Raw genomic sequence first — 72,089 nt, forward strand, 5'->3', positions numbered from 1 at the left:
CGTCAGTCTCTCAGCAGCACTTTTATTAAATAATCCTATCAAAACAGAACAGTAAAAAGGGTTATACACAAATTATTTCTTGTCTACTATGTATTTAGAGGGTAGTGTTTTCCATGCTTGGTTTCAGTTAATTTGATGGCTGTTTGGGTTGAAACAATCTCTGCATAGTCCCTAGGAAGTTTTCCTTCTTATCACCTATAGGTCTGACTGTATGCCTTCTAAATCCTTTCAACTATATCCCCACTTGAGCAAAAGCCTCCCTGTTCTTTGCTGTTTTTTTCATTTCTTTCTTGCTCTGCCTACGGTCTTGAGTCTTCTCTCCCAAAGTCAGTTAGCTGCTCTTAAAGAAAAGGAGCAATCTCCCCCTTCCTCTTGATGGTTCCACCTAATTCTTTTTCATGCAGTGTAATATGCAAACCAAGAGTAAAATGCAAACCCAACACTGCCCATTACTGCTTCCATCATCAACCTGTGCATTACAGTTTCAACTTTCAACCTTAACATCACCAACAAAACTGCAAAATTCTCCACTCTCTCCTCAGAAGAACACTTAATGTCTAGAGAAAGCTCCTTATAAACTCATGGCTGAAGAATGCCATTAAAGCTTCCTCCTAGGCTTGGTTCTTTCTTCTTCTTGCTCTTCCCCCACCTTCTGCTCTTTGCTCCGCCCAAATTTTCCTTGCTGGCTGACAATGTTGACATTTCAATTGTAAACTTTAGGTAGGAGAGGAGCAGATTCTGTTGCAAATCTGAACCTACATTATATAAAGGGACCAGAGCCTACCCGATAGCTGACTCGGGCCTCGATCCTGTGATAAACTCCATGTGGGGGAAACGTAAGAATCAGGACCTTCGTTTTGAAGAACTATTGCTCACTACAATTCATTGTCAGTGCAAATAAAGGCTTTACTCTTTCCAATTTCTTTGCTACAACTACCACTAGCTTATTTTCCTAATACTTAATAGAGTTTCACAGCACAGATGTGCAAGTTTCAGTGCCAATCCAGGCAGAATACAAACTTCAAAAATGAAGACTCAAGAGTAATAACAATCAACATAAAACCAGAAATAACATAATAGCCCTAGTAAAACATGTCAGCATTATCTCATTGTTTTTTCCTCAAATAAGAAGCATAACTCAGGACAACGCAGGTAAAAGATAAGTATCAAACTTGACTTTACAAATTATTGAGAGAGAACATATTCGCATCTAGATTCTGTATTCCTTAGTTCGGCTTCAGAGAATTTTGTGACTAATTTACTAACAATGACAAACCTTGCCCCTCCATCACTTTCCAACAATCATCTTACCTGTTTTTTAACTGAGCTAGGAAGTCAAATAATGCCCACTGCAAGTCAGACGGATTCTCTTGTGATTGTCACAAACACGGATGTGCTACCTGCCACACATACACATTTCATACCTGGTGTCAAATTACAGTGAAATCTTGCTTTGTTTGATTAAAAAAAATCCACAACCATTCTTACCAAGTGAGAGAATCTCAGTTTATAATTACTGTCATCCACACTATGCTCTAATAATTATGATTATCAATTTAATGACAAAGTGATGCTACATATACCAAGCTAATTTAGCCACAGGTAAAAGAGTGTGGCATTGTATTCTTGTACAGATGTTGAGCACACAAAAAGATAGCAGAATCTCAAAAAGGACAATGAAAAGAAACAGAAAAGAGATGTGAAACATGTAATTGGCAGACTGGCATAGCCAAAGAAGGTGGAGTATGGGCAAAAAGCAGGAAAAAAGTTTGCAGGAAAACCCCCCCCAAGATATTCTACCTAAACTTTATTTTTACGATATATATCTTAAAACATGAATAAATAATGTGCTTAAAAGTGCCTAAGAAATTCTGTATCTTGGTGCCCCAAGGTGAAGGTCTGCAAGGCTTTGACAGCTTGGTAGTTCAGCCACTGCACATATAGGAATAAGCAATGTAAGATTTGGCTGGCTGTGCATATGACAACATAGAACTGTGATTTTCACTTAAACAAATGTTTAATAGCCTTATATAGGCACTTAACAGGTACACCACAAACCTTCTGAAAGCACAACTATCTGTTTCACCTTCTGTCCAGTTTATGGAAGATACAGTTAAGAGAAAGTACTACCAGATTTCTACAGAAATGGTCTGCTTTAATGGAAAAGTTTACTTATGTACTACATACCAGCTGCTTTGGATAGTCCAGTAAGATAAAGCTTCCAAAAGAAAAATAATCTTCTATCATGAGGTATTTTAACCCCAGAGTGGAAAACCTGAAGACACCAGTAGGATAAAACTCTTGACAGAAGAAACTACAAAAGCTTCAGGGTTTCTCTGGAAAATAGAAAGGGAGCAGTTTAAAAACACAGTAGGCAAAATAAAGGGTTTTGTACTCCAACTGAGAGTATATTTCTTAAACACTCAATAATTTTGCCTTCCTCCTGATTTCAAAAACAGACATTCTGCAGAAGGGATAAAAACTGTAGTGCATCTATTTCACTTGAGCCCATTAGAGCGTATTAATTTTCCCCTGTGAATGACCTTCCATACACCACCACAAGGCTGACTGATAGAAGATCCAGAGGAATAAGGTGCTATAAAATGAACTAATCAGGCAAATAGAACAGAACCTTGATTTCTAAATAAATGGAAACTCTGATGGCAAAAGAAGTCACTTCCAACTTTATTTGTGGGGAAAAAAATAATTCTGGTTCCATGAGGTATTCTGCATTTTCTGTTTTTGTTTGATTTTGATATTCCTCATGATGCCTGATTCCTGCTTCCTATAAATCAGCAGTAATAACTATTACTTCAACATCATGCCCCTGTGTCTATATGGCCACCAATGTGGCCATAAAGCTCTAGCTGTAGTAGCTTGAAGGAACCAAGGCTTAAAAACCATGAAGCTACCTGTTGTGTAATGAGCACAAGATTAATATTTATGTATAGAACCTGAACAAAATCAACTTTCAGCATTTGGCAAGACTTAAACCTCCATTTGCTAAGAGGGGCATCTAGATGATTCGTTTCTGGAGAACACAACCTATATACAGGTAATAACTCATAAACCTTACGGTTTCAGAAATAATATATCACAGCTCTGATCCTTCAAGCACTTGTTATTAAAGCTACTCAGATACCTAAGTTTTTACTGACTTTGTATGTTGAAATGTGAACTGACATGAACTTAAACATAGCTTTTAAACACCCAGTCCCTTTCTGCACTGCATACAGGTTTCCTGAGCAGCAGAGGAGGAAAAGAGAATAGATTTAGACAAGCTTAGAGCAGCAATTTGCAAATTTATGCACAGAAAACTTATTTTAATTCTGATACAGATTTGGAAAGCTTACTGGCAGCATTTAGGTACTGTGGTCAGTAAAGAGATACAATAGCTGACACGCCAAAGAAACTAGAGATGGGCAGTGCTAAGGAAGGGAAAGCAACTGTTTCTCCCTTCAGCTAGCAGAAGGTAGAAGAGTGTTTCATATATCATATACCTCCTAGAAACACATGGCATTTAAAGAAGCCCTGAAAAAAGACCATACTCAAAACATGTTAGAAGTCTCCAAAATATCCTCTTCCTTAGCAAGTGTGGCATTCTGTAACTCTGGCTTTGTGACCTCCAAGCTGGGACACATCTAGTTCTCCTTTAGCTCTGACAGGGAAATGCAACAAACTGTGGGAAGAAACAAAGCTTGGATTGTCTTATGGAGTAAAAATATACACAGCATATTTTAAAGGAATTAGGACATTTCATCTTCAAATGCTGTATTATGAATTATTTCATCTAATAATAAAAAATGAATTATTCCACCTCTAGGCTTAGCCAACAGTTTTGTCCAATTGCTGGTATCAAACATGTACCAATAATGCAAATCCCTCCATCCCACCTCAACTCTTGCCAGGCCTTCCCACTTACAGATAAAAGTTTCCTTTCTCCTCAGTAAAGACGAAATCTCTCTCTTAAGCAAGTAGAGGCTTCCCAAGATCTCCCTTTCTGGCTTTTCTTTAAAGGGCTGTCACAGGAGAAGGATTAGGTACGTTACCAACCCGTTCCCAACCCATGTGGAAGTTTGCACATTCCATAATGTCTGTCCTTTTCCTCTAAAAATGAGAAACTTCACAATAGAAAGAACCACTAAGTATAAATCTGCAAAATCCCCTTTGCCAGTAGAGCTACCAGTCCTTCTGAACAGGGATTGGGGAAAGCGAGGAAAGAAATAAAGTAAAACTCCCTTTCAGATACATTCCTCCTTGAAAGCCACTAAGATCTGGATCTAGCAAAAGGCTCTGTCAAGATGGAAGAATCAAACCTCACGTAATTAATTACAGGGAAGGAGTCCCTGTCTCTTACTTTATTGGATTAGATGACAGGAAAAATTAAACACTAGTCATGCCCCAGTAAAGTCATTACCCCCCTTTTTTGCACAGCTCTACCCCCCTTTTTTGATAGAAAAGGGACAAAGAGGAAACCATCTTAAAACCAAATCCTCTTCTACATATGAAGAAACTCTGGTTAGCTACCAGACCCATACATCTCTACAGACTGGTTTTTTTTCCTCCATAAAACAAGCATCTAGTTGTTTTCCACTTGCTAGCTCCCCTTTCCATATTGGGAAAGGTCTTACAGGCTGTCAGGGGCCTTGTGCTCTGCAATGAATGGATTTGATTCCTTCATCAAATATAAAAGTTTCCTTTTAGTTCCATCTCATGAAACACTGGTACAACAGTACAAGTGCCTTAACCAAAACCTTTCTTCTATCCTCTTTAAAAGGCAGCAAGTTATTTTCTCGTAGTGTTATTTCGATGACAGGGAAGGAAAAAGACAGGAGACTACCTCCCAACACTACCTCAGAAGACATTAAATCAGGCACTTGAAATTTTAGTGAAAAAAAACAATTCAAGCTCAAACTGAAATTATGACATATTCAAAGTTAACCCAGTACTCACAGAAACTATACAGCAGAAAAGAAAAATTCTATCTTCCACTGGAAGAGCCAGCAGAATTACAAGCTGCTTAGCCAACGATCAGCTCTCATACTAAACTGCTTATGTGAGGGCTTGTGAGTCCGAGGCCTTAAGCAACCAAAAGCTAGCTGCCTTTGATCACTAGGTCCTCCAGGAGCCCATGAGGACACTGACACGTTCTACAAGCACAGAGGATGACACTAAAGCTTTTCACTCCTGCAAACTAAGTATCAGGGCTAAAGGCTGGCATGGTCTCACTACCGTGTTACTCAGTTTCCAAAACTGTGACTTCAGAATAGAACTACAGACAGACAGATGGACACATTCGACTGTTGTGCTGCATACGGCACTGTATTATTAATACATGAAACTATGTTATTAATAATATTCAAAAAACAGTGCCAGGCCTGTAATTCTCCCTCATTTCATAGTAATCTTCAGCAATCAACTAACTGAGCTTCTCCATCTGGAACCAGTGCCTGACGTGACCCTTCCGCAGATGGCCCGAGCGGTCAGTCCCCTGCGCTGACAGCACAGCAGGGAAGGCTCCATGAGTGCAGAAATGTTCAGGATCGGGTGGTAATGCATCAGGGACAGAAAGGAGGTGGCAAGAGCACAGCTCGCAGAAAAATGGGACGGTCAGAGCAGAGAGGGGGAGCAAATTACTAGAATAAAAGACAAGAAAAATGGGACGGATGAAAAACTACTTTTTCTAAAAAATGAATCTGGTGAGAAGGCTCTGTATCAGGAACGAAATCGCTCATTTACATCAAGAATAAGATCTGTGCTATCATCTTCATAACGCCCTAACACTGCGCTCTCTTCCTCTTGCAGCAATTACTGTCTAAGGTCAAAGGCAGACCTCTCCCAGAGCTAATCTCTGAAAGACACCCATCAGTGCCGGCTCCGTGCCGGACCGCGCCGTGCCGGCAGGCCGCCGGGCGCTGCACAGGACCGGGGGTCTCCAGCCGTCCCCCAGGCCGAGGTGATGACACTTTTTCTCTCTTTCTTTCTTTCCTCAGGGAAAGGTCCCTGCTGGCTGCCCCCGCGCCGCTCCCGGCCTGCGCCCACCGAGCTGCTCCCGCCGTCCTGCCGCGCCCCCTTCCACCGCCGGCAGCACCCCTGGCCGGCTCTGCCTCCCCAGGCCCCTGCCGCCCCGCCGGGCTCTGTCCCCCCCGGTCCCGGCCGCCCCGCCGGGCCCTGCCCCTGTCCCCCTGCCGTCGCGCCCGCCTGCCCCGGGGCGGTGTCCGCAGCTCCCGCCCCGCCCCGCTCCGCTTTACGACAGCCTGTGGTGGCTTTGCGGCCGGTCCGGGTGCCGTACGGCGAGCCGGGGCCCTCCGCGAGCTTCGCCCGGCGATCGCCAGTGCGCGGGGCCGGGGCGGGGGCCGGGGCGGCCATGGTGAGTGCGGTCGGGGGCCCGGGCCCGGCGGGTCTCGCCGTAGGAGCCGGGGGCCGCTTATGTCTGGGCCGGCAGCTCCCGAGCCCTTCCCCGGGCCGAGGAGCTCGGCTCGTCCTTGGCCCGGCCCGGCCGTGGTGCCGAAGGGCCCGGTGCCCTGGGCCGCGCGGGGAGGGCGCTGCCCCGCACAGGCCGCGGCGGGGCCGTTGGCTGTGGCCTCGGCCCCTGTGCCTCCGGGGTTCAAGCGGGGCCGCCGCTGACGGGCTGAGTTTCCCTCGTCCACCACAGCTGAGGGGTTCCCGCCTCTCCTGGGCGCGCCCGACCCCCCGCCCCGCTGCCAGCAGCAGCTGCGCCGCTTTCGCTGCGCCCCTGCGGTCACCTCGTGCAGCGTAGCCGAAGTAAATCGTATTGTGACTGCTTTTCCCCTAGTCATGCTGTTTTCAACGTATATACTAGTCCGACCCGCTGTAGAGGTTGCTGGGTGGGCTTTTTTTCTTTTCCTTCGGTAAACAAATGCTTTATGTCTTCCCTGTGTAGGCCAGTACAATGGTGGCGGTTGGCCTGACCATAGCGGCAGCTGGATTTGCAGGTTTGTAGATGATGGGAGGACGCTGAACACCCAGTTACCCAGTACTTACCATTGCCTGCTTCAGTACTGATGAATTTTAAGGTAGTTTAATGGCTGATACAGGACACTCTTTTGGGAGAGCCTGTATTGAGAAACATGGCTGTAATTAAACACAAGATCAAAGTTCTTTCTTTTTTATGTCCCCAAAAAGTTTATTCCACATTCTAATCCACAAATTACTAGTTGCACTGAATTGCAACTAATCTTTATGAAACTGTATACTTAGCCTTGTTCAACACTGATTTCTTTAAGGTCGCTATGCACTAAAAGCTATGAAGCAAATGGAGCCACAAGTAAAACAAGCACTTCAGAATCTACCAAAACCTGTAAGTTTTTGTTTTATCAGTAGCATCTTTTTATTTAAAAGTTTACTTGGTGAAATAACTACAGACTATTGTCTCCGTATAGCATTGCTGTATTTTCTTCTAATACTAAACATAATTTTGTCAGTAATAACAGCATTAATCTCAGCGATTCTGGTGATGGTTGACTAATAGAGAACTTGTTTTGGCAAGTTTAAGTACTCATTTAAATTATGATACTCTACTTCAACTGAATTATTACAAGCGCAAAAGAAGCGTCGCAGTATTCTCACAGACTAAAAGCTCAGCAGTTACTAAAGCAATAATGTGTTAACTGATAAACTTAAAAATTAGTGTTTTTTAAACTAACACATTTTCTCTTTCAGGCCTTCAGTGGTTATTACAGAGGTGGATTTGAACCCAAAATGACTAAACGAGAAGCAGCTTTAATACTAGGAGTGAGGTAAAAGGAAATTTATTAGAAATGAAAGATAAAAAGGAGGCTACAGTGTACCTAGTTGGTGGCCTGGTTTGGAAAGGACGTAATTCTCAATCCTTAAGACTGTCCTATGCCCAGCTTCCCCTGGGAGTGTCACTGCCAAGTCAGGAAATGTGAAGCGGCCTTTCAGGATTTTCTGTACTTATTTGGGATTCTTTGCTGCATGTTAGCTTCCTTAAAGCTAACTCTAGCTGGACTTCCATACATCTGCAAATCCCTAGCACATTCAAAAGCCACGTACAAGTCCAGGTAAATACGCCATTTGCAGGAAGCCTTGGGGTTTACCCGGTATGGGGAACACGGTTGTGCTGTTTGCTTGTGGTTCCTGTCACTGCTGGTGAATTTCAGATAGATGCAGTGTGGAGGTGCTGCAAACCCACTTCTCCATGTGGAGTAAATTCATCACTTCTAGAATATCTTAGATATGAGTATGGTAGCTATCCCTGCCAAAACTTAAAGAGACTTAAGACCAAATACACAGATTTATCTAATAAGATACAGAATAAGAACCATTTCTGTTTGAAGGCAACTTCCACCGGTGAAGTTTGTATACAAACAGTTTGTTGTTTGGGGTTTTTTTTAAATAAATCAAGAGCACGTTTTGTTTTATTTTTTTCCTCCAGCCTTTAGGAAGTAGTCCCGATAAAAATGTTACAACATAGTTCTGTTTCTTTTCAACCGTGTGAATGACCCCCACCATATTAGACTGCTATAGCATGTCTTCTTCAACATACAGTGTTTTGGGAAAACCTCTCCAGGACTTACATGCTACACATCAATAACAGGAAAAGAAAAACATACGTGTAAGCCAAAGAGTTTATGGATAAGACAGAGTGCTTGCTTGTTCTAAGACATCTTCTAAAGATCTGGGGGATTTTATGAGGTTCCTGTCAGTCAGTTTTTCTCTCTCTTTTAAAGCCCTACAGCCAACAGAAGTAAAATTAGAGAAGCTCATAGACGGATCATGCTCCTGAATCATCCAGATAAAGGTAAGTAAATTGTCATATTGATTAATTAATACATTTTTTTAACACAGATTAATAGCACTGTGTAGGGAAGAAGTGACTGACATATGACTACCTCGGCTACTAAAAAAATAATGCAGAAAGCTCTGGGTGAAAACAACTTTTAGGGTGCCTTAAACCTTACTGTTTTGGAGCATATTTTTGTGTTTCAATGCTCTAAAGCAAGCAGACGGATTCAGCAGGTCACCTTGTTACTTGCTCTATCTTCTGTGCATGTCAGATTAAAATGAGACTTAAAATGGCCGATTTTAAGATGAAAGCCAAGAGCATATTTGCGTGCTTTATGTACCATGTGAGTTTGAGTTCATTTGAATGCATTGGGAATTCACCATAAATGGCAAGTATTGAGCCTTCTGCATCTGAAGACACTAAACTATGAAGTATTTCTGTTTGTGGTACTCTGAAGGCTCAGAATCTAGTTATGCTTAAAGTTAGTAACTAAATTCTTTTTACTTCAGTGAGTCAGAATCATGCGTTAGTGCTTGGCATTTAGCTTTTTAATCCTCACTTAAAAGGTAAAATGGCTTCCCTTAAAGTGACTGTTAAACTTCATTACTTTTATGCACCAAAATCCAAAATAATCCTTGGCATATGCCTTTCATAGATAATATCTAGCGGAAGTTAACTTCAAAATTAACTTTATTGACTATATGCAGAACCTAAAAATAGCTATCCGAAGACTGCTAGGAGCATTTCACATGTTTTACATGATCTCAATAAGTTAAATTAAGCTTCAAGTAAATAGAGTGATTCTAGTACTAGTAAATGGTATGCATGCTACAAATACACGCTACAAATCTTTGCACCTCGTGGTCAGTGCCAGTGTCAGAGCATTTGCATTGTGGATTCTCTTTCCGTATCTTCCTAAGTCATTTGTACGTCACGTTTAAAAACTGAACTAGTCCATTGGTACAGCAGCGGTTCCCATGCTGGCCTTGAACTAGGGGGGAAAGGTTTATCTGCAGACTTGTTAGTTTAATGCTTCTGTATTCACAACAAACTTTATGCCAAGTCATTAGTGACCGATTCATTTATGACTGATAAAACTGGCGAAAAAACCCACTCCAGTAAACTAAAAGCAACCTAACAGGAATGAGCTGTCTGCACATTTAGCTACTGCAGTGACTGCATGTGTAAATGTACATGGCTTCAGCCATAATGCAGTTTGTTCTTTAGCTTGAATAACTTTCAGACCATACTCTCACTTTTCTTCCTGTGTATTGTGGCATTATTAACACAGAAAGAAAATTTTTTCATCTGATGTGACATGAGGTTATCTTTCTTCTAGGTGGCTCTCCATATGTAGCAGCCAAAATCAATGAAGCTAAAGATTTACTGGAAGACCAAGCTAAAAAATGAATGAGAAAGAAAATCAGAGGGTTTGTCCATGCAAATAATTATTTTTGATAAACAGCTTAAGAAAAGTTATAATGTCAGTCTTTGACTTAATATAAATGAAGCTGGAAATACGAATCCAGGGAGGTACTTCCCTCCCCACTCACTTCTCAGACACTTTTTGGGGAAATGCATGAGCGAGCGAGGCTTAAAGTTTTTTTTATAGCTGTTTGTTATTAAGCAGCAAAATCTGCCACTCAGAAATATTTTCAGTGTAAGAGAGTAATAACTTGGTTTGGCCAGTGCATGTTACCAGATACAGGTAGACTTACATGCTGTTACCTGATTTTTGTTAAACTAGCTATGTTTAAAGTTCATGCTGCTGTTCTTTCATATGCCAAAGTTAGCATGATGAACGGGTTTGGGGAGGGGGTGGAAAAGATCAAGAGGATTTATTTGACGGGAAGAATTGGGACAGATGTGTGGTTGTCTCTGAAGAAATAAAGTACCGGAAAAAATGTACTCGATCATCTTTGCCTTGTGAAAAACGAGGTTGGTTGAGGTGCTTAAGTGCTACTGATGAGTCTGCAATGTCCCAGCTCTTTTGGTAGCTTTCAGTTTTTAATGGATTTTATAGCATTTAATAAATTCCAAACTTCTAATGTAAGTACTGTAGTTTTATACATTATCTTACACTAAAAGTTAGAATTCAGATAATAAGGTTTGCATTTATAGTAATTAGGAAACAGGAACTCTTTATATAGACCACCGAAGATAACCTGAGCTGGATTTACCATGCTGCAGGACACCTAACATACCCCAGCTGATGTCTTTCCGAGTACCTGAGTTAGGGCCAAGAGTTCTGTCATACTGCAAGAATCTTGCCAGTCTTTCTGCAACTACAGGAGAACTGCTGTACAGCGTACGTAAGAGTTAACACCCATCTGTTTGTAAGTACAGTGGATTTCAGAGCTTTCATTTTTCCAGAACCAACAAGCCTCTACTTCGGAGCACTCCTGTAAGCAGTCTTACATCCTCTGCGTGAACGTTGGCTGCTGTGTTGCTGCATTTCTGCAGACTAGTTACAGGCCATTTAGGAAGGATTACCAGAACAACAGTAAGGAAGAGTTCCATGCATTCAGAAGAGAGGATCCAATCAGTAACACGAGTATGAAATAGAAAATGTTTGGAAGCTATAGAGAGAGGGATTAATTTCTGTAAAGCAAAGCTAAGTGGGGTGAAAAAAACCAGCTGGAACATTGCCACGCAGCAGTTCCCAAGTATGCATATGTTACTCTGCTCGTTTTTCCCTGCCAAATAATATTGACCTTTTAAACATAGCTTTTTTTTTTCTTCCCCATTTTTTAAATTTTCTCCACTCTTGTGGCTACCTTATCAGTTGAGATGCTTGTGCACACTTCAGAGTTAGAACAACTTAACTGTGTTTGTTCTCCAGGAGGGAACATTGTCGATGAGTGTCAACACTTAAGTCATATTAAAAACTGCATATCTCCTTAAATGAAATACATACCCAAACCTAGTTGGTACAACTCTTCTGTAGCTGTATCAAGTATAGCAGCTGGAGACACAGGTGGTGCAGCATACTTGGTTGTGTCCTTACTCATTTCTGATGAAATCAGGTAAGATGGAATTTTTTTCTTTCAAGTGAGCACAACTTCAGCATTACCGGTTTGCTCTGACTTCTTACAACATCTCTTGCTACCCAGATGTTTTTCCACACCTGTGTGTTCTGCTTCACTGCTCACGTGCCTGAAAAGACGGGTTAGTGTGTCACACTTCTAACTTCTCCATCAAAAACTACATCTGCATTAATTCCTATATATGTTAGTCAGGTTATGTGATTCTCCAAGGTAAGTCTGTTTTTAGACTTGTTAACTGATGTTTTACATCATCTCCTTAAAGAATGGAAGATTAGCACATTAGAAAACTCTTATGAAAGAGTTAAAGGTTCAAGCTGCCTGGCAATAAGTTTCAATTGTTAGTGTTAACAGCTTGAAAACCTTGAAGTCAATAGTAATTTAAATTTCTGATAGAAACAGTCAACAGATGGAAGATCAAAGTTTATTTTCTTTTACTACCAGCATACAAAAAAAACATATTGCACATCAAACAACCAAAACAAAAATAAAAATACTCTACTAAGGACTAACATATGTAGTTTATACAGAATAAACTTTCTGGAAATTGATCTTTTCAGTAGTTCAGGTTATGTCTTAATGGACATGACTAATTCAGCTTAGTGTTAACTAAAGCTATGTTTGATTTTTAAATACTGTACAGTTTAATAAATAAACCAAACAAAGCCTCAATGTAGAACAGTCACTGCCAATGTCACGCAGTATCCCTGCAGATTATGAGAATTTAACAAATGTATTCCAGTGGTCTGCAGATTTTTCCTCTACATACAGCATTTAAAAAACATGTATTAAAACAGACCAGTTTCCAGACTAAACTAATGGAGAAATTACATTTCAGTGCAAAATATTTTAGACTGCATTTCGTTCTAGTATTCCTCAGGTGAAGAAGTGGTTGCATATTATTAAAAATGTAACAAAAGCAGCTAATGCTTTCATAAAGAGTATTATGTTAGGGATCCCCCTCACATCTTTGCCATATTTTGAAAACAAAATAACATTTCCTATAGCCAGCAATTTTGTTTATTTAAATGTTACATATACTATCTCAAGGCACATCTGATGATATATTTATAACACAGTAGGTGTCAAAGTATGTTTAACATATGATTTCTTCAGGATCCCTCCCCTTTCTGTATTCCAAAATGGAGGAACTGAAAGTGCGGTGTCAAGACTGGCGATCCATATTCTATCTTTGGCAAGCTTATACAAGCACTATTTTAAATGTAATGTAAAAGAACTGTAAACTAGGAACTTCAGTTTATGAAACACCATTCAGCACTGCTTCTTCCTGATTATTTCCATCCTCTTGAACAGTAACTTTCTTTTCATCAGGACTGTGCTGTAGTTTAGAAGGCTCATCCCCAGAAGCTGTAGCCGGCCCATTCACTGCCTTTTCGGAAGGGCTGTTTTCATCAATCGCATCTTTTGCCTTGCAGAAACAAAAACAGGATAATATTAAGAATTCCGTAAAAATACACAGAGTGTAATCTAAAGTTCCCTCTGGCTCACACAGCAACTTTGCAATAGGAAACACCTCTTGTCTGTCTGTGCCAGTATCTCATCATTTATAGCATCCTATTACTTACTTTGTCATTTATAGGACACTTCTGTATCAGACACTTCCGAGGAAATCATGCCAAGGGAACCCTGAGACAGCATACCCCCACCATACCCAGAATGTTTTATTTCACAATTCCAGTTTGTCTAAGCCAATGAAGAAGTGAACTGAAAAGCTGAGTTTTACACCTCTTTCAAAGTCTATAGTAAGATTACATTTTGTTAATCATATAGCAATGGATCTTTCTTACTTTGCTGAACTCAGGCAAAACTTGTGGCAGTAAGTTCAATGTTACTTTAGGAGTAAAGGAATTCTGCTTTATTCAGTTCTGAGTATCACTGTTTATGATATGTAATGCCACTCCGATCCTTTAAGGAGAACAGATCTCAAATCGACAATCTTTGTAACATTAATTCTTTCTAAAATAGTTTGTACAAGTCACTAAACATGCTACCGAGCATCCTCTATTTATAAAGTGTTTTAAGGATTAGTTCTCAAGACTCATCCATGGATAATTTTCACATTTTATTATGTAATGCTACATTAGTAAGCATAATATTTTAAAATGCGTAAAGACTTAAATGAGGGTGATCTAAATGAAGCATTCCTTTACTGTTTTGCTGCAAGGCAAGAGAAAAAAAGGAAACATACGTTTAAAAAAAAAAAATCTTACCGTTTCTTTCTTGGTTTTGGCTAGTGTCTCCTTTGGAGGGTTTCTCTGTCTACTTTGAGATTCAGCTCGTGATATATAATCAGCTACTGTTACTGTTCAAGGAAAAAAATTACAGTGATGCTCACATCAGAAGTCTGATTTAGCATTAAGCTTCATATGTCTTTTCTGTACAAGCTATAGCATAACTGGGAGACATCTCACAAAAGGCCTTCACACTTACAGGTATCAACTATATAGCAAGGATCAATTTGTTTCTGTTGTTAAATACAATTTTCACTAAAATCAGTGGTAACATGACGATCTGAAGGTGGAAGCATAATAAAATTGTAATTTTGGTCCAATTGTAAATTTTATTGGAAAATAAGGGCCTTCTGTACTGGGTTTGAAGAGATCAGACTGCAGGCTCTTTGAACTACAGACTGTGTTTGTCACTGGGGTTTTACTATCTTGAGTAGTGAAGAATTTCACACTAATAAAATGAAGTTAAGTTAAAATATGAAAAGAATTGGGGGAGGCTCAGAGTATGGTATCGCTTACGATAAAGCGGCATTCAAAGCTTTGTTACTTCATGAAGCTATTGGCAAGAGAACTCGCCCTCCTCCTGATACTCAAAACGCAATCCACACCGTTAACTCTGGCTTGTGGGTGGGTGGATTAATCGTGGTGTGTGTACAGACACGTGGAGGGGCTCTGTATGAGCGAGCCCGTACTCAAAAGCAGGACAGCCATGTTTGCACTCTTACGGCTACACTTACTGGATGCCGGCCAGGGGTTTTCTGACCTCTTTTCTTCCTACCACCTCAGCACATGTTCTTGTAGCCTGGTTTTGTCTTATCCCGCCCTCTTGTAACCACACCAATTGACAGTCAATTCTATCTTTAGAATACATAGTACTACAAATTTAAATACACGCTTGTATCTTTGATGAGCTAAAGCACACTAAAGTTGGCAAGCATTATCTATTGAACAGTACAGTCAATTATATTTAGTATACCATGCATTCAGGTGAACTATTTTTCTGGATTTAGGAATGATTGTGCACGAAACCTAAATCGGAATAGGAAGTACGGCACATGAATTTTCTGTTGTATTAACTGGACTTCTTACAACTGGGTCCTTGCATAATTGTCAAGACCAAGTGAATTTCTGCACGAGGAGAGTTATTTCTTTAAAATTAGGTTCTGTACCCAACCCTTCTAATGTAAAAATGAAGCATGTTTTATGCATGCAGTGTAAGACACCAAGTCTCAATATTCATGTATGCAGTAGGAACCCAAAACATATAGCAGTGTAAATCAAATAATACAACTAAATGACTGAAGTACATTGTTAACATTTGGGGGGGGGCAGAGTTCCTTCTGTCTTAATTTCACTCACTATACACTTACTAAGTATTTATGAAGAGATTAAATTATTAGAGCATTTTTCACAAAGACAGTATAACTAACTACCAGTGCTCTTACTGTTGTATTTAAAAATATTATGCAAACTGAAAAATCAGAAAGAAGCCTGAAAAATCTTGTTTGGAAAATTTTGTTTTGTTCTTAGAATAGTTAGATTTAAAAGAAAAATACAGCTTTTGTAGAGATGACTAACATCTCTTTATGTTGCTGGCTGAAATTAGTTTCTTAGAAGTAAAAGCTGAAATCCATTTCTACTTTTTCTGCCCCTTTATGAACTCCTGTCACTGTTACAAGACCAGAATGTTTAGAAATAATGGGTTACTTTGGGTTTTTTAGGGGGGTGGGGCATTTGTGGTTTGGTTTTTTTTTTTCCTTCCCCCAAGTTTTAGTTAGTGTAATGCAACAACTTTTTTCTTCTTAATCAAATCTTGTATGAGCACCACAGATGTAAGGAAGCAAATATGGGTGAAATTTTGAACCTGTCAATCTAGAAGACCTTCTGTTGCTACCTTGCACCATGTATATACAAGCATTTTCTAAAGAGGGCATTAGATTGAAAATTAGCTAGTTCACCTTTAACATTTCAAGTGTTAGTACACACAAAAGAAATGCAACAAGCCACAACAACAAAAAAAAATCGGAAACATGCAATTTCATTTAAATTCCTCCTCCTTCCCACCCTCAATTTGTAGATGACTTACAAATATTCACAGAAGCCGAGGCCTGATAGCAGCAGTTTGCTACAGGCACGGGACCGGCAGATCCCACGTGAGCTCCCCCACCGTGCTCTGCCAGGGCACCCGCATCCTGCCATTCCAACTCTTTGCTTCTCAGCCAGCGCTGAAAAGGCTGGGTCACATTCCGTGCAAGCGCACAGATGCAAGTGGTGCGGATCATGAACCTTCATGTTTGTCTTGATCCTGGTCCACTGAACTCAACAGCACTTTAGCTATTGACTTCAATGAGAACTGGATCAGAAGCGTAACTCTTATGTCCAAGCAAAAAGTTAGACATTATAAATTAGTCTCATTAGGCAGATTAAGAACTTTTATAAGTTCTCCTAGTAGAAGAAACATCTTTCATCTTTATCTAGTAGTCTTATTAGTTATTGAGTAACCTTTTTATATTACGCAGCTATATGTAAAACAGCAGACACAACATTCTCTCATGCTTTTGACCTGAGATTACCCACAGCTCCACTCGAATTACCTGGCTGTCTATCTTCTGCCTGACCCCTGAAGCGACGCCTGCGGCTACGATTGCGTCGCTGGGGTTTTTTGTCACTATCATCTGCAATTGCAAAGTTTACCATGAACTATTTCTGATGATAAAATAAAAAAATAAATTCTTCAGCAGTTTCAGCATGGGGCATTTAAAATTGCTTCTGTTAAAGAGACAGGCTAAATAAGACAGGCTGAAAGAAAAACATAATGTTATACTGAAAGCATACACAATAATGCAAAAGCTAGATTTTACTTTTTGCTTTTGGCTTATGAAAACATTTAGGCATTTGCTTAATGACCTCAGATTTCATTTATTAAATAAGTAACCGTACGTCAAATTTTAGCCACATAACCCATGAAAGAAGAGGGGGTTTTTCTACATTATTAAGCAACAGATTATATTCTTGTCCCAGGGAGCATCAAGAGAATTTACTGAGGGAAAGCACTTCAGCAGAAGCTGGGTAGAGATGAATTAACAGCTACCCAAGTAGCTTCCCTACACTGGGACTGAGGTTACCAAGGACAAAACAGAATGCTGATTCAACAGCCCTGTTTCTATGAAAACAGCAGTACTAATGGGAAACAACCAGTTAGTCTTTGGTATCTCCATCAGACAGTTCTTACAAGAGGCATATGAAAATACTAGTGGAGCTCAGTAAACAGGAGATTTCATGGCAGAGCCATGGAGGAAGTCTTTCTTTAATCAGACAGCAACCTTTAACAGAACAACGATTCGTCACTAACGAAAATGAACAAGTGTCTCACTACACTTACATGGACAACACATTCTTTTCTTAGCTTGTTCTGGGACTATCATCCAACCGTTTACATACCTAAACCATTCTCATTAACAGAAGCTGTATCAGACTCTGTCATTCCATCCATAAGAACAGCATCTTCATCAGTCCTTCGCCGGCGTGACCTCCTGCGACGGTTACTACTGTGGTGAGATTCACTAGCATCGGTATCCACAGTCTGGTCTGACTCTGTGTTATCAAGCAGGCTGTAAGGGTTGCTGTCCGGATCTTTAAGCACTAAACAAACAAAAAATTTCCATCTAAGATACTGTAGTTACAAATAATTTAATTTCCAGGCTGACTTACATCTGTGTTTAAAAGTTTCAAAATAGCAAGCAACCTTATGAAAAGGTATAATACACAGAACTACAGTCTTTATGATTTCTTTACGATTGGTTCCTCTCTGACTCTAATCCAACAGTAAGTATTCTGAGGCACCACAACAGGCATCTGTCTTATTTCATCACAAAGATTTCCAAGGTGACATTTAGAGAACTTTTACTCAAAACTGCTAAAAGTGTAAAATACACTTTCCGCTTTATAGCGGCATAGTACTTTTGACACTATTAAAGTGTTATGAGTTAGCAGTCACATTCTGATAAAACATAAGATAACTTCCGTTCTATGATTTCTTCTCTTGTTCTGTATCTAAATATAAGCTTAACTCAGAAGGCAACCATAGGTACCATGCCAAAGATTTATAAACTTTGATAATATCATTACTGTGTGTGTGTGTAACAGAGGAAGGAAATGAAGATCATTGTGAGCAGAAGGTAAACGAATAGAAATCTAGTAACATAGTGTATGACAAGAAACTATCACACAACTCTACTGAAATCCCAATGTATTAAGATGGTAATGTAAAAATGGAGTACTTTAAAATAGTAAGAGGTTATACAGAAAATTGCCAGGAACAAAAACTCAATTCAAAATACACTTGAAACCCAGTACCAGAGCTAATGGATGACTTGCCACCACGAGGGCCACCACGCCCACGACCTCCAGATACACTACGTCCTCGTCCTCCAGGGCGTCGTCTATTGTCACGCTGATGTCTGCTTTCTCTGTCATCTTCTCCTGCCAAGGACCAGTCACTAAGTTCATCTTTTCTCTCAGATTCTGTTTCAGAGGGATTAGAGAGCTCAGAGTTTGTACCTTGTACAAGAGGGAAAAGAAAATTGGAAATGAATGTGAAATTTCGGGTTATATTCTGGTTTCAGATTCTCACAGAAATCTTCCAACCAGCATGGCTGGTTATATATACATACATGTAATATATATATAAAATATAAAAATTAAATAAAGAAATTTATTAATATATACTTATGAATATATATATATAATTCTATATTATACATATACTTATATATAAAAATATATGCACATATAAAATATAGAGCATAAGGTACCTATGTTTCTAAGATTCTCAACCTAAGTTTGTTTGTAGTGCAAAATAAGGGCTCAAAGATTACCAAAACTGTAATTTATGTACACAGATAAATCGAGGATTAACCAGTACTTCCTCTCTTTGTGTACACACTGCAGGCACTCGGTGCAGTTTCTAGGCAACTTCTCTGAAATTCCCAAGGACAACTTCGCCACCTTATAGCTGATGGCTGTTGCTAAGCAACCTCTTCTGGCTGTTGTAATGCTGCTTGAACAATTTAACTGTTTATATTAAATAGCATCCATAATATCCCACTGTCTCTGAGCTAACCAAACCCACTCAGCTTTTTACTACTTGAAAATTCAACACCTACTATTTATTTTAAGCATCCAGGAACTCTCCCTACTAACCATTCTGAAATAAAGATATTTAGACGTCTATGGTTCTAACATGAAATTCTTGCCATTGCGGGGGGGGGAGGGGGGGAGTTTTCCAAATGAAGGTCTGCGTGTACATAAGCAAACGGAACAACTTTCATTACAGTTTAGTCAAACAATTCATTGGGAAATAGTAAAAAATGAAGTTGCAAACATGAGCATTATCATCAGAATCAACCTGACCAACATGGCATGATCCTGGAAGCTACAGTCAGTGACAGCCTATAAAATCCAAAAGAAGTGAGCTACATGTAGATGATGAAGAGTAATTTACTGTATTGAATAAATAGATTTTTTTTTTTTCCCTGTTCACTGGCACACCTGTTTCTTTGTGAAATACGTCTGTATTGAAATGCAGCCTGTCTCCATTTGGGGAGCTGCTGCTGAATGAAAAGGGGATGTGCACACCTCTAGGGAACTGAATAGCAGTTCCTTGTTAATTTAAAAATGCATCAGAACACCTCACATCATCTTGAAGAAATCCCGTTAGCTCCTGACCAAATTAAAAAAAGGCAAACAGGATTTTGTGCTGTCTCCATTTTAAATCATTTTGGTTTACTTTTCAAAATTATGTTCATAAGAAGGCTATGATCACAGATAAGCATTTTTTCTCCTCCTCAATCAAAACAGATAATGCTAATTCCAGATATTTTTTCTTTAACTTCTGTCTCCTGAAGAGTATCTGTAGCTCTTTCTCTTTTCCAGCCTTGTATGATGTAACTACTACTGCTGAAGGACAAAATCTTACCAGAGTTCGGTTTGCTTTTTTTTTTTCAATTTAAAACTTAACTTCAACGAGAATGTAAATCTAATCAGGCATTTTGAGCTATGTAAAAAATAAAACGGCAATTCTAAATTTTCAGTGCTACCTGCACTCAACTATGCTGAACACAAAGAAATCTAGAGACAGTTATGGATTCAAAAGTATCCTGAGGACTCGCTCAACAGATGCTCAAGAAAACTCACCGTAACCAGATGTGTAATTGGGGCCTCTGCGGCCTCTCCCTCTTCCGCTGTAGGATCTGGAACCTTGCACTGAGGAGAGGGTGCTCTCATCAGTTGTGTAACCCTTTTCTTTTTCAGGAACTCTAGCGGAAGAAGGTCTGAAACCCATACCAATCTGACGCAATTGTTCATCAATCTGGAGCCTTTCCAGTCTTAGTTGTTCTACCTCCTACATAAAAGGAAACAAAAAAAAATTGCTGATAAAGAAATGTTCTTTCTCCTTACAAAATGCCATTGCCCATCCAGTCATCTTAAAAACTAGCATTCCTGTAGGAGAGTTAACACCACCTTGAAGGTGACTGCAAATAATGGAATTCAAGGAGGAGTTCTGCAATCTCTGAGTTTTGGAAGAATCTAAAACCTTTCTCTTAAATCACCACGCAGAAAGACTGTTTTTAAGACTATTATTACCTTTCTTAACTACATTTCACCACACGTTTTCTAGTCAAATTTAAAAAAGCAAACTGACAAAGTAACACGATTCAAATTCATTCGTCATTTGTCAACACCACAACTCCATACAAAGCCAACTAATCCAAACAGATAATTGTTCTAATACTACACAGTATTAGTGTGTTACTATAAGGAATTCCATCCTACCCCAACAGAGCATTAACCTCAGAACAACAGAACACTAACATAGACAAAAAAACTGCATATTACTTCCCAAATGCCACTTAAGATGGTGTTCTTTACAGTCCAATCCTTGCAACACCAACAGTACTAAGTAACTATAATAAGCTATTTAAAGACCTACATAATACCTATGGGCAAGGGGTGGGTTCAAGGCCGACCCAAACCAAACCTTAAATCCCAATATACAGAGGAACAGTTTATCAACCGCAAATCCCACTGAAGTTGCTGCTCAAAATTTCTGTTACTTCAACCAAAGCTTCCTCTACAGATTCTTTCTTCTGAAATACACTTACCTTTAGATATGCAATGTGGTATTCTAAAAGAACTTGGACATTTCCAATGCTTTCTTTAGTACCAACAAATACAAACGGTACCATTCCCTATAGAAACAAAATGTCAAATCTTATTTGCAGGAAGAATATTATCAAAACAATGCTTTCTGTTTAAATTATATAAAAAAAATCTGTTTAAATTACAAAAGTGAGCTAAACAAGCAAAGATAGTAACTGAATCTTGGGCTGCAAAGCTGCACTAGAAATAGCTCAGATTGGGGTGAGGGCAGGGGCTTCTATGTTAAGGACTTAAGACTGTCCAGCTTTCCCAACAACCTATTCTGGCAGTTGAGGTAACTTGACATACAGTGTTTCTATTCGCCCCCAGGCAACACAATTGCTGTGTGTATTATCACAGTAGGTGTGTAGAAGCATCCATAGTTTACCAAGAAGCATCCAGTGGTTAATTAAACCCACTTTACAAGATGAAGCGCCTTTAGAAGATTTTATCTTATGTTCTGATATATTTAAAATATGTGAACACTATTAACACTATCAATCCCAAATTAGTTATGCAGCTAAAGTACATATAGGAGAAAGATTAAAAAAAAAGTCTTGCTTCAGCAGCAAAAAACCTTTCTTGAATTGTTTCATGTACAATTTACTGCAAGATGCCAGTCTGAAAAAACCTTAAAAATTGCTCTCTCTATATCCACAGAAAAGTTATAAAACTGGCCTCATTAAAATAATCCACAAGCATCTACCCTAGAAAACTACCCAAATCACAGACACCGTGTTTTTATAACATGGACATCACCACCACTACAGGATGGCCATGAAAAAAAGGGTGCATAGGCCACGAAGGCTGTATTTATAAACTCCATAATGATACAGAGATGAAACAGTGATTCCATTCTGATGCTGTAAGGTAGCACTTTAACTCATTTGAGTCATGCCCCAGAAATTCTCACTTTCTGCATATATTTTCCTATATTCTTTGTTAAAAGATTCAACATGACTGGTTTTGAAAATAAAAACCTAATCATAGGAAGAAAGAATAAAGTACTTACATCTTCCCGGGGCAGTTTATTTTCATTATCTCCTTCAATTCTCACCCTGACGACTCCGGACTTGTCTACAATCTCCTGAATCACTTTTCCATTTTTTCCAATAACTTTTCCTTCAGAGGGCAAGAATGGTTAATTTTGCACCCGCATGCAAAATATTTTAACGGGTTTCTTGATATTTTAAGTTACGTATAACATAATTGTAACAACCACCTGACTTTCCTTTATCATTCACTTTGTTTCAAGGTTTTCTCCTACTTCAGAGAGGTACAAAAAAACTCAAAGAAAACCCCACACTGTGCCAGCAGAAAGAGGTGAAAACTTCCAAAATTAAACTACATATGTATATGCATAGAATGACAAGTATTGATGAAGATGACCACTACACACAAGTTTCAAATAGAACCAGACTAAGAGTAAAATGGCACCAAGGTTTTGCAAATGCCTATTTTAAATTTATATATCAAAATTATTTGGACCCCCTGACTCCACATGTACCCTCATTCAGTCTTTCCTGACATTCTGACAGGCATATACAATAAACATTTGTTGGGAGCCTCTTAAAAAAGTAAAAAAACTACGTAATTCTTTTCTGAAAATTAATTTTGCCTTTACAACAAACATGAGTACTATCCATACTTCCCACATTACCTTTAAAATACTTATTTTGACATCATGCGTGCGATCTAAACCAAAAGGTTCTTCAGAACTTGTACATTTAAATCTCAAAAAAGTGACTCCTTTGCTCCCTTACTAAAAGATTTTAGCTCTTCCTTAAACTAAAGTTACGTGGAAACATTTCTTCATCCCAGCTAGATATCTGGCACTTAAAAACATTTATGGTTAAATAATGAACATAAAGGAAGGCAGAACCTCTGAAAAAAGGGTGTAACAGCCAAAAGTGTGTGACAGAATACTCCATAAGGAACATTCTTTACATCATATATCAACATGATACAAAGTGCAAAAAGCATTAAAAATTGTTTCCTTTCCTGAATGGTTCAAATAGCTCAGCAGGTTTTTTATGTATCTTTTTCTCTTAAAAAAAGATGTTACAGCTAATCATTCTGTATGCACAGTGATCCTGCTACTACTACTGAAATAAACCACACTCAATACAGTGTTAAACATTTTTCTGTGGATAATGGTTAGCCAGTATTTGGGAAAAAGTCCTCAGTCCCAAGGAGCTTCAGTAGCTGGAACTGGCAATTCAGTAGATGGCACTCTTCCCTCTTGGTACAGAAAGAAATGCACTGGGCATAGTGCGGCATCTTAAATTTGAGTCATTAATGATCACTACACTTCTTTTAACTTGGGTGTCTTCATAAAGTGTAGCTAAATATATGTCTGCTTACCTATATGACCATAGGTGATTTGGGAAAGATGTCTGCCTTCGTCATAAATTGCTATTGTAATTGTTTAAAAGTAGCATTTTCAGTTAAATGCATTACTACGACTAGTGCCATGATTCTTATATGGGTATATTCACATTAGTGAATGCTATTCAAAACCCCCAAAAAACTCAATTTGTGAAACATTAGATTTAGCAAAGTTCCTTAGTTCAACGAGGTTTGCTGAATGAGATTACTGAAAAAAATGTGTTCATGTACAAACTAACAATTAATTTGCTGAATGTTAAAACAAGCTTTAACATTTAGTAGATGAGAGAATCACCAAGTTGCATCAGATACATAATTTGCAGAGGTCCTATTAAAAAAGAAACAACGAAATGCTACAGCTTAACTTGCTCAAGTTATAAAACCTTGGAAGTCTAATTTTCAGGAGTTTCCACATGAATTATTTAAATTACGTAGTCTATAATATGCAAGCTAAGCCCCAAATCATAGGAGGCTAAAGCACAGCTTTTAATTTCTCCTTTGGATAATCCAAACTGCTGTTGAATCAGGTACAACACCTGCACTCTTAATACTCCCTTCATGCCTGCACTGCCTGTGGGCTGGTAATGCAGAGCAGGAAGCTGCCAGACTCAGCATAACAAGCAGGCTAAGAGGAGCAGAACGAGGGAAATGGAAAAAGTACCCTGTGAAGACTGGACTAGGGAAAGACGTGTTTTTCCCTTGAAGGGGAATAAGATTAACCTCACCTTTAGGTAGCTCATGATACAGAAGCTACCATAATATGCATGTACAAGTTTTGTGAAGCTACACCTTCATAAAGCTGAAACATGGGAAAATGCCCATTTCTAGACTACTCAGGATGAGACTGACAAGCACTGCTGATTTATACAGCAGCTCAACAACCATCCAACCACCACCTCTAACAAATCTGAACCCAGGAGGGAGCAGTAACATGAGAATTGTCTTGCATCATTCTTGCAACTCAACTGTAGTACTTCCATATTAAATTCTGGAATTTAGTTTTAGCACTAAGTAGTCAATTTAGCAAATCATTTTTTTACTAGAATCTGAACTTCAAATGGTACCGTTAGATAGTACAAGTCTGTAATCAAACCATTTTAAGTGTTAAAATCCTGACAAAGTATTATTCAGCAATATCATCTGTAATTTCTTAAGAATTCCCTGATACATATATTCAGTTTCAAAAGATTAATCACTTTCTACTTAAATGGAGAAATCAAACATCGTACTGGCATCTAAATCTTCTTTGCAGAGTCATGCTGATTAGGCTCCCTTTCCCCAAGTTTTCAAGTTTTAGCAGTATTACATACCAACAAGATTTCTGGGAACTTGAATAAAATCCTCCACAAATTCCAAGTAACTTCTAGCCTTTTTTACTGCATCAGCAGTCTGGAAATGAATTTAAGAAAATTGAGTTTATTTGTGAATATAATATGTTAAAAACAAAACCTTGTAGCAACAGCTGCAAGTCTTCCAAACATCGAACTTATTTTCAAAAAGAGAGGAATAGAGACAAGATTAATCTAGTTTTGAACTAAATGTTAAAGAAATAATTGAGTAAAATGCCCAGAGACAAAAATTCAGTAGCAAAGCATCAGTAATGAATAAAATAACTTTTTCCATGTTATTTCAAGACATTTTAAAATATTATCTGCAACTTATCAGGAGTAAATCCCAGACATAAAATAGCTTACAGATCTACCTTGAAGCAGTTTCTGGTAGACATTTATTGGGAAAAACCAGCTAATTATATTCTTTTTCTCCACAATCAAGACAATTTTCAGATCTAAAGTCCATTTATAAAAAAATCAATATAACAATTATCACAAAGATTCTGCACTGAAAAGAAACAAATTTGTAAGAGGTCCTACTAGCATTCATAGAAACTTCAGCTTACAAGAATACTATGTTAAAAGAAACTTTGGATCATATATCTCATTTCACCTGACTTCGCAGTGAATGAGTAGTTATATGGCTATGATTAGATGGGCAAGCCATAAACCTATAGTTAAGCTGCTTTGGAAGCATCCAGTTTTTCTCCACAGAAACCGTGCCACCATCGATATTGTCAGCAATGTAAATTTGCTTTGCAATTTTTAACATCATTTTTAATGTTTAATACACTATAACATTACCCAGAGGACCACATGTAGAAAAATGGCAAAGGAGAAAATGAATTTTAGACTCATTTGTCTCTTGACAGTATCTAAAGATTATGTCCCCTGATAAAGGTAAGACATTTCCAAGGTTGAAGGACAATCTCTCCACAGAACTTTACAGGCTCCCTGTAAGCAGTGACTGGCTTTACAGCCTTTTCCATAAGAAAGGTGTAGTGATTTTTCAGAACAGCCTAAATAAAACAACCGTTAGAAGTTCTCTTCTCTATGAAGTTTCTGTTCTCTTACTCAGTATTCAAGAGAACGCAAAGAAAACAAAATCGGCCACAGAACCTTCCTTGTAACAGATAGGTCTACTTTGCATGCAAGCCTTAATACCAAGTACTGTTTTCAAATACACATTCATCCTCAGTGAATAAATGCTGCCAAAGGGACAAAAGTAGCTACTCCTCTAGGTGTGCACACGCCCACAAGGCTTGCCCACCACACAATCCACTTTTATCTTCAGGAAAGGGACTTGCGGCAGAAAGGCTGGGAGGCCAAGTTCAGAGCACCATGCTCTACAGGAGAATCTGGCAGCGGTCAGGCAAACCGGGGATTCAAAGGTGCAACAGCACTGCAGAAGGTATAGGAGCGTACAGACACAGCACGCCAAGCCTGTTTAGAACTGGCTAACGGTAGGAAGTTTTCTGTTTTCTATACAAAAATTCTTCTACTTCTGTTTCTCTCCTGTCTTATGCTTGACAGGAAACTAAGCCTGAATAACAAGCACCTTCAGACAAACTCTCTCCTGTAACTGCAGGCAAATTACACTAGTGCAACCTGAACTCTACAGCGATGCTAAAATGGTGTACTGCACTAAGGAATCTGTCCTAATCATATCACCTCTACATTGCAGTAATATCATAACCCAGGCACTCTCCTTCCAGGATGCTGGTTTCTGGCCAGAGTTCATCTACAATGTTTTCCAAGATAGGACAGTGTCATTGGTTAGCGGGCAGAACTCCTATAAATGCTCTCTTACAGCTTTATTATCAAATGACAGAAATTAACTGACAGTTAATTGAGGCTATACAGATGCTGAAACAAGAAACAAAGCTTCAAATTAGCAACAGCAAAAGCGTAGAATTAAGGAACAAATATCAGCATCTAGTCGGTAATGACAGCTTTTGAGCACAATTTCCATTTTATACTAATGCCTCAGCCCTTTCATCTGTCATTTATTAGGCAACACATGAAATAAAAATACCACCAGCTCCTGCATCTTTCAATCAAATTAGGGAAGTCCTAGAAGAACAAAAAAATTTATAGGCCTCTACTTCTGGCAGAGATCAAAATGACAGCAAGAGAAACACGGGCGCATTGGATTTCACGATAATGAAACAAGCAATAGAGCATGGAAAACAGATGAACAGGAAGTCATTGTAGGGAGCAGAGGCTATGCCGCATACTCAAAGCAACAGCTGAAATTATACAAACTTCAACACACATTAGCAATTTTTCATCTTCAAGGAACTCTACCAATAGGACACAATTAACTAAAGAGTTCACGACATCCTGCCTCAGAAGTATGTTTATCAATTCTTTCCTAAATAAAGATGAAGGAACAGTGACTGCTTTCACAGAGGCAGAGTCAGGATGAGAAAAATAAACCACTGCCAGTAACTGCGGTTCTCCAGTGTACCCACATGCCTATCTACACTTTGCCACAAGCACTCAGAATTTTTATTCAAGTACAACCTGTGTGACTCATTCACAGCCCAACATGAGATAGCATATAAAGCTGATCTGGACAATGTATTCCCAGTTCCTCGCAGTCAGTAATTCAGAAAAGGAAAAGAAAAACAATGTGTGTGTGTCTAAAAATCTGTGTGCACACGGATTAAAGACCTTCAAGAATTCCAGTTACTAGTAACTACCTTTCTAACTTCGAATTACAGTCTATAATCCATTCATGCTCTGGTTACTTCACACAGTAGCCCATACAATCAAGACACGTCCGTGTAACTTGAAGAGTCTAATGGAAAGATTAAATGCAGGGTATTTTTCTAAACTCAGCATTATACCTACCATTTTTGCAGCAGGAGAGTTCTACATGAGTGTGAAACAAGAACTGTATGGTTGCAGATTTGAGGGAAAATGTTTTGTAACACGGTCACTAACGTAGATCTAGTGGCTACACGCTGGTGGAGTGCACTCCTATTACAAATGGTGGATCTGTCTCAGCAGTCTCACACCAGTTTCTGAGAGAAGGTTTCAAAAGCCTCTCCAAAGTCCTGGTAGCTCTTTTAGACCTTCGCAAATGGAAAAACCAAAACTACCTCTGGGAATCACTTGAAAAGCCTTATCCCCATGGAGAAAAAAATCAAAGCCCTCCCAAGTCATGGCAGGGAACAATGCTTTTTCCATTATGAGACAAGTCTTTTTTCAAAAAAATAAAACGTGTGTTAGTCTCCTAGTTCAAATGGAACTGAGCTAATGAAAACTCCAAAGGGAAAACGAGTTTTCTTGTTTTCTCCAAAGGGAAAACAAAAAGTAAGTCTCCTGAAAAAGCTGGGATAGATAGGATCTTGCTATCCTTTTATCCAAAGGAACGGTTATCATACAGTTAAGTATCTTCAAAAAATGGTGTAAGAGGGAAGAAACTCAAGTGTTAAGAATTGCACAAGAATTGAATGCAATTCAATTTTGCCAGTAATGAAGGTCTAAGAGAAGCTTTTGTGTTTCTGATAAGGCGCTCTCCCCTGGCGAAGCACAAGATTTCAAAAGTAGGGATAGCCACTCACTGTCCAAACTCTGAAGTTCACAGTACTGTGGTCTCCGTAACAGGTATCACAAGCAGCAGTTCAGGCAGAAGGGGAAGGGTCTTGGAATCAAAGTGGTCTTGACCAGACAAGCAAAAAGCATGAACAGCATCCCATACAGTTTAGCTTCCTTCTAATCAGATAGCTTTCCAATATTCTTTAAAATTTATCTCCCTCTTCCTTTCCTCAAAGATTCTGGCCCTGAGCAACACTGAACTTTTATTTGTATGCAAAACGGTAGCTACGGGAGACCCTCAGACCCTGACTACAAGGTCAAGGACACTGGATCACTACTCCCAAACATCTCTCAGCCTAAAATTGTCTGCCCATGCATTCAGCCATTAGGGCCTGGCTGCTTGCCAACTTCAAGCAAAAAGAGGCAAAAAGAGTAGACAAGTATACCCAGATGCTGAAGCCCTCATCACGTGGCATATTTAGGTTGCCTGGCTTTTTTAGAAGCCGCTATCACTTCTAGGAAGAACAAGGCTGGATGTGTCTAAAGGCACTTTTATTTAGGGGGCATCTGGTATTTATAATCATTGCTGTGCACTACTGTAAGAGGCTGGTGACAGTCAACACCTATCCAGAAGTTTCAGCATCACATCATTCATGTTAAATAGATCGAAACTGGTACACACTAAACATTTACTCTGTTTAAACTTGTCCAATTCTTCTTCATGAACTGTGAGATGCGATTCACTGGTAGTACTAGGTCAAAGAAGGATTTGTTGCCACCCTGATACCCTGAAGTGTTTAATGTTTCCAAAGAAAGGACACGGAACTTCAGAGATACTGAAGAGTACAGAAGTTTGTCCTCCTTTCAGCAGTATCAACTTCATCTGACCCTTGGATCATAAGCAGATTCTACTCCTGACATGCATGGAGCATAATTCAAGACCACAGATTCCTGAAACAGCAGACAACCAAGGATTTCTAAAAGTGTTAACACCAGAGACTCAGGTGTTAGTGGCACCTGTAGAGTTGGTAACATGTGATAAAAACCCTCAAGAAACATTCTGACAGGGCCCTGGTGACAGTGGCATCTCACTACTCTTCTGCCTCCTGAATGGATCCGTTTGGTCCAAAGATCAGCTACATTTCAAGGTACTTGTGAGATTTAAAGCACATCAGGTAAGAGTCACACAAATAGAATTAACTTGGAGCAAACCAGTATTATTTTGCCAAAGCCAGCATTAAATTGCCAAAATAAAAGGGTTAGAAGCAGCAGATACAGGCTTCAACACATTTGGCTAGGTCAGAGGAGCAGACACCACACAGCAAAACACACATGAACTAGAAAGGGGGGAGGGGGAGAACCAACAAGAGCAGCATATACAGTCTGAAGGAAAAAAAAATATCTGTGATCAAGTAAAATAGCAGCAAATGATACTTCTCTCAGGTTGACCGAGATGTACAGCACAGTTACAGAACCTGTGCATCAGGACATGGACTGATTAGGACAGAACACATCTTATGGAGGTCACCACTGCAATGAAGTCTCGTATTTCAAATACATGTAGTACAGGCTGCCATAGCGTGAACATGCATATAGACACTCAGACGACTGCTCAGCTATTTCCAGTTCTTAGTTCTGGGGACAGCTCTGACCACTCTAAAAACAGATATAGAGTGAAATGCTCAGATTCATACAAAGTTTCCCCCTTACCTCTCCATAGATTCTGAAAGTACCAGTATCCTCCTCAAGTTCAATGGCAGTAACTCCTGGAACCTTTCTGGCTTGTTGTATGTTACTGCCATGTGTTCCTATAGCAAGTCCCATTAAATCTTCTCTGACTACAAATTCCTCATGAAATGCTGCAGCAAGCTGTTTTGTGCACTGAAGGAAAAACGAAATAAGACTCATCCACATGCACTCAATGTAATGTACAGTTATGCATTCAGTTTCAAGCAACAAGAATTACAAGCTATGGCTTACTTCTAAGTGTTTTGTAGCTTCTTCGTTTCTTGACATAAGCATAAGTTTGGTACGAATGCTGCGCAAATGCATGTCACTCAGTATATTCACTCTCTTCACTGTTGCTTCACTGGCAGACTAAAAAAGAGAAGGAACGTGAAGTTTCATTTTTTAAGCAAATCCACATTTAAAAGATAAATCAGGAACCTATTTAAACTAAATCATAAACATGATCTAAATTTCCAAAACTTACATGGACATTATTATTCCTGAAAACAAAGCATGAGAAATTCAGCACCACCTCTGCAAACCAACATTTTTCTGTTCTCACTCACAGCATACTTTACGCTAAAGATTTTGCTGCTGGATATACAGAGTAACTCTTTTCCCTTGATGTTCCCCAGACAAATTAAATATCATTCTACCATATACATACTTGTCACTCACTGTCTGAATGGCAGAGCTAAGGAATAAGCAAGGAAAACACAATTCTGGAGAGTGCAGTTCAAGTGGATAATATTAAGTAAACAGAACTGTGAAGAGAAACTAATGCTGGGAAAAGCTTATGTAATAAGAGAAAACCATCACAGAAGAATCTAAGTGAACAATTCCTTAACAGCTATGCTGAACTGGTGCAGTTCTTCATATGGAAATCCAGCTGTAGGTCAAAGTGCACAGTGTAATACAGTACAGGGGGAAATCTACTGCTCCAGAGCAGAGTAAGCTAGAGTTAGCTTTGAGCCAGCTGCACCCACCAGTGAAATGGCACTCAGCTGTGGATGACAAAAACCATAAAAACAATGAGACTGAAAGCTGCTCCTAAATTTAGGCTGTATGCAGCGCAGTACCTGTAGCCCCTCCAAAAGGCCTACCCCCAAAGATTAAATTTAAACACATCTACTTATATTAAATCTCTCACAATTGACATAGCTTGACAAGTTAAACCATTTTCCATACAAATATACAGCTGGTTATATACTTCCCACAAATAACATACTGAAAATTCATGCAACACTTATATGGAATTAATTACTTACCAGTATTATTAGTTGAGCAGTTTCAGCATGGTAAAAAATTCGACATGCTCCCACAGCTTTCTTGAAATCTTTATGTGCATTTTCATTAGCACACCTAAGGAGAAAAAACAATTGTTATTTCAACAAGCTGCATCAAAACAGAACATGTAATATCATGATCAAAACCAAGAATGTTTCAGAGTAGTTTATGGCAAAGACTGCTCAGAAACTGGAAAATTCCCATTCTCCTTAACATGGTTCCGGAGCTTATTTCTCTGTGGACTGTATGCCACCATGGTTATCTGGCAAGTCTCAGCACCAGGGGCCCACTGTGAGTGCATCACCTGTATAAGCCTAAAGCAAGACCTGAAGCTCCCATCTCAGAACTTTTTGTCCCTACCCCAAAAGCTCAGCAGGGATCCCAGTCAGTAGTTTCTAAACCAGCTACTGCAGCCATAGCCACCCTTAAGGTTCTTCATGGACCTGTAAATCGGCCTCTAAAATAAGCCAAGTGGGGCTTTTTCCCCCTCAAATACAGTAAATGCCTTATTAAAGTGTGCAGAGCTACTTACGCATCTCTCAGATCTTCAGGAACATCCACCGTGCACTTGAAAAAGGTGTTCTTTTTGACAGTTTTATTTTGATTCACAGGTCGAAGTCGTTCATAAGTGACAATTTCATTGTAAGTGGCATCACAAGCAGCATATTCAATGACATAAAACTATGGAAGAATTGGTGGTTTTTTTTTTTTTAAATGGTAACTTCAGTAAGGAACAACAAAGACACAGTAACATTACCAGCATCATCAAGAACGTACAAAATATTAATATATACACTAAAACATAAATCTGAGTTGATATAATGCTACAATTCTACACAAATAAGCCTCGACATATTACAGTACCCATCTGATACCTCAGTGAAGTCAGGGCACCATATCAGCGTAACTTCAGTCCCCCCAAAAGCATCTTTGATTGCTTTTTCTCATACCCATCCCTTTTCAAATACCTACTTCCGTCCAGTTCAAGTTCCAAAATTCAAAATGTTTACTGGAGCTCTAATTCTAAAAAATACTTAATAGAGAAGCAAACATAACTCATTCTTCACAGAAATATCTGCTCTGCAACAGTTAAAAAAAGGCAAATGCACTGATTCAATGGACAAACTACCTGTGAATCATGTAAGATCAAAAGGAAAATAAAAATTCAATCTTTTTGATACACACTATCCCATATTTAGGAAGGCAAGAAAACTAAGAAGATTTAACAGCTACCAATAATCTACTCCTACACTTCCACCCAACACATGCAAGTATAAAGCAGCTTGTGTGCACAGTATCCCCAAAGCCTGGCTTTGTGTTAGGGACGCAGCCTTCTCCTATCATCCCTTCCACCTGTACACAATTTAGCAGTACTTTCTCCTCTTCCTCCTTCAAAACTGGTACCTGTTTTTGTCACCACACACAATTTACTCAAGTATCAGGATAAAGTAAATCACTAAGGTCGTGACATACTTTTCCACATGCTATTTTCCAATTTCAAGTTTTAACTTTAGCTTAGGTATGATCCTCATCATATAAGCTGCTTTGAAACATATCACAAAACAAGTTCATAGTAATGAAAATTAAACACTAAACAGACAATTTAAGAGAACTACCACCCTATGCTTTAAAAAATTAACTCCTATAGTTAAAGATAATTCTGGTTATCAGAACACTCACAAAGCTAACTACCATTAGATACATGGGTTGTTTGTGAATTTCACATTTACTTTGAGGAAAAAAAATTCAACATGGAACCAAGTTAAAGACTATACAAAGAAGCCAAAATTGAACTGTGAAGTTTTTTTGGGGGGACAATTCCATAAAATAACTAATTTGACAATGCTGTATAAAGATACCAGCCATCTGAAGATGAAAAATCTTTTTTTTCCTGTCAAAAATACTAGAAAATTAAGAATTGGATAAAACTGCATTTAAATTCAGAATTAAAAGTTTTTCTTTCATAGCAAGGTAACTGATAGTAAAATTCCGTATTTTTGTGATGTGTAAAAGAAGCAGATTAGCCCCAAATGACAAACTCTATCATTTAAATCAGTTTGTCTCCTATTCTCTCGTTTTCTTAACAGGCTGTTCATCCACAAGGATCAAGACACAGACTCTTCCTTTGGTAACTGTTTACCACCACCTTGCCCTTACAGAGCTCAACAGCAGTTACTATTTGTTGACAGTTTTTAAACAATATCAGAAATTAGACAGTTTTTTCTTCTCAACCCTGTTCCTTTTTAGGAATCTAATACAGTAGAAGCATCAAAACACAGGACCCTTCCTACTACAAAGTTAAATTCTCTTGCTGTCATTTCACAAAATAAAGCTTTAATGAGACTGTATCAGACACTGCCATAGCTCTATACACTTAAGCATCTGAATCTAGAAGTTACTTTGCAGGTGCAACTAAGAGTCAACGGTAAAATACAAACTTGACATATGTAAAAGCAAACCAACTAAAGCAGTATCTTTCCACTACACTCAGTAGAAATACATACACAAAAAAGAACCTACAGCAACACACTTCTGATAGCTACAGCATGCTTAATTTATGGAGTTTAAGCACTGACTTTAAGCACCGACTTTAACCACAGGTGAAGTGTACTGCTTTACTTAATTTTTAGCACCAAATTCAATTCACACAGTAGGTTTGTTAGAAGTCCTGTTCCTGTGCATGCATACAGTCCTCCACGCAATTAAACTACTAATAATGGAAGTGAACTGCTCAGCTACAAAAACACAACTCTTAGTTGTGTAATGCAGCATGGGTCATTCCAAAGTGATTTCAACTTATAATTCCGTTTTGTCATGTTTTTGTATCGGTAATACTTTATTCATAGTTTTTCCATCACAAAGACCTTTCATATTTACTGTATTTAACCTAACTGCATGAAATCAGTAGGTTTTAAAATAATGTACCTCTCCTTTCATCATTCGAACTTTTGCCAGCCACCAGCCACAAGGTTCTTGGTCATTTGCTCTAGAATAAACCTGAAAATTAAAGTAGTAAGAAACACTGAAAGCACATACAGACATAATTCACTTGCCTGCATGTATAATGAAGAAAGAACGTCCCAACTTTTCTAATTTTCATTAAAATGGAACAGTATGCTACACAAAAGTAATTTTTGTGTAAATTATCCAGGCACGTGCTTCTTGCACAGGTTTTTATTACTTTGCACTACAAGGATTGTGAACAGATTTCCTTTGCATACATTACTGACAATTCAACAGAAATTTCTAAAGAAAGATAAAACCTTGACTCATCGCTTATTCAGGGGTAATTCCTCACTAAGTTCAAACACTGTCTTCACGGTGAAAGTTCACACAGAAGTAACTCCACAATTAAGATCTTTGTTTTGTCCTTGGCTTACTTGATATACCTAGGACTACTGAAATGAATCAAGTCATCATATGACTACATATTCCATATTTAACACATGCTACCAAGTTAATGCAAGATCAGATACAGAACAGATGACTTCTGAAACTTTCATTTTCCTCATCTTCTGTAAGTTTCATTTACTCCTTATACACTTCTGACAGGCCAAAGTCATTTGCATGCAGATTAAACGAGATTTTGCAATAGCAAGGAGGTAGAAAACAATCCTTTACATTTAACCTCTAAAGAAGCCAACAAATAGCATGTATTTCAAAGAAAATAACAGAAAAACCCAGCACCTATACTACATTGTTTCTTAGATTACTACTACTAGATTAGTATCCTAAAGAAACTCATTACTTTGATTTTAAGGACAAGTAAAATGAAAAGCAGAAGTTAAACTGATTACTAAATTACTAAAGATACTACAATGAGCTGGGAACAGAAGATGCACCTTTTAATTTTCTGGTTTAATACATCATTTCTAATTAACACTGTTTCTCTGTAAAACAGTATAGTTCACACAATTTCCTACCAGATTGTACCAGATATTTCATCTGGGTTAACACTCCTGTTATTGGAACAGCTTTATTACACCTTCACATCAAAACATTTCCAACAGTTACATTCCAGATCAAAAATGAAAATTACCTAGTTCTGTTTTTAATTCTGAAACATTCTCAGCAATTTTAAGTTTTAGATTCTGAAAAAGTTCCATTGGTAATTCTGTGAAAAAAACTGAAAATGTCACAGTTTCACTGAAAGCCTAATAAATCCATTACTAGAGACATGCTCCACTTCAAATCTTCACTTTGCTAATGTACTTACAATCATCATCACTGCCTTGAACAGACAATCAGTTATGTATCAGGACAGTTCATAAGGATAAACTCACCTCCACTTCATCTCCCTCACCAATTTCTTTCTTGATATCAGGGGGTGGTGGTAATCTGACTTCATTAAAGGGTACCTGGCGCTCTGGTTGCCAACTAGAAGTTGAAGAGACATTACACATTATTTCTAGAATTCTCCTGTTGTTTTCTTAGTTTTATTTTTAGAACTCTGAGTTTAGTTAAAACTCACTCCTTCCATATAATCAAGTCTGTTTCTTCATTGCTAGAAAGCAAACTTCATAAGCAAAGGAACAACATAACCCTGTCGAGACAAAAATAATATCTGGGAAGATATTTAATGAAAAAACAATTTTTAAATGAACTGAAAAATTTAACTTGACTGGGTTCACTAAATGGCTTTCATAAAACCCCAGTGAAAGGATTATTAGATGATGTACTTATCAAGTCATAAAGCCGTTATGCAGATATAAGCTTATCTCTGCAGTCCACCATGGGGTTCATCCATTTCTTCACCTCACACTTAACATTTCAACTGCCTACCATCAATGTTTTAAGTATTCCAGGAAAATCTGACCCTGACTGTTAACAAAACTTTACATTTCTACCTACAAACTTGTTAATACTCCCCAATAAGTGTCTGGCAAATAGATTCAGTTCAAAACATACCTTTATATCTGCTTATCAATACCAATTATTACTAGGCACATAAAATTAAAATTTTACCTTCTTTTACAGAAAGGCTATTTATTTTACCGTAGGTGGCTTTACAAAGCGTTTTACTTGTAGAAACGCATATTTTTAGCTGCATTTTATGAAGACTACTGGAGCAACTCACGTCCTCTGTGTTCTAAAATTCCTTTTCCTTCTACTCTGTGAATGTCACAGAAAACCATCAGCTGTTCCTCACTCTTTTAGTCAGAAACCCAACTGAAGACTCTACACAGGTTGAAATAAAACCAGGGGAAAAAACACCCCCCAAAAAACCTTATTAACTTAGACTATCTGAGGGACTTTGACGATATCTGTCAAAGCATTCCAGTGTCTATCATTTATGCCCATCTTAAAGTTCACATCACGTACAGACAGGATCCAGAACCAACTTGTAACAGTAAGGATTACTGCAAGTAATTTGTTTTGCTTTCTTCTAATACATGCAGACAGAGCAGCCTAAGTTAGTGGAACAAGTCTCAGCGTTAAAAGCAAAAGGCACTTTTGCAATTTCTACAAGATGGATACATCTATATGTTTTCTCTGAAAAGACAGCTTATGCTCAAGTATCTCAATAAAGATGTGAGGTATGCATATAGTTTTGCTCTAGCCATTATTATACGCTTATTTTTCTTTTAACTATAGTGGAACTTTGAAAAACAAGGAAAACCCATGAAGATTATCAATAGCTTTTGTTGAAGTTGGAACGTATTTTGGCCGTAAAATGTTATTTAAATCCCGTTCTATTTCTGAGAAACGGTGAAGGGGGCTGGCAAAAATCACTTGCAATTCAACTGCCCTTGTTGTAACTATAATGTCATTAAACTCAGGGTTTGGGTTTTCCCTTCCCCTCCCCGCCTTTGTGAAGTTATTACTCTCACAGATGCAAAGGCAAATAGTAAGACTTGAGGACAAAACGCATTCCCTAAATTACAGGGTATATAAACTGAAGTTTAGAAACAGAGTGAGCGTAATAATCATAACTGAACAACAGGATGAAAAATGTTGCAAACCTAAATGAGCTGCTTGAAGTTCTCTTGAGAATTTCAACTGTGCCTTGTAGTTAAAGAATATAGCAAATGGGAGGTTACAGAAAGTTGTAACCGGCCCATAATCAGATGCTATGATTGAAGAGACCTTGTACCTTCAATAAAATCTGCTTGATGTTGCAGTAGGCTAATTTTGGTTCCATCTCTAATCATCTGTCCTGGTTTTGGCTGGAATAAAGTTAATTTTCTTCCTAGTAGCTGGTATAGTGCAGTGTTTTGGATTTAGGATGAGAATAACGTTGATAACACACTGATGTTTTTAGTTGTTGCTGAGCGGTGTTTATACTAAGTCAAGGACTTTTCAGCTTCTCATACGGCCCTGCCAGCGGAGGCTGAGAGTGCATGAGAAGCTGGGAGGGGACACAGCCAGGACAGCTGACCCAAATGAGCCAAAGGGGTATTCCATATCATATGATGTCATGCCCAGTATATAAACTGGGAGGAGTTGGCTGGGGGACACCACAGCTCGGGGACTGGCTGGACATTGGTCAGTGGGTAGTGAGCAATTGTATTGTGCATCACTTGTTTTGTGTATTTTCTTCTTATTATTTTCCCTTCCTTTTCTGTCCTATTAAACTGTCTCTATCCCAGCCCACAAGTTGTACTCCCTCCCCCCCATTTCTTCTCCCCCATCCCACTGGGTGGGGGGAGTGAGCAAGCAGCTGTGTGGTGCTTAACTGCCAGCTGGGGTTAAACCATGACATCATCTACAGGAACTCCATCCACTAGAAGCAGATGGGCCAATAATGACCTACCCCTATCAGCTGCAAGACATTTTGGTATTGTTTAATAAAACTGTGGAAAACTGCACAGAAGGCTCAGTTCTCAGAATATGAGGAGACAAAGTTTTAATGGCAAAAAGTCCAAAATTGGAGAATCTCACTGGTGAAATGCAAAACAAGTTAAGAAATGACTTATGACTGGCTACAAATTACCTACTAAGAAGATCTGACAGAACTGATGCCTAAAAGTCAGAAGGATTATCCCAAATATCTGGCACAAATTACAAAAAAGGGAGGTGCTTCCTTCTTACAACAGAGAAGTCTTTCTTTCAATATGGCTGCTTCAAACTCCAATGGGCCTATATGAAATTGCACCTCAAGATCCGATTTTCTGTCTTATACAGTAATAAGTTTCCAGTTCCTGAAGCTTCTGCATTCATTCTCCACCTCCTTACCTCCAAAAAATGTGTCTTAAAAGAATCAAGGACATCTGTCCAGAGATTAATTATTGCTATGGCCACAAAATCACTATTAGCAGTCTGTGCTAGTACACCAGCTTTGGGAACCATACAAGAGCTGTAGATAAAGACTGGTTAACAATAGCAGAAAATGCAAACTGACAATTTAGACTGCCTTTAGCAGAGTAGATGCGTTCACTTCATTAGCGCTGATCACTATCACAACAGAATGATGCATTCAGGACAGGACACTTGCCAACTTCAGTTCTACTAAAGCCCTTATGAATTTAACTCAGTAAAAAGGGTAATAATTTATCAGATTTACATCACAGAATAATTTGACCAGAACTGCATACACACTTCCTGATAAGACCTATTTTTGGTCGACAAAACACTTGACATATGTTGTAGCCCATACTTTTTGGAACATGGCTGCTGCTGCCAGACATTCTGTAAAACACATGGATGACATGGATACTAAACACTAGAAATGTGTTTGCCAACAATTAGACCCCTGCTGTGAACCACAGGCACTTCCTTTAGCTTACTTGGTTTCTGACGGGAAAGTATATGCTTTGAAGGCAAAGAGCCTCCTACCTTAAAGAAAAGTAATATGGATGTTGAATATGAAACTGAAGATGTGTCACATCTCCTCAGACCATGGATAGGATGAAGGACCCAATTTGTTTTTTCTGTCTGTTGGGTTTTGGGGTGGAGGTATGAAAACCCAGGAGACAGTAACAACTTCCATAATCACCTCAGTGAGTGTCACTACAAATTATGGTTGCCACCTCATTTTTTAACTATTTTTCATAAAAGAAGGGCTAGAAAACACAGGTTAGAAAGAAACAAAGACACGACTTTGCAGGGTAAACCCTAGGATTACTTCTTTCCCCACCCAGGATTTATTTCTATACACGTGTATATATGTATCCATCCATACACATGTATGTATACACATACATAGACACACATGTATATATACACATACATACCCTAGGATTACAAAATACTGTTTATAAACACGCACTTGCACACTCCCTAGTATTACCTTTATTACCCAGCAATCTTTCTTGAAGAAAGGCTCAAAGACTAATCTACAGGTTGGTGCTGGCAGTTTAGTAACAATTTTCACATCAAAAGCTGACACATTTTTAGGATCTCCACCTAGCAATGGGAAAGGAAACAGGAAAGAGGATGTAGTTCCCAGTATATCTTAAATTAGCCCTGGAATCTCCAAGGTAATCCACGGCGTTATCAGTCTGAACATTGAACAACAGGTATTAATTTGTATTTTACCATCCCATGGATTATCTTTGACTTGCCACTACAAGTCCCTAGTAGCACTGCTGTGTTTATATATTAAATGAAGAGGGCCCCATGGATAATTCTCCAGATTTGCTTACAGATTTGCACTCTTTTCCACTAAAAAAAAATAGGGTCTTTAGACTGGATATATATGCATATTTATTTTCTTAATAGTTAAAAAGAAAAATCAATCACTGTCAGGATGCTTCTATCTATTTCTCTCTGGTTGAGAACACTGATCAGCATTCCTCAGATTAGACATATAGAGAATTGTTTATTTAATAGAAGTACTTTGGTATTTTCCATCTTTTTCTGCTTTAGTGTAAGAGTATCAGGCCTCTGCCACTGATTATTATTTTAATTAAATTTGGCTGTCACATCTATGGGCATCGCTAAAGATACCAAAAAATGTAAAGGACTGTGTAACTGATGAGCTGGATTCTGATAACAGTGATTCAGGAAGGTAGTTCATGGAGACTGTGAACAGAATAGTGAGCCTGTACTTCTAGAACTATACCTTTCTAATGAAATCTACTTCCTCTTAATGTCAAAACAAACAAACAAAAACCAACACCAAAAGCATAAAATCAAAATAAAAAAATAATCATGAGTATTAGGTTGTTAATAAAATACTTACTTGTTTTCAAATACAACTGTGAGCGAGTCCTCATGAACATCTTTGATAAATCCCTAAAACAAAAACATTTTTGTTATAAGAATGCATATGAAATCAAAACAAGACAGCCATTTCAATACAGCCTGAAACCAAGCCAAACAGCAGACCACCACTAATGCTATGGTTCCAATTTAGGAAAGTTCCAAGACACGACCCCACTGTTCACATGAGGTTGCTGATATTGTTAGTTGGCTATTCTAAGAAATACCGTACACAGGGATTGTTTCAAATGACTGCTCAAATCAGACCAGCACATTTACAACTGAAAACTCACTATCAGAGTTTATTATTTTATCTACAGGTGTGCACACCTGTAGATTACAGGAACAAAATGAGAGAGATACAGGCCCAGGGCAATTAGTACAACTCACAATACAATGTCATAGCTGTGCATAGCACTATTTGCTTTATAGGTGTTCTTCTCAACACAAAACTGAATCCCAACCAACTGTCCTTCAGAACAGTATGACAGTAAGTTTGGATAAAATTTGGCAATACAGGCTGCCATAGAGCTAGTTATGGTATCATCTTTCAATTACCACATTGTGGACTGTATGAGGCCAAACACCTGTAGGACCTCACAGGAAAACAAAGAGAATACAGTATTTAACATTTTTTTGCATCTCATTATGATGATCTCAGGAACAATTGAGGGGAAATCCCACTTCCCTTTCTGTCTTTTCAAAAACAAAAGGCTTCTTTAGGGGCCACTGATTATGTCAAAAACCTAAAGACAAAGAACCACCTGAAAGATACAGTTGTACTCAAGTATCCATGCAGAAATTAAGTTCCTTCAGCTCTTGGTTAAGGCAGGCAGGCATATTGCAAAAAAAGCAGATAAAGGGACAAGAAAGATCTTTCAAACTACTGCTTTTGCTATAGCTTGGTATTTGCCCAAGCACAGGAGGTCAAGGAGGAACCTGCAGTTTTAAAGGAGTAAGAGTTGCATAGCTGTGTTAAGAGAAGTTCCAGGAAATCTGCCGAATGGATTACATCCACTTAAGAAACTGCCAATTGAGGAGGACAAAGAACGTATCAACTGTGCAAGGAGCAACTAGCCCACAGAGGTATTGCATGTCAGCTCAGGGAAACGATAAATTTTGACACAGGAGATCCCTCAGTGTAACGACGGACAGTAAAGGAGCCCATACTGACAGCTGGTTGCAAAGGGCCTATATAAACAAACCTCCTTTTACCTGAACTTGTTCTCGGGCAACGCTGTGAAGGCATTTGCTCAAAACCTGCTTTTCTGCTCCCTAAGCTTCACTCAAAACCATCTGCCAGCAACACGGAAGACTGGTTCTAGCAGAAAGCATACTGGTAACCCTGAACAAAGCAGGTCACCAGAAATCACCTCATTGAGCCACCTAGTGTGTTCCTAATAAAATAAACCCTTTCAAAGGCCATCCTGCTACTGCAAGGGACGGAAGGCAAATCTCCCTCTTTGAAAGGTAAGCAACTGAAACAGCCAGCAATAAAATACACCCATAATAAGGGACTTTCAGCTTCAAAGAAGTTTCTGGACAGGTAAACTGGACAGGAATACTGACATCATGTCTGTTTAAAGATGCAAAGAGCATACAAAATTTTACTGCCTGAAGTATGTGTTAGCTAACAGAGGTAAAGCAGAACTTTTACTAAATTTATGCTACCAATGTCCCCTTTAAACGTGCTCCAACATGGGGATGAATTAACACAGCATAAAGTGCAGGAAATGAGAGCTGATCTACTACAATTCATCCAAACTCTATCCAGGGACAAAACACCCAAGTCACAGCACTGCGTGCCAAGTTCACGCAGTCCAACATTCTGCCGAATGACAACTTATCAACAGAAAGCAGTATTACAGAAAGAGATTTAACTCCCTACTATGGACAGCCATTTATCTATGTTCCAAGAGTCTGGGATTCAATATTAGTCTTTGCCTCACTATGCTGCTTTATTTCATAGCTGAACCTTACCTCATTTATGTTATTACATGCTCTCACAGTACTCAACATGGCGGGGGCAAATATGTACTTCATTTCTAAGGTCAGCCTACAGTAACTAAAAATTTATTCTGCAGATCTGAATTCAGTTATCTTTCCTTTGTTAAAAAACAGAACTTCAGAATCAAGAGAGATTCAAAATCAGGTACCATAAAACACCTGAAAAACATTGCGAACGTAATGCTTTGCAGAGTTTAGAAAATCCTGAATTCACTGACTAGCTGCAGGTTTCATTAACAAGACAAAAGTGGAAAAAAGGAATCCCAACGGCATTAAATTTCTAGAATTTCAGACAATTAGTCCATTACTAGGTAAAGTCTGGCTTTCTGTGTAACAGTACAGACAGGTTTAATATTCATAACTGATTTTCAAGCTAACATCCTGCTGAAGTATGGGAAAGCTGAAGTGGAACAATAATGTCAAGATATGATTAGCCACAGACTAACAGCTGACACTGCACAAACGTCAGCTGCATAAACAGAAACATTGAACACTTTCTAATAAAATCGAAAGTACAAATTCCAACAAAGAGTCTGTACATTTTACAAAACCATGTGGGTTTCAGGAACTCCTTCACACAAGGAAGTCTCAGTTCAAAGCGTGTGCACTGCTCTTCCCATAAGAGAATATAATGCAGACTCACGGCTAGCAAGACATTGTATGCAGTAACTTGCTTGAAATTATCCGAATAGCATTTTCAGTTGGCATTCTCAAACTCTCTCACTCCACAGTATTTATATATGAGAAACACTCAAAATCAAATATAACATTTACCAGGTATGCACTTCAGGTCGCAAATGGACGTATGTAACGCATTAAACAAAATCACATAATTATTTAAATAATTTTATTGTTGTGAGGCCTGAAAAAAGTCTGATCAGAGTCTAAGTGTACAAACACAAGACTAACAGTGAAGGAGTAACATAAAAGTCAAAAATCCCAAGTACAATTCCTCCTACTATTATCAATTTCTCTACAGCTGTGGGGAAGAAATCACATGTACAGTAACTGAAGCACAGCAGTCTATGAGGTATTACAGACTGCATGGTTCATTTGTAATACAACTAGAAATAATCAGAATTCAATATAGGTTTTAAATACAGTTTTATAAGAAATTATTCCATTATTGCCAAGAAACATGCCAAAAGTATCATCAAAACATTTGTCGAAAGTAAAAATTCCTGCATGCTACTTTCCTACCTACAACCCTGACCTTTACTATAAGCATTATCAGCTGTCACTTACAACTCCAAGATAAAAACGGAGAAATAGATTTAATGCATGTCAGGATGAGGTTTAGTGTAATTTTAAAAGAAGTATTCCAAAGGCCCAGAGATTTTTTATTTAAAAAAACGTGTTACAAAAAAATGGTGACATTAAGATATTTTGCAATACAAAGCAGATTTTTTTACATTAAGAGTTATATTAAATCCTATAAATTCACAAGGATTTCTTCAGAAAGGGCGTGATGAACATAAAACAGAAAAGTAAATATCCTTTCAACTAAGAGTTCTGAAGGAGTTCTTTATCAGTGAAGTAACCTATATAAATAGATTTGTACTCTAAGCTTGCACTAGTCATGTCTGATACTGTATCAAAAACATTTTCTCGTAAATAAAGTAATGATGCATCATCTTAACTTTTGCTCAAATGAACAAGGTACTCCATTACTGAAATTTAATTTAGCTGTCTTGCCTAAGATAGATAATGCCAATATCTAAGTTTGAAATGGTCTATGTTCCTTACACATCATTCCATGTATCCTCATTCTAAACAGAGGTGATGAGGCAGAGCTAACAAGAGACCACCAAACACATCATCAATAAATATACTGGCATCAAAACCACATAGGGATGACTTGTATTACCAGCAAGTAAGCTTACACATAACATTTGCGTGTGTTTTACACCACATACAAAACTGTAGAGGGCAGGAAGGGAAGAAAAATTGATGTGACTTCATCTTGCCAGACCTCTGATTTGGACTGTCCAGATATTAGTGTCACACATTCAGTTTACGCTGTGAGCTGGATCTCTGGAAGTCCATGTATGCCCTGCTTGCTGCAGCCCAGCTCACGAGGCAGACAGGAGACTATACTGTACTACAAGCTATTAATGTCATGCTGGCTCCCCAGGCACTTTGGTTCAGACCTGCCTCTGCCACTCACTTGGCAGAAGTCAGGCTCACAACACTAGCACCTGTAAAACAAGGGGCAATATCGGTAGGACTCTTGCCTAGGTTCGGGATCAGAGATCCAGCAAATCTAACAGAGGGCCATACTGTGTTAAGTATGACCAAATGGACAGGGAACTATGAACGGATCATTTGCCACCAAAATCACTACAGTTGAGACTTCTTCATCTCATAACACACACACACACTCTCTTTCCCTTTTACCTGGGTTTTGGTCATGGATTTAGGATTAGCACCTGCTGATAACATAAACGGATCAAGACTTACTGAGGTGCCCTTACAGTGAACTGTATGTCTCTGTATATATACATACACTTTTTTTTTAAATCCAGTTCCAGGCAAAGTCACAAAATCTGTATAACAGACAGATGCAATCCAAGTTCCCTCTTCATCCTGCTTTCTTATCTGACCCCCAAGTAGGATGGTCCAATCTAAAGATGAGGTGCTGTCAGTTTAGCTGCAAACATTCTTTCCAGGGACAGCCACTACGTTGGCTTTTCAGTCACACATAGCTGCGCACTGAAAACTATACTAAGATCACCTTACCCACTGCTGAGCAAGTTTCAAACAGTAAATGCTTTGGCATCTGGTACCATGGACTGTTTCTGAATCAGTGACATAAAGGTCAAGAAGTCTATATCCAATTACCAATCCTTTCACTCCTTTCAGAAGCAAGAACTGTTACTATTTTTAACTAACATTCATACACAACTGTTTCATGTAACAAATACATGAAAGAATTACTACTAAGAGATGTATCTGATGCTGACCTCCCAGGAAAAAAATTAAATTAAAAAAAAAAAAATCAAAGCACACACAGGAAACTTATAAATAATCAAATCACTGGACAAAAAAAGACTGAACTTCATAAAGTATTATTTTCATTAGAAGTGATTAGCTGCATCTGCTTATACAAGGAATTGATAAAAGAAAGCAGATCTAGCTTGCCAGAAAACACAAACGTTACAAGCAGGCATCAGGTGAGAAAGAGATCCTGAACTATTATATCCATTTTAGCAACCACAGTTTAACTTATGACACTACTGCGTATTTCCATTCAGTCATAATTACCACACGTAAATTCAAGGGTCCTTATGACAGTTATGCAAGAACTTCAGCACTGAATCCCCTGGTTTAGAGTTATTCATGAAAGTCTAAATGACTCACATCACTTATACTGCTTTCTTCACACGCACATTCCCAAAGGGCAAAACTTCTGAAAGACACCCTCTACTGATTATGTACATCAGCAATCAATAATCAATGCCTGTGGCATCTCCCTTTTATCAGCCTAAAAGGGTCAAGCAAATGGCTCATCAACAGCAATAATGCCTACAGATAGTTCTTGCACCAGACTACACAACTTTCAAGAGATCAGTAGCAACTTTAAAATGTCTGAAATTTCCCACCCATTAGGGCTAGACATAATAGGTAAATGTTGACCATAAGACAGTTGAGATTTTTAAAGAAAAAAGTCATTCCAGTTACCGTGTTTCCTGGTGTAGTAATTGGGTACGAACAGCTGTGTAAGCTACACTCTTAATGACAGTTTCCTATTTTAATAACCATCAAGCTAAAAACCATTCAGAAGAACAAGAGTTGTTTTCAAAGCCACTAATTAAAAATTGTAAGAAAAATTAAAAAGCCATTGTATTTTTTTATTGATGCATCAACTTTTTCTCACACGGAACTGCTCATCACATTTTGACACTGCACATGTGGAGAAATGCTGTGTACTTCTCTTTCATCATTTTTTCCCTTAGTAATATTTTGGCTAGTCTCTACCTTGAGGCCTATGCCAACTTCTGCTACCAGTGCTTCAGTTAGTTAGTCCTGTTACCAGAACAACTGCACCTCTTGAAAGAGGAACAGACCAAGAAGGAAGCACTTTAGAATCTGTAAATTAAAGGTTGAGTTTCATTCTGATTCACATTTTTATCTGTTTCGTGCTCTTGCATAATCTAAACAGCTACTGCTCTAGCACAGAAAGAGCGCAAGGGCATGCAACACACCAGAGTCAGTTTTTCAGCACACGTAAGTCCCTACAGTGAAGAACACAACGAATCTTTCAGAGTTATTCAGATGCCACTGAAAGATTCAGGTAGAGAAAGTTACCTGGTGTTCAATTTATGTACCTTGGTCTCATTTTATTGTAAGGCCCAACCTATTTCATGTAAGCTGACAGCTGAACTCATAAATAATGTGCAGAACCAGGGCTCTGATTTGCATACAAGCGAGCATACGCAGGCTGACAGAGATACTGGATAAAACAGAAGCTTTCATCTTGTTCTTGCCAAGAGCTGCACAGACACCCTTCACAACTGGCAGGACTAGAGGCAATGGGCACAAACTGAAACACGGGAGTTTGTTATGAACGTCAGGAAACACTTTTTTTTTTACTGTGAGGGTGACCGAGCATGGGCACAGGTTTTCCAGGGAGGTTGTGGAGTCTTCATCCTCAGAGATATTGAAAAGCTGTCTGGACATGGTCCTGGGCAACTGGCTCTACGTGGCCCTGCCTGAGCAGAGGTGTGGACCAGATAACCTCCCACAGTTTCTGCCAGCCTCAACCATCGGTGATTCTGTGAATTACTTAATGACACAAAGAATCATCATCCTGAAAACACTGCAGTCAGGCCAAGATGAGGCTGGGAGTATTCAACTTTCACTCTCTCCAACCCACTTAGAGGCCAAAGAAATCCAGGTATTTTTGGCCATTTCACATTAAAAAAAAATAGTCTACTCTAATGTCCCAAAGATAAAAACTAACCAGCAATCTAGCACTCACCTAGAAAGCATCAACTGTTCTGCTCTCAGGAAGTCCTCACCATACCTGTAATATATGCAAACCCTTAACTAGTAGGGTTCATCAACCCTGTCCATTCTCCTCCCTGTTCCAGAACACAAACATCACCTTTTTTCAGAAGATCATGACCACTTTGAGCCCCATCAGTGCCATCAGTTCTCTAAAGACAATGGGTGCTCAATATTATGATATGTGCAAAGTCTTCTGAGCTGCAGGGAGTGGCGAAACACTGGCTCTACTGTATGCTAGTTGAGAACCTGGGATAAAATACAAGGTAAATGCTGTCTCGTTCTCCAGATTATATTACTTATTTAAAGCAAAACAAAAAAAGGCATAAATTAGTTTGGAGATTTGTAAATAAAAGGTTAAATTTAGATCATAGTATTTTTTGTACAGGACAGAGCATAAAAAAGTTATCTTGGAGTGTCTACCATAACCACAGTTCCTATCCATTGATTTATGCATCATGAAAAACATTTTGATTTTTCATGTATTTTAACAAAGAACATAATTTTCCTTACTAATTTATAGCAACCACAGTGTATACATACAACTACACGTACAAAGAATTCCTTGTTAAAATTGAATTTTGCTAAAATGAAGAACAATTATTAGGGGGACAAAAGAACCTATAAAGAGTATCGTTTGCCATGGTCATATCTCTAATAACTACTGAAAACCCCACTATAATGCTTCAACAGATTTAATCACTACATTTGTTCTACTACAGCTAAGTTGCAGATCATATTAACAACTCATTAAAAAAATCCTGTCATGTAATTGTTTACATAATTATTTTGGTTTTTATCTCTGTTGGCATAGCAGGATCCTTCTCATCTCATTTACCGGGAGGTACGCTGTGCTAATGAATCTCAATTCAGACTGTTCTGAGGGCAAACCTCAAATTTCATCCCATCTTACAATTCTGCTTTTCTCTTCAGAAAATTTTTGCCATCTTCTATACAGTGACATGGGGCTTAGGCAAGATGAGCCTATTCTCACTATCCTACAAATGCTATTATCAATGCTATCAGTGTCCAAAACAGGATACTTTCTAAATGAGACTGACACGCCTCCCTCCTTTCCTTCAGAAACTAAACAGAAAGTTACTAGTAGTGTTATTTAGTTCCAAAATGCATGCATAACATCTGCCTACCTCAACAGTAAGACTCACAAAATGGAGTCACTGACACACACATTGCACTGCATTTAGCTCACAAGAATCATCTTTTGAAATTGTGTTTCAGTTTGGTTTATTCAGTTTTGGTTTTTTGGGGGGTTCTGTGGGGTTTTTTTCCCCTCCACATTAACAGTGGATTATTCTGAGTTGGGGCTTTGGTCACTACGGGTCCAATCACTCCAACCTGATTTCATCCACCATGAAGATGCCATCACTGGACTTAATTCCCATTTCATTGATCTGAAAGCCATTAATGCCATTTTTAAGTAAACCTTTGGCTTTTGTTAGTCACTGTTCACAGGGCTAAAACACATGATGGTGCTAATCCAAGCCTGACAATTTTCACTGACTTATGAGGAGACGTCATCGTTGCAGATTTTAAATCAGGCTTATTGTAATAAATTCTGTGCACACAGATCCCTTCAGTCCAAGAATTCAGTACACCTCCTAATACTCCCATTAGTCTCACATTCCTCTTAAGCAGAAGAAACAACTAATCCATGGTTTATAAAGTTGTCCGAGATCACAAGGTAGAAAATGGAAAGCTAAGAATAGTGTCTCCAAATTCTGGGCTTCCTAATGGGCAGGGGAAAAAAAAAAAAAAAAAAAAAAAAATCAATTCTATTTAGGAGTATCCTGTTCTAAATGCAAACGATTCTGGTGTGGGTTTCTGTGTGGTATTTCAAGTCCAACTAAAAATGCATCCGATTTACAAAATTTACTATCTACTGATTTTGGTAAAAATTTAAGAGGCTTACCTACCAAGGGGATATAGCTTACCCCATTACATTCTTTCCTCATAAGAGTATCTCCTATTTGTCTCTTTTAATAGACAGCCACTTGAAAAAACTAACTCCTGAAGTCAGCTGGTTGCAATCCTTTAAACACCAACTGCCTTTACATACTGTACACATGACTTCCAAGCCAAATCCACAGCTGCACACAGGAAATTCAGAAAAAAAAAAAAAAAGGGATACTCTCCCCACCCCCCCCAGTGTAATATTGCATGTGCAATACCACACTGTGTATACGGTTAGGCACAATAGCTAAAGAGAGTCCTGAGATTAAATACTCCCAGAACATAGCTACACTGCGTGCTCACAATACTGGCTGGAATCACCCCTCCTGGAAAGGAAGACAGAAGGCTCTTGCCATAAAAAGAGCTGGGATTCTTAAACATCTGAAGCCAGGCTTAGGGGAAAATGACTGACGGGCAACAGCTGAGAGTATTTTGCATTGATCCTGTAACATCCTGACATTCCAGGGAGGGTGATGGTGAAGGAAGCTTTCTGATGACATAAATAAACTCAAAATCTTTAAAGAATTATTTAAAATATTTTTTAAATTATTATTTTTGGCTCAGCTCACCCATCCCACCCAAAGCCCCTACTTCTTCCAAAAATACCCCCCCCACGCCCGCCCACCCACCCTTTCCAAAATGAAGACTAGGCAAATCCCCGTGCTATGCATCTGCTCCCCCCCGCCCTCCCCGCGCTCCCCCTTTCCGACACACTAACCTCCCTTGAGAGAAGCCCTTACCAGCCCGCCTCGTCACCACCTTCCCAAGCCACCGCCGCCCCGCTCCATCCCCGCCGCCCGCCGGCCCCCTCCCCTCACGCCAGCCCCCACCACCCCCCTCCCCGCCGCAGCCCCCTCCACCACCGCCCCCACCACACCCAGACACCTTCCCCCAACGCCCTTCCCCCCTCACCTTCCCCTCCTCCGCGGCCCGGCGCAGGGGCTCCCCCACGGCCGCCAGCGGCCACCCGCCTCCGGCCGGCCGCGGAAACCACCGGGCGGCCGCCCCCCGCGCCGGCCCCGCCGCGCCGGCCCCGCCGCCACACCCTCCCCGCGCCGGTACCTTGTAGAAGGCCCCGTTAGAGCCGCGCACTTCCACCGTCAGCTCCTCCATGTTGAGAGCGCAAAGGACGCCGGGACGTGCTTCTAGAAACTGTCACCACGGGGGGGAGCGCTGGCGGGCTCCCCCTCCCCCTCCGCCCGCCCCCCGCGGGGTGGGGGCCGCTCCGGCACCGCCCCGCCCCTCCTCCCCCCGCGGCGCGCAGTGGGTCTGCCCACACCGCGAGCGGGAGGGGGGGGGCCTCACAGCCTGCGGAGCGGGGCGTTCCCTGCGGGAAGGGCTGCCGGCCGCTGCCTTCCCGCCCCCCCCGCCGCGGTCCGCGGGAGTGGGAGCGGCTGGCTGCCGCGCGCGGCCCGCAGCTGGCCGGCGCGGCGACTGAGGGGGGGCTGCGGCGCCCGCCCCCCGCTCCTCCCGCCCGCCCTCAGGCGCAGGTGGCCCGGCAGCCTCGCCCTGGGCCCGCGGGAGCGGCCGCCGTGTGGTAATGGAGGAAGTAGCGGCGCTGGCAGTGCAGGCCGCAGTCAGTGCTGCAGGGAAAATGCGGTGTGGCTTTTTTTTTTTTTTTTTTAAAATGAATTCAAAAGGCCGGGCCTTAGGGGACACCTTCCGTTCCCGAGCCGCCTCAGGCGGCCTGGCTTGTCGCCCGGTGCAATCAAGATGGTGCCCGTCATCCACCGGTACACCCTGCTTTCACGTTCTCTTTGCTCGGCTCTCTTCGTCCCTCCCGGTGCTCCGGCCTGGCTTTGGGGGCGGGGAGCACCCCCGCCGCCTGCACTTGGTCCCACACCGAGCGGCCCCCTCCTCCCGGGCCCGGCCCCCTGGGGAGGCTGCCCGCCACGCTGACGTAAAGTGGGGAATCGCCCAGTTGCAGACGGTGTGCTTTCTTCCTCCGTGTACTGCTGCAGAGAAAAAAAAAAAATTATAAAATGACTTTGCTATTCGATGACCCGCACAACACAATCAGACTCGAATTTTGCTATGAGCTCAATGCTCACATAAGCTTAGTCATGCAGAGCTTGATGAAAGGCCTGTATCTTTGCCAAATGCATGTATTTTTTGCAGTACCTTTCAATATCAGTAACAGTACTTTCAAATGTCCTTTCTGCTGATCTTCCCTGTTAGATGTCAACCCCAAACGAACAGGAGTACACGGTGGTATTTTGCCCGTCAAATGTTTTCATTTTTAGTTTCTCCACGTTAATCTCCCACTGTAGCTTTTTTGCCAGTTTTAACCATGTCTGTCAGAGGGGTGAGGATTTCAGATAATACAGGCCTAAAAGTTTTGAGAAAGCTGGCTACTGGGTACGGAGACTCCAGTGTGCCACAACAGAAGGAAAGATACGGGTTCAACATCATCGGCTTTGCTTGCGTGCTGCTGGCTAACCCCGACACGTGCCAGACAGTTAGCATGCAACTCTCTGACCATTTATACTCTGCTTGTGTTGTTCAGTGAGTAATTTGAGGGTATGGGGATGAGCTGGGAGGGTTCTGTTGGGGAAGAATTGAAGGTCATAGGTGGAGCCGAAGTGACAGGCTCTGTGGACAGTAGAGCCTTGAGTCACTGTGGTGAAGCATGAAGGGAAATGAGACACAAATTAATTGGAAAAAAAAACCAATAAGCTCTGCTTGTTCCAGAGAACACCATGTTTTTTCCACTCAATAACTCATATCTTTGTTTGGCTATGATGTAGTGTTTAGGAAAAAAGCAATTATGTGGTCTACTCTTTTCCCATACTGTGTGCATGAATATTCTCATTCTTGCATAATATTTATTCCACAGGAATGTTGGAGGGTACCTTTTATTATAAATATTGTTTATCTTTAGAAATGACCCACAATTTATTCTGTCAATGGTGCCTAGGCCATGCATAGGTAAGAGAGCCCTTCTTGCAAAATGGTAGGTGCCCCCTTTCCTGTTGGCAGAGGGCACTCAGGACTTTCCAGGATAAACTGTGAAACCTGATAATATGAAGCAAACAGTTGTGCTACAAAAATTCTATGCCAGAAATTTTCATTGCCCCAAGCTTGAATAGCCTGAGGTTCATTTATTCAGCTTCCAAGACACAGACTCTCAATGTCAACTGCTAAAAAAAAGGTGTTCAGGGTTTAAAAAAAAAAGAAGCAAAAACCAACTATGCATGAGCTGGTGTCCTCAGGAGTAAAAACAGGACACAAAAAAAATTACTTCAGAACTGCGTGGGGTGCCTGGGTGTCCACATTTGCAAAACGGGGGACAGTTCTGGTCAATAATGATAACGAGAACTGGCTTGAGCCAATGCAATCTGCATCTGAATTTGCCTGATAAAATTTGTTTTTCTGGAACATGATAGTAGTTAAAGTGACAGGGCTGTTTACAGATTAATACTGAGGCAGATTGCTATACCTAGGTGAAAATGGGGGTAGAAGAGGGTTATTAGTAGGTTGTGGGCCATAACAGTTTGCAGCTCATCAGCCAGGTTGGTGAGGATGAATCTGTTCTAAGTTGAGTTTTCACTTAATATAAATTAGAAGTAACTACTAAATTAGATTACTGTAAACATTTACTGAAATAAGAAAAGGGAGGATCTTTTCTCAGCCTTGGGAACTCAAGAGTCTTTCTCTGACAGTAGCTACTTGCAACTTTTTTCACAAGGCTATGTAAGGTGATTTTTTTTTTTTTCCCCCCATGTTGCAACACCCACAGTGAAACTGCCACCTACATTTCATAGAGCAGTTCTGGTCAGGGAGATGCTATGAGTAAGTCTAGTTGAACCACTCTCTGTCCTGTGTTGAAACTGTTCGGCAACGCAGGAGAGAGAGCAAGCTTCATCATGCCAAAAGGACAGTAAGCAAGAAGTAGCAGGATTCTGTATCCTTGGGGCCCTTGGTTGGAAAGAGCAGAAAAAGGGTTTGCTTATTTAAGTGAGCAAAATAAAGGGTGAAGGATTAAACACTGAAGGATTAGGATTGTTGTCTTCAAATACATCAAGGCACGCAGAGGGAATAACGATCAGTGAGAGACTAAGGCTATAAAAGACAGAAAACATGACTAGCAAAAAGCCTCCCAAATAGGTATAGGCTGACTATTAATAAATGTAGTCTGGAAATTAGAGTTTAAAATAGGAGGTTGAGGAAGTTTCTGGAACAGCCTTTCAGAACGAAATAATGAAAGTTAATAAAGCCTGCCTACTTTTAGGATGGAAAAAGCATTTATGATGGTGATATATCATGAGCAATATAAACCATATTTTCAAGATAGGAGACTTTGAAAGTATTGATTCCAACAAATAAACAACCAGCCCCACCCCCATCCTTCCAAATGCCGTTGTCTAAAATTCAGGAAATATGTGGACAAACTGGAGAGGGTTCAGGAAAAAGCCACAAAACCAAGGATTGAAAATGTAAACTCACAGTGAAACAGTATCATAGCAGAGTTTTAATATTTTGAAAGAATGATTTTTGGCCACAATCTGCAAGTACCCGGGTAGGAGAAAAAATTATAAAGGCCTCTTTAGATTCCTATCGCTAGCAATTTTAAAATCAAGATTGGATGTGCTCTGGTTCATACAAAAATGAATTCATGGAAATCTTACCATCTGTGTAACTGAAGGTCAGAATGAAATTGTCATTCTGGGACCTTTTGACATCAGACTCTGTTAAATGTTCATCTTACCCAAAAGCAGACAAATTTTAGCCATTTTGAGGGACTTGGGCAAGAGTGAGAGAACTACAAAATCAACAACATAACTCCTCAGAATAGTGATCTTTTTAACTAAGATTATATTTAGTTATGAAAAGATGCACAAATTGATAGCCCTCTTACACTACTAGTAGGCTGATAGTTTATTTTTGAAAATTTTTTGTAGTTTTAAACTGATCAGCTACTTCTCTGCCAATTAACTTTAGTGCCTTTGCTGATACCAAAACAAGGGGTATTGCTGTGTTTTACTGAACATATTGCCTACCCTTCAGTAAAATAAAAACCCAGAAGCATACTTTCTTAGCGCATTTTGTAGAAAATAATTAGGCAAAAATCAAGGTCAACTAAATTCAGACTTGTACCTTTACTTACAAACAGAGAGTGTAATAACCTGGGTCTTACATTCCATTCAGTGAAGGGAAATGCTGACACTTAGCAACTTGTGCCATAAAAAAATAAAATAATGATAAAAAACTAATCTAGCTTCACCTTTAAGTGGGTAAAAACCTCTTTGGTTCAGTTGCTCATTCTGAAATTTTGGCAGAAGGCTGACACCTATGAGAGACATCCATCCAGAGACTTCCAACCTTAGCAGAAGCTTAGGCAACTGGCAGCACTTAGACCCCCTGTAAATTATCGTGCATCCCTAATCCTCAGTGGAGACAAGCAACACAGATGAATATTTGAAGGATATTATGAGATAAGATCATATTGGCCTCATGTCTTACCAAATGTAAAAACTACATTACAACTCAGAAAAAGTCTTGGAGAAGTTCTTTTGAAAGATTACACGCTTCCAAGTGTGGGGGGTTTACTTATTTATGTGTATGTTTTCTTTGTTCCACATACCGTACTTGGGTAGCAGAAGGAAGTTTGTGAGACATGTAAAATCAGCTCCAATAGACTTGTGCAAGTAGAGCAGGGGATCTAATATTTTGTGGCACAACACTGGTATTAAGGCATACGGTCTCAATACAAATCGTCCTGTTGGGTTGCCACTGTATAAAGGGCCAGTGGTTTGTTGTAAAAATGGAAAGAAAACTCCTGAAGAAAAGCTTGTGGTTTGTTTTATTTTGTCCTTCACTGTGATTTTTGCACTATTTGAATATTGAGCTGAAGACGAACCTACCAATTTTCGGCAGCCTTTTACAAATGCATTCCTGACCTTTACAAATGAATGAATATTTGTCTGGAGGTTAGCTGAACTCAGTATGCCATACCCAGATACATCTGCAAGTACTGTAAGCAGACACCGCTTCTGAAAATAGGATCCACAAAAGGTGTTGCTAAGTGAGTGTATGTAAAAACATTTTTGTGCAGTGCAGTTTAAAAACCTCTGTCTGGTATGGAAATTAGAGAAAGAAGAAATCATAAGTGTTCTTATTATTGTAAATTAAATTTTGTAGTTATTTACACCTACCTTGAAAGGGAAAATCTTTGGAGCTAGTTTATTTTTTGTGTATTACAGCTGATAGCACTCATATTTATCTGTGTCTAGACACAATGAACTTAAAACGTTTCACAGTTACAGGGTTAAAAACCTCCTATGTTTAGAAGGATAAAAAGTGTTAAGAACCCACAGAATGCAGTAGGTGTTTACTGTTATATTCTACTTCCTGTTACTGCAGTCTAAAAAAGAAGTCACTGAGCTAATTAAATTATATAAGGAAGACATCAAGAACCATTATTAAAAGAAAATTGGTTTTGACTACAGTCTGTATTTATGCTGAAGTAATGATGAGTAATATGATTTAAGTTTCATTTGTTCAAAGTCCACAAGATAACGTGCATGCTCAGCAAAAGAAAAATATACATCCAGGCAACAGCATACTATGTGAAAGTAATTTCACACTGAATGACAACATATGAACCTTGTTTTTTCACACTGGATGAACTTCTGTCTTACCATTGCCTGGCTGGTCTTCCTATTTTCATCAGTAGCAGCACAGGAAAGTAAGCAAAATAAAACTAAAAGTTTGATGTCATTCTAAAAGCAAAGAGAAGCACTAGACAATGCCTGCTGTAAGCGCAATGTTCATTCTGGCACAATGCAAAGAAATTGCAAAATCATTTCACTGAAATTTTAATGAACTTAAATGAGAACACTGCTGTTTAATGGACTTTATGCAATGGTCTGAAGCTCATCCATTGACAATACAACTTTTCATGGGGTTGGCTTGGTTTGGTAATTTTCATTATCACTTTACATCTGCCTCTTTTGAATGCTAGTATGGACGCAGCTGATCAAAAATAACCTTGTGCTTGACTTCGTTCCAAGCCAGGAAGTGAAATGCACTGAGCACCAGAGAGGGACCTCTGTGGTAGTGTGAAGTCATGGTGAAGTAATGGTGTGGAAAGGCCTGTCATAGTATTAGCTTTAGATATCCAAGCCTAGATATCCTTCCTATCACTGTTGTTACCCACACAAACCCAAATGAATAATTTCTGTCTTCTGAATACTTTCAATGGAAACCAGGAAAGGGAAGTATTATTTTTTTTCTCTATTGCTGATACAATTTTGGTCCTTGTTTGATCCTCAGACAAGTCTAGACTACCTTTGTTTTGACTTGACACCTGGGCCAACTTTTAGTGCCAGTTTTGTGTAAAGAGGTATCTGCATTTTTGGTGTTGGACTGGACCAGGGCAGGGTTTCAGGTAATGTAGATTTATGTGATATGAATTACTAGCTACTTCTTGCAGACATCAAAATGTGCATCTTTAATCCCTGGTTCTGAGTATTAGTATTTAATTTCTTAAAGTCAGGGCCTACTCTAAAAAAAAGGCAATAAAGTCCTGAGCAAGATTTGCGAGAGACAGTGGACAGTGTATCATAAATACATGATCTGAGGTATAGGAATTTAGTGCCACAGGACATCAAAAAATGAAACAGTAGCACTTAAACAAAGGTGTATCTGGAGTAGCAGAGGGATGCACATCAATCCAAATGGAGAAATGCAGTATGGAAGAGCGAGGAGAGAACTCACAGGTAGGAAGAAGTTAGCAATGCATCTGTGTGAAACTCTAAGCAAACAAACTGAAAAGCTTATTTCTGTTCCTATAGGATTACCTGATATAATCTAAAGCACAAAATAATTCATTTCAAGAAGAGATTGGTTGTCAGCTCAAGGTACTCTGCTGTCGAGAGTTCCAAAAGCAGGTTTCTGTCTTGCCACGCTTTACTTCTTGAAGGCCCCAATACAGCAAAGTACTTAGGCAGCTATTTTATTTAGTATCTGAATGGAGGGGATATAGGAATGACTTTAAATAGTTGGCTTAATCTGTGCTCTTCAAGAAAGGAAGGAGTTGAGAAGAAAGTTTTCTGCTAATTTGCTGGCAGAAAAATAATGTAAAACATTCTGTATACACATATTTTCAGGTTCCTCTGAAAAGTCCCACCTGTAGAGCAACAGATATATATTTTTTATATATATATAAATTACATATATTTGTTGTATATACTGTTATTATATATATACAAATAAACTGTAGATAAATACAGAGTCTCAGTGCCCTAGGAGCAAATATAAGCATTTTACAGATGAAGTACTAAGAAAGTTGATATGTCAATGTCAGGATCTCAGCATTAACTGTTCTCCCAAAATGGACTGTATTCAACTCCCTCAAAAAATCAGGGGAACGTTTTCTATTACTTTAGTCATAGGCAATGACTTTAAGAAGTTAAATACTAATACTCAGAACCAAGGATTAAACATGCACATTTTGATGTTTGCCAGACATAGCTAGTAATTGATACCACATAAATATACGTTACCTCAAACCCTACTCTACTGTTAGATACAATGAGGCAGTATGGAACAGATAGTATTTCAGTGAAATGAGTTATCAAGAAGTTAAAATATGTTTTCTGTGGCTTTTGTGATTGCGCTCTCAACTGAGATGACCTTCCTCTGGTACATGTGTTCCAGTTGTATCACAAATGCCATTGAAGAGGGTGGGATAAAATCTGGACTCTTGCCTTTTTCTTTTTTCCATCTTTCTAAAAATACTGTTCCATTAATAGCATAGTATTTTCCCAGACTGCCTATCTGTTGAGATGAAAAAGGGAACTCATGAAGCTACTTTGGTGATCAAGTAGACAGCTCTGATAAATACAACAAAACTGACCATCCTTTTGATCTAATCAATAATGTTATTGCACAAGTGCTCAGGACGTCATGTCTTTGGCATACTTTCACTTCCTTTTTTTCAATTGTTTGATACCCTGATACCAAATGCTGTAGGCTGTCTGGCATATTAGACACTGCAGTTCCTGATTTCACTGGTGATTTGTGTTGCCACAAGACTCATCATCTGAGCCCTAAAAACTGCGGGTGCTTTAACCGGCTCTTTCCACAACGGTATATGCCCGCTTGTTCTGTCCTGTCTCAGTGGAGTTACACCTCCAGGCCTGGACTTTTCCTGCTGGGCTGAATTGGTACTTCGGAAAGGAGCTCCTCTGCTCAACGTTTAAAATGCTGCTTTAGACAGTGGGGAAGAAGTGGCTAATTGTCAGAAACCAAATACATTATAGCCATCAAAAGGCGGGGCTGAGGCGGATTAATGCAAACAGATGAAATATGCAAGAAAAGCAATAGGAACAAGGAGGAGACAAATGATAAAAAGAGAAAAGTCAAGAACAGCAGGAAAAGAACAGCAGAAGAAAGAAAAGTTCAAACAACAGAGAAAGAAAGGTTCAAAATTTAGGCTTTGATGAAGAAAGAAAGAAAAGTGATGAATGAAAGAGATGAGGTAAGAGAGGAAGATAGATAAAATGGGTGATAAGTGAGGAAAAGCAAGAGAGAAAGAACAGTTCTAGGGAATACATGAAAATACATGATTGTCACCTCTGACATTCACATGCTTTTTCTCACTAAAAAAGAGTGGAAGAAGAGATGGTAGAAGACATCAACAATGTAAACCCACAGGACTAATTCATATCTAACATAATGTTTACTGGTATTTGGGAAATCCAAGTTCAAATCTACTTCTTGTTGACTTGGAGCAGGAATTTGATTGCAGTTCTTTTACTGTCTGAGCTGTGTGAGCATGGCTGTACCACACAGTCAATGTTGCATCATGTCAAGATACTGGACTAAGCTCTGAATGAAGTAGTATTTGCATGGGAAGCAACATAGCCACGTAATGTAGCATTGCACCCAAGCTAAGATACCCTGCCTTTCAGTAGGGTACTTAGCTTCCGTGGAACGCCAAACAAGCGTGGGCAAAGTGTTTCCAATGCCCAGGGTACCTTGTTCTGACATCCTTTTATGTTAGCACATTGTGAAGCATAGATGTAATTCCAGCTTTTTCTGTTGAAGCTGTTTCACTTCCCAGAAATACTTAAGCGCTCACAAAGCTACAGAGCGTGTGAGAACGACAGTTTAGATTTTGAGCCAGTGAATCCTTGCATACTGATAACAATCACAAATACAATGGCTTATTCTGTATAAAATAAAAGTATGCTTATCCAAATCAGATTGCAGAACTGGAAACTTCGAAAAATTAACAAGTTCCACTTTACGGAACCATTTTGAACAACTTCTAATTCACATGACAAATGTTTTAAGAACTGAACATTTTCACCATTAAATGACATTTTATTTTAAATTCAAATAAAATATGTTTTCGAAATGCATGACAAAGCCCGATGTCTTATCTACCCATACTTGTTCCTCTAAGAAAATAAAGTCTAAAATACCCTAAATTCCACACTCCGGAGCAATTTATGTCTCCTTAGAGATCAGGTTTGAACTACAAATGCAAAAAGGGCTGTATCCTGCTGTAACTGAAATCCTTCCTAAGTCTACTTCTGCTTTTCAATCTCTCTAATTTTTCATTAGATCAAGAGTCACACATTTTTGTTGGCAGTAAAGCAATTCCAATTTGAACTGCCTTCTGTCTTCAATAGGAATTTTCCCAAAGTACAGAAATAAAAATGTAAAACTTTGCTGTGATTCATTACTTTCATTCTTTTGAACATTGCTTCTCTGAAAGCTCTGTGTGAAATTATTAGAAGACAGGTTTTGAAATGCCTGTGAAAGTAGATGCATATATGGGACTCAAAGGGCCTTATTTAAAAAAGAAATTTGCCAGTTACCCAGATCTCTGGTTGGTTATGCCCATTCAAGGATACCGAATCCATCATTCGTATGATTATTTTTACATCTGAACTTTTTTTTATACTAGATAGACTTGAAACTTTCAGGGTCATTTGCCCAGCATGTAGTTGAATGTCGTGTGCTATAGATTCCAATTAGCAAGACCATGTTCAATGGTGCTACACCACCAATGCTGTCTAACTGCTTTCCACTTGGCTTTATATGTTTCTTCTTTGTTGCAGCTGCAACCAGGTCTATCTACCCTTTGATAGAAAAATTTCAATTACCCCAGGGAGAAGCTTTTAGCTTTATTAAGCATTGAAGTCTACACATTTGTTCTTCTGTTGAAGAGCAGTTCAAAAGGAGAGTTTCTGAGGAAGTAATCTGATAAATTAGGATAAATCTTGTGGACTTTCACTGCTAATGTTTTTCCTGTAATCTGAGCCTAAGAATCTGCCAACTCAATGTACGGTTAAGCTTTACTTTAACATTTTTAGCCCCTGACAGATGTTTCTTATACTTTACAAGTAAATGGCTCTTCAGTGTTTTGTGAGACTGCTGTGCTCTCAGCATAAAACTGATGTCACAGAAGTCTGGATAGCTGTGCTCTAGCCTTGATAGGTAGTGACAGAAAACTGTTCCCATCTGGTAGCTTTGTATTGGCCTCTGAGTAAACTAATGGTTTCCTTTCTTAGATGATGGGTGTCAACTCGTCACCTCCTTGTTGCCAAGAGTAACCTTAGTTATCTAAGAAAAAGCAAGGACTGCATACACCAGATCTCTAACCTGCCCTCACTTTGTTGCGATTGGCCTCTTAGAGGAGTGGCGTGGCCAAGTGTCGTGGAAGAAAGCTAGCAGTAACGCTGTTGTAAGTCACATCTCTTTGTAGATAAAAAAAAGGAGCTACTCTTCCTAATGCTGTCAGTCATGTATTTTACTTCATTGGTGGGTTGATTTACGCAAGTAAATAAAGCTGTCATTTATGCTTTTTAATGTTTGAAAATTCCACAAAAGTTTCATGTTGCTGGTTTGAAATAGAATCTTTCATTATTGTCTCTATCTTGCAAATTAATTTATTACTGTATTTGAAGTCCTAAATGCCTCTTGAGACAGCTGAACATACAGTCTAACAATCTACCCATAAAGAGCAAACATGAGTTACACATTTAAAGAAGATAATCTTTCAGTTGTATGGAAATCCTGTCACTCTTGCTTTCTGTTTAAGCTTCATATAATAAAGCCTTTCTTTCTGTTTTCAGAAAAGTTTTGGTTCTTCCTCACTCATCCCTGTTCTGTGTGGCACAGGAAAATGGCACATTAAATTGAGTCTGTGAAAAGGGCACACAACTAAATGAAATTAATATCACCAAATTAGAAGAACACTAGAGTTCTTGGATGAAATATATTTTTCTAGGAATCCTCAAGAGGGAGTGAGGAGGAAACAAATAACCAGGGAGAGAGTTCTCCAAACCCACAATCCCACCTAAGTCTGAAGCTACGGCATGCCTTTTTTTGAGCACTATTAAGTAACAGCCACTATCAGTTTCAAACACAGGTAGTAGAATTTACATAAGCAAATCTCATCCGGCTAAATACTGCCCTATAAATATACATATTATAATCTGTTATTAACACACAAGATTATATTGTCATAATACATCAAAATATTACAACCGGGGATTTTGAATGAATTACCACTCTTCATTCCTGTGCATCCATCATAAGACCAATATGCCACCTACATCTCTCTTACAAGACACATACATCCTCTACTGTCCCTCTGGACAGAGGCATTTAACTTTTTTCTCAGCAACTCAGCTAACCAAAAATACTCCCACTAAAACCAAAACAAAATTGAAAAAAAGAAAGAAAAGAAAATCCTCAAACTGCTTGCTCTCTCTTAGGAAAACACTATTTCACGGTGCAATAAAAATATTAAGACAGAGGAAAAATAATTAAGATTACAGAAATTAATTCTATATCAAAGTCCACAGAAGGACTCCTGTTGACATCAAAGCTTTGGCTTCTCTTTGATAATGAGATTACACACCATACTTGATTTTCTGCATATTCTTCTTCTCTGCAGAGTAGATGTATTACCACTGTCTGTCAATGACTCTGCACAAAATTCAATCAATTTAAAAGCAAAGGATATATTTTTTGTACCACTGGGTTTGGAAAACCTGCGACCCAAGACCTGACACCAGAACCTTGGAGCTGAAATTTAGTTAGAGCTTGTGTTTCCAGTGTTTCATCACGTTGTGCATACATAATATTTTAGGCTTTTACTTCCAGTCAGTCAAGACCTCTGCCTTTCAAATTTCAACTTGTATCATCTATCCAGCTTCATTCAATACATTTGTACACATGTAATCACATGAAACTTAGTAAACAATTCTGTTGACAGGACAAAAAAGTGGCAAAATTGCTGTTTCACTCTCTCACCTGGTTGGGTCTGGAAAAATTACCTGGAGTAAAATGCAGTTAGAAGGCAGTAGATAAGACTGAACATAAAGAAAGGGTTAACTTGTTTATGAAAAAAACATATCTCTGCCTATTCCCTTATGAGAATAGAAATAGTATCATAAACCAAGTACCCAATCTTACTTTGATACTCTCCATTTTCTGATTAGTCTGGTAATATATTCTGGTGACATTTTGACATGTAACATTTTAAGAGAAGACTTGGTAAGCTGTAAGGGAGTCTAGTCCTTTTGAAGCTGTGTTGGGCTCAGGTGCCAAGTCGCTATTCCAAAGTTCAAGGTATATGTTGCTGAATCAGTCATTGCTAATACTGATGTTTACAGCATTAAGAGAGAGAAAGTACTGGAGGAAAGTCTTGCAGGTGCCAGACACAGATGTCTATATTAAGACTTATGCTGAATTGTTAATTTTTAGTTATCAGCAAAACCAAACTAAGAATCTGCGTGCTCAGCTGAGAACGTTATTGGTGCAGCTTGTTCATGCTTCAGAGATAACAGTCACTTTCAGTATGAAATGCTGAGATTTTTTTCTCCTAGGTTTGAGCTCTTCAGTTCAAAACAGACTCAAAGTTAGTTACTAAAAAAGCAATGAAATTTTTGATGTTTACATCAGTGTAAGATCTACTGAATTTTCTGGGAATTGGGGTGACTCAGTGCTGCCTGTGTGCATCGAGAGGAGAGGGTTTTTTTAAAAAGCATTTAAAATCTACTAAGTGGAAACCATAATGTTCATTAATGCTGAACCCAAGCTGTGAAGTTCAGCAGAACATGGACTGAAGAAGATCATCATCTCAGTTGGAGTACATTTGACCTGTAGCTGGAGAAGGCCAACTTCATTGTCCGTATGTGAAAACACTACAGTCCATTGTGGTCTAGCAGACAGCTCTTACGCTGGAATTGGTCCATAAGGTATTCCCATCCTAGCTCCAGCCTTTCCCCTTCCCTGCCCAGACCTTTTTCCTACTTCCTCCTCCTCCCTTCTGCAGCAGCCTTCTACAGATACAGAAAATTAGGTCTAGTAGCAGGGACTTTCCGGGGAAATGAAAGCCGACCCATCGGCAAAGAGGAGAAGAGTATTGCTGCTTACGCAGCAGAGGTGATTTTAAACTGTTTAGGAGATGAGCAAGGTGCTGCTGCCTGTGCCAGTGTGTAGAGGTTGAAGGCTGCTTGGGCAGGTTAGACAGGGCAGGAGAGCTGCTGCCTGAGGAAGCAGTGAAGGTGGATTTGCCTGCTGTGGGAAAGAGGATGACAGCTCCTTGCTGGGAGAGGGGACACAGACTGCAGCTGCAGTCGGGAGGAGGGGATATAGGTTACAGGGCTTTGTGAAGCAGAGATCCAACTCACAGCTACAAGGCTGCACATCTCTGCTTTGCAGTTTAACACAACAGCACAAAGCAGGTGAAGACGACTTCAAATGAGCAGAACAGCTCTATGAGAAACTTTATACTGATCAATACGACAGATATTTTGTTTCAGCACACTGCTTTCACCCAAATAGTATTTCTTTTCCTGATACAATGATTTATAATTTTATTTGAGTAACTTTTGTTTCATGGACTTCTAATGAAGGATCCTGTCATAATCATCTGTATTAGGGAACAGTTTAGATTACCTGCAGAAGCGTCCTCCTCACTACATAACCTTCACATGCTATTACACAAAGATCTCTTTTTTTATCAAATATTAGTTGGAGAATTTCCCTGCTCTTAGGGATATTTCCAAGGCACTAACATTAGAGAATGTCCACCAGAGGCAGATCAAGGTGCTGGTGAATCACTTTCTTTACTGTGAGGATGGTGAGGCACTGGAACAGGTTGCCCAGAGAAGTTGTGGATGCCCCCTCCCTGGAAGTGTTCAAGGCCAGGTTGGATGGGGCTTTGGGGAACTTGATGTAGTGGAAGGTGTCCCTGGCCATGGCAGGGGGGTTGGAACTAGGTGATCTTTGAGGTCCCTTCTAACCCTAACCATTCTATGATTCTATGATTCTATGATTTATGGTCACCCAGTGTAGCCTACAGTGTGAGACTATGAATGGGGAGGCCCTGTGTGTTAGAAATCACAGGAATGATCTACAAAGGGTAAGAAAAAAAATAATTAAAAAAGTGCTGGAGAACACTTCAAAGAAGCCAGGTTCTGCTGCAAGGATTCTGTGACAATCTCGGCTAGTGCTTTTCAGCGTCTTCAGTCATTGTCTCATTTCAGTACATTAAGACATCTCTATGCTTGTTCATTATAGTAGTTCACAAAGCAAGGAGTAATTTATGTCTCTCTGGCTAACGATGGTACCTCACAGGCTGAGAGGACCACTTCAATGAAGTGGCATTGTATCAGTGAGCCGGGCACTCATGCACATGCAGAAAATGTTTGTGTCTTAATGCAATTTTCCCTCTCCAAAGAAAACACACATTCTATAGCCTTCTTGTATCATTCCTCTTCCTGCATTACTCCACTTCAAGATACTCTTTCTAGAACATGTCTTCAGTCCTTCGTACAACTAAACAGTAGGTCAGACAGTAGGTAAGTATATTATAGTCTCAGGCACAGGAACTCCCCTCTAAAGAAATATTCAAAGTCATTGCAATAAAGAGGAAATAAAACAATGAACCCTGCTGATTAGTCTCTTGCAGTATATAGCTGCTATTCAGCTGACAAATTAAATGGTGGGCAGAAAATAACACTACTACTGTTACTGTATGTATTAATATTACTATGGAGAAGGCAGCAGCAGTCCTTGCCCTCATCCCATCAACAACATTAGCTGGATCTCTACTGTCAAGAGTTGTCGAAGCCTTAAAAGAATCTGTTCAAAGCAGAGAAGGAACAGAGAGATATTACCCAGGTGAAGGATACAACGCCCTTACTTTCACTGTGCTTTTTCATCCCACCAGTAGAACAGCTTCATCTGTGAATCTGGCTAAAGCATGGAGGGAGTAAAAGAGAGAATGTGCACATACACATCTTGCAAAATTAATGCCACAGTGTTAAGTTCAACAAGAATCTCATTTTAATAGGAAAATATACTATCTCCATGGAATAGCTGTCTCCCTGGAACAACCCCCCCAGCAGGTACGTGTACCTGCCACAGGACAAGTGGCTAAGCCATGCCTAATCCTCAGAAAACTCTGATCTCATACCCATCACTGGCTTGCAGCCCTGAAGTTATATAGGACCGCCAGAGACATAAGCTTGTAGCATGCTTCACAGTCCAAGTGGCACCTGGTATTCACCAGAAAATAGAAACCTCAGCACATCTAATTGCAGAGCTTCAGAGCAGTCTGTGCAGCCCAGTGCATGGGCTTCTGTTTGGGTTGTGAAGAAAGCCTGTAGTGAGAAGCACAGTACCAGCACCACCACTTGGTTCTGGGATTACTTCACCTTTTCTTCCAAGAGACTATAATAACAGAGAACAGAAGAGTTGCAAATTTTTTGCAATCTTCAATATTTGCTTCTTCCTTTATCTGCTTTTATCCTTGCTTTTCCTTGGTGAGAGACATCCAAAATATTTTTAATTTAATTTTAGGATTTGAAAATGCAGTTAGGCCTGTTCATGATAAGCAACTGGAGTTTATCTGGGAAAAGTGCCAGAAAACTTTCTAATACTTTTAAGTAGTCTGAAACAATAGTTGGATAAGCTTACTTTTGAGAAAAGGAAGGTATTAGCCACCATAGAGGAACTGAAAGGAGACCTTCATATCTTTCTCAGAAAGTTTTGTTCTGGTGCTAAAGGGTTTTTTTCATTTCCCTATCAAAATATTAACTACTTCTGAGTTACAGATTCAGCAGATTAAATTCTTTAGGGTTTATAATCAAAGAGCTCATAACAAATTATTTAGAGTTTAGAGTCAGTCTTTGGAACTGATGATCTGATGATTTAATTCCTATCTGAGACATCAATAGCTAACAAACATCTATTTATATAACAAAAGACTTCGGTTAGTATTCACTCAGTAAGTGGGCTGCGTTAACTTTCACTTTAGCTTAATACTGGTGATACCAGCTCAGTTTTAGTTTCCTGCTTTCAGGTTTTTTTCCTAGAGAGATTTAATAATTTTTAAAACAAAATAATAATTTAATTAAAAAACAATGTTTTTTCAGTAAGCAGCACAGACCAAGAACCTTTCCATATTGAGTGAATATTAAGTGATCAAGGAAAAACCTGATGGGCCCCCAATTAGTGTTTGGGTCTCTCACATAGTTCTACTCATAGATCATACTAACAGATCACAGTGAGTCATCTCACTCAGCATACAGATTTGTACCTTTGAACAAGGCACGCTCCCAAAATGTGTCAAAGGAATCACCTGCATAGTGTGACCCTACCATGGCACTGGGCAACAATCTGTTTCTGACAAAATGTGCTCCTAACACAATTAAAACTGGACCAGGCAATACCCTTAACCCTCAAGAAGCCTCCAAGACCAAGGATAATAACACCAGCCAGCTGGGGAAAGTGAGTGCCCCATTTTCCTTAAGTTCATCCCCTATCTCAGCAGTAAACTCAATTCTTTTTTCCCCCCATACTGAAGAGAATCTCTTCATACACTGGATTTCCCTTAATATTCAGTGTTTACACTTCGTGATGCATTAGACTGCCTATCACGCAGTGTCTGGTGGATACTTGCTCTTTTGGCCATAACAGCAGTAAAATTACACAGGGTAGACACCCGCAACGATCTGAACAACAAACTTGCTATAATTAAATAATTCTCTGTAGAATTTTATGTAACCTCACCTGGCAGGTAATGATTTGAATATGAAGGTATTACTGGACTGCTTGAGCTTTTCATCCAGTTGGGACCTTGTCTCCGTCAGGAGAGGAAAAAGCAGGGGAGCTGAGGTTATGTGGTTCCACCTCCAGTCCCTCCTGCTTCTACCTCTAGATCAGCCTTCTGCTGAGCTGGCACCTATGATGCTTTCTATTCAAACAATATTGAAAATGGGTTTTACCAAAACTTTGTATAATCTAAAGCAAATGCCTTCTTTTCACCTCAAAGTCCTTTGACCTAGACTTAACGCATATGAAGTCCTTGTGAACTGATATATGCAAAAACTTACACTTTAAAGACTGAATACATGATATGGTTACTGTTACTGCTTTCTCTTGCAAAAGCTCTAATTCGCCTAACGCACAAAAGCAAGATCCATGACAGGTACGCACAGGCGCAGATTTTTAAGGATCAGTATACTACACCCAGCTGGAGAGGTGCTGTCATTTATGTTTTCTGCACATCAGTTCTCCATTAGTAAAATCCAGAACGTTCTAAGACTGGTGAAACATAGCCTTATTTCAGAAGTGATTTACCTCTAATTGTACATGATATTTAACAATCATTGTTAGGTTTTTTTCTTCTTTTGTGGTGGGCAAGTGCCTACAGGAAATCTGCATTTCGACCTCTCCAACTTTAACCTCCAAAAACTTGAAGGGGCTGCATATTTGGACACAGCATGAATACAGTACTTTTCTGTATTTTGTGATGCTGCTGCCATCTAGAGTATAAAAGTAATATTGTGTCAAGAAACACCAGCAGCAGTATTTAATTAATGGATTTTGTATTAACAGTGAGCAAGTATAATCATAATCATACATTTTTCTCTATTTTGTTCCACTGCTGCCACCTAGAGTTATAAAACAAGTATATTATTTTTCTAACTACAGGTATTTAATTAGTGGCTATTTATATTTGTGGGTGATACCTTACTTTTCCACAATTTTCTCATTGCTTTGGCTTGTCTCTTTGTTCTGAATGTCAGTATAAACCAAGTATTGCATCTAATGTTCTCTTTTAAAAAAATTAACAAAGTGGTTAAGACAAATAATTAATTTGTTGCTATTTTACATTTTTAAAGGTCATCTTTAAATAAGAAAATATCTTAGGTCAACCTGACTTTTTTTTTTCTGGTTGCAGGACATCATTCGTCATAAAAATTGGACTTAATATTCATGTGAGACCCCCTAGTCAGAATTAATAGGGAAAATAATAGGCTGCCATTGTCATTAACAATGACAGACAGCTGCTGTTAATCCTGTAAAAAACCCCAAGATTTTACAGAACCTTTTTTTTTTTTTTTTTTTGTGGCACAGAAAGCAACACACATGCCTTGGGGACTGTAAAACAATCAATAAAAGAAAATAATGAATAATAGGTTACCAAATCTGCAGTCACTAGTGCATGTGACCTCCTTGTATATTTGAAGGTTCAAAAGAAGTCTCCTTTGATGCCTAGTAGGTAACTACAGAAATTCCTGGAAGAAATCCTAGGCATTCTTGTTCTTTTAGCCTATTTAATTTTTAGACAGCTTTGGATGACTGCACTGGAGGTAACAGCAACCCTCCAAGATCAAACATCCACCAACTCTTTACCTGGATTGTTCCTTCCTCTTTGCTGATGTAATCACTTTCATTATCCCTCTTCAGGTGGCCTCGACAGCTTACTTTGTTGGGAATCCTTAGCTTGTCATGTCTAGTGGAAACAGTAGCACTTTCTATATCTTTGTTTGACAGCTCTATTACAGTGCCTCAAAACTCAGGAATTTAATACATAGGCCTCCTCAATATCTCTAATGGCAAATTTCATGAAAAAAACCCTTTTCTTGGACTTTGATCACAGAACTTTCTCTAGCTGGCTGTTCTTGGTTCCTAGTTCCTCTAGCTGTGCCCCTTGCCTTCTTTCACCTACCTTGAAGTAAAGCCGATGTCCTGGTTTTGTCTTTTCAAACTATCTTTGTGAAAACTAGTCACAGCTCTTGTCACAATGGCTTCACCTTAATAGCAACATGAAAGTCACACATGCTTCTGTATATCCTCCAAATAGCTCACCCCAGGAAAACTGCTGCAGATAACACAGGTAGCCAAATGAAGCAAGGTTTTATTCTCAGGTTGGTGTCATTTGTCTTTTTGGTTGTAACATGGAAACTTTTGAATAACACATCCAATCAGTTCCACAATTTCTCAAAGAATGTCCTAGGCATAAATGCACAGGTATTTACAAATTTAAGCAGAATCAAATGAGAAAGAAAGCTAGAAGGGGAATATATGAAGCTCAGATACAGAACTGGCAGAACCAGAAGCTACAATATGATCTGTAATTGTCTACAGATCAAAGCTATTAACAGCATGCAGCATAACAACAAAATATCTCATCTCTGCTTGTCTTCTCATTGTAGAAATAAGAGAATTAATAATGGCGTGAAACACAGGTCTGAAGGAAAGAGCCACAAGAGTCTAATATGTATAAAGGATGAAGAGCAAATGGTACGGGGATGGAAAGAGCCCCTGTGAGGCTGGAAGGAAGGACTCACAACTGGCGATGTCCGGGCACTGGGAGGGCACCCATAGCATCTGACACAATGAAGGAGAGGGGTGCTTCAGGGCGTTCCTGAAAATTTAACAGAATGGGAAAGTGGTGGATAGGAGCTTTACAAGCTAGACAGACAAATATAAACATTGCTTAGTGTAAGGAAAGGCCTAAAAAGCAGTCTCCTGAAGTATTCATCACCCTGAACAGTCATTACCGTATGAGATTATACAAGAAAAATAATCCCATGCAAGCTTAGAAATAGCCTTTGTGTTAAAGGTATAACAAAAGCATTGGCAATAGGCTGTTATCTTCTAACCTCAGCTATATCTGAATAACAATAAAAAAAAATATGTAAACTACGTAATCACTACTTCCAGTAGCTATTATAACCTCTCGCTCGTACTGTCTATATCCTCATAGACTGTTCTGAGTTTTGTCTAAGGAGCTACGATTCTTCCTGTAAAATGACCCAGGAGTGAATGATAATACATGACTTTTATGAGAATGGACTGTCTGTTATATTCCTGGGTTAGCAACCCCTGTCTGAAATTCAACTTTTTTTTCAGTTTGAAATAGGGGTCATTTGTTACCATGTTTTGTTTGGTCTGTGGTGACAATCATTTTGGGACCTCTTGTTTTTGTTAGGTATTGGCAACATTTTTCTTTTCCTTTGGCCTCTAAGTCTCAGATCTGGTAATTCTAGTAAGTGATACTCTCAGTTTAAGAAAAAGGTATTATGTTGTTGATACTTTGTTTTTTATAATAAATCAATTTCTCTGGTACTTATGCTGATTTTTCTTCTACTACTTGTGACCATAAAAGCCAGAGTGTATTATACTTCCACTGATATAACAGAGAATTACAAAAATGAGGCAGTTGTAAGCCATTATCAATGAACTTGCATGGAATCCCATCTTGGCCAGATTATGATAAACCTTTGTTATTCAGCATATTCTATTTTAACTCAATATTTAAAATGAGAATTGATCAGAAGATTGCACCACTGGGTGATCATCTAGTAGAAAGATTCATCCTATATAAGCTTCTTGAGGGGTTTTTGTGCTTTGTTAAGACTTAAAAATTAATCAATAATTTGTTTCTGTGACTTCCATAAGGTTTTTTCCCATGCTAGTCCTCCTTGTAGCATATCAGTCATACTGTCCTCAAGCTTCAGCCTGAGCGCAACATGCAACTAGTTGTTGCCCAGGTACCTCAGCATGTAATGGTTCTTTTTAAAGGCTCACCTTGTGTGCAACTGTCCCTTCCTTTTGGTGCTCTGATGAATTTGCCAGTGAATACAACTTCTGTGTAGTTAGTATCGTTAATCCTTTTTTGATATTTGGTCCCTGTTATGTGTAGTAGTCTCTCTCGAAGTATGGGACTAATTAGTTTTACTTCAGATAAGCAGTCCAGAGATAATTACTTATTCTTCTTCTAGAACCCTAAAGATTCAGGTCATGGCATTTTGATGGCTTTTAATTGCTGGGCTGGGTTAAGGCTAAAGAGAAAATTTGGAAAGAGGTATCTACTAAGAACGGACGTTAACACTTCTGAACCTCCTTTACTAAGTTGGTTCTACTCAAACTAATGACTTTTTTTTTTTTAGTAAAATAACAATACTGCATTTCAAAATGCACTCATGGTATCTGCCATTATCTTTGGATCCTCATCTTGTTTTTTCAACAGTGAGCTTATTATTACCTCAGTAGATGTCTGAATTTATTCAGTAACTATTATTTTAACCACTTAGCTTTCTTTTGGTGTTAACAGTTCAGCACAATGGAATTTATATCAATGTGTTAC

At 39.1% G+C, this 72,089-nt stretch overlaps 2 protein-coding genes across 4 annotated transcripts; one reads left to right on the forward strand and one right to left on the reverse strand.

Annotated features, from left to right (window-relative positions):
* Positions 1-6,341: 6,341 nt before the first annotated feature.
* On the forward strand, positions 6,342-10,823 carry DNAJC19 (DnaJ heat shock protein family (Hsp40) member C19). 2 transcript variants are annotated; one of them, XM_050902444.1, is made up of 6 exons: positions 6,342-6,370; positions 6,905-6,956; positions 7,248-7,321; positions 7,684-7,760; positions 8,715-8,785; positions 10,110-10,823. In XM_050902444.1, the coding sequence occupies exons 1-6, from the start codon at positions 6,368-6,370 to the stop codon at positions 10,178-10,180; spliced, it is 348 nt and encodes a 115-aa protein (XP_050758401.1). In that variant the 5' UTR covers positions 6,342-6,367; the 3' UTR covers positions 10,181-10,823. The 2 variants fall into 2 exon arrangements, with proteins under 2 accessions (XP_050758401.1, XP_050758402.1); XM_050902445.1 differs by lacking the exons at positions 6,342-6,370; positions 6,905-6,956 and adding an exon at positions 7,012-7,037.
* A 1,396-nt stretch (positions 10,824-12,219) lies between these two features.
* On the reverse strand, positions 12,220-50,791 carry FXR1 (FMR1 autosomal homolog 1). 2 transcript variants are annotated; one of them, XM_050902794.1, is made up of 17 exons: positions 50,735-50,791; positions 40,668-40,720; positions 35,827-35,920; positions 34,469-34,540; positions 32,076-32,224; positions 31,525-31,618; positions 30,509-30,625; positions 30,239-30,409; positions 24,962-25,040; positions 22,276-22,385; positions 21,227-21,313; positions 20,259-20,466; positions 18,420-18,623; positions 17,505-17,705; positions 16,658-16,738; positions 14,046-14,137; positions 12,220-13,243 (listed from the first exon to the last, which is right to left on the reverse strand). In XM_050902794.1, exons 1-17 carry the CDS (start codon positions 50,783-50,785, stop codon positions 13,073-13,075), a joined length of 2,034 nt encoding a protein of 677 aa, XP_050758751.1. In that variant the 5' UTR covers positions 50,786-50,791; the 3' UTR covers positions 12,220-13,072. The 2 variants fall into 2 exon arrangements, with proteins under 2 accessions (XP_050758751.1, XP_050758753.1); XM_050902796.1 differs by lacking the exon at positions 16,658-16,738.
* Positions 50,792-72,089: the final 21,298 nt, after the last annotated feature.

The sequence above is a fragment of the Gymnogyps californianus genome, chromosome 10 (assembly GCF_018139145.2).
Source record: "Gymnogyps californianus isolate 813 chromosome 10, ASM1813914v2, whole genome shotgun sequence".
Classification (NCBI taxonomy): Eukaryota; Metazoa; Chordata; class Aves; order Accipitriformes; family Cathartidae; genus Gymnogyps; species Gymnogyps californianus.

What these genes read in the sequence shown, in the direction of transcription:
- DNAJC19 (XM_050902444.1), top strand. An exon ending in TTCAGAATCTACCAAAACCT is followed by an intron (nt 7,322 to 7,683) that starts GTAAGTTTTTGT and finishes TTTCTCTTTCAG; the next exon opens with GCCTTCAGTGGTTATTACAG. An exon ending in CCTGAATCATCCAGATAAAG is followed by an intron (nt 8,786 to 10,109) that starts GTAAGTAAATTG and finishes TCTTTCTTCTAG; the next exon opens with GTGGCTCTCCATATGTAGCA.
- FXR1 (XM_050902794.1), bottom strand. Translation starts at nt 50,785, where the DNA reads ATGGAGGAGCTGACGGTGGAAGTGCGCGGCTCTAACGGGGCCTTCTAC. An exon ending in ATAAACTGCCCCGGGAAGAT is followed by an intron (nt 21,314 to 22,275) that starts GTAAGTACTTTA and finishes TTGTTTCTATAG; the next exon opens with GGAATGGTACCGTTTGTATT. An exon ending in GGCAGAAGATAGACAGCCAG is followed by an intron (nt 14,138 to 16,657) that starts GTAATTCGAGTG and finishes TTCCTTGAACAG; the next exon opens with TAACAGTAGCTGATTATATA.